The sequence below is a fragment of the Ruditapes philippinarum genome, unplaced genomic scaffold (genome assembly GCF_026571515.1).
Source record: "Ruditapes philippinarum isolate M1 unplaced genomic scaffold, ASM2657151v2 ctg2282_1_1_1_1, whole genome shotgun sequence".
Lineage (NCBI taxonomy): Eukaryota > Metazoa > Mollusca > Bivalvia > Venerida > Veneridae > Ruditapes > Ruditapes philippinarum.
In genome coordinates, this window is record NW_026856055.1 from 37,343 (window position 1) to 99,211 (window position 61,869).

Sequence of the window (61,869 nt, forward strand, 5' to 3'; positions counted from 1 at the left end):
TTGCCATGTGCGTTACTGTATATTAATAAGTCTCACAATCGGAACGACTCATAACCTCGGACATAATATGGATTAAAAGTAGCTCTAACACGTGGTTTTAGATGTAAACAAACACAGAGTGTGATCTTTGATAATGTACATATAAGATAATGTACATATATATATTTGACTTCCATATAAAGATAAAGTCTATTTCTGTAAAATTATGATTAAAAGTATGTCTGACAATTATAATAATATTAAAGAAAGCCTACTGGTTAAAAATTACAAACTTAAACATTTCGTACTTGGTTACTACAACCATAATAATAAGTAAACAGATAATGGTCTGTTTACTTTTATATCTATAAATTTATTATCCCCGCCGATGGAATCTGGAGGGTGATATTGTTTTGGCGTTGTACGTCCGTCCATCCGTCCATTCGAATTTCGTTTCCGCGCTATTTCTTTGCAGCTTCTTGCTTAAATTCAACGAAACTTTATTTGAACCATCAATACCAAGAGGAGATGCGCATATCGTCCCCTTGTTCGGCGATGACACAGAATTATGGCCCTTGATTAGTTATGCAGTATGCATAAAGTCTGAATTTCGTTTCCGTGCTATTTCTCTGCAATAACTGGCTGGAATTCATTGAAACTTCATGGAAACCATCAATACCAAGAGGAGATGTGCATATCGTCACCCTTAATTAGTTATGCAGTATGCATATAGTCCGAAATTCTTTTCTCCGCTATTTCTCATTCAACGAAATTTTATGGGAACCATCAAAACCAAGAGGAAATGGGTATATTCTCGCCTTGATTTTAGTCAGACCCTTCAATATAGAGTTATTGCCCTTGATTAGTTATACAGTATATAGTTAGGGCAAAAATCGTTTCCGCGCTACTTCTCTGCAACTACTGGCTGAATTTCCACGGAACATGGGAGCTATCAATACCAAGAGGCGCCTTGTTTTTGTCAGACCCTTCAACACAGAGTTATGGCCCTTGATTAGTTATGCAGTATGCATATAGTCTGAATTTCGTTTCTGTGCTATTTATCTGCAACTTCGGCTGTAATTCAACAAAACTTTATGAAACCATTTATACCAAGCGGAGATGCTTATTATTATTATTTTACTGGGATAAAACAAATATCGATATCCCAAAAAGTACAATTCTTAATGGACTATCGACACGCAATGAAAAGAAACATATAATCACCTAATTAGTGCAGAAACAGGTTAACTCCTTTTAAAGTTTAATAGAAGTTAGCCCGTTACTGCACTAATTTTGTAATGGACTATTGACACACGGGAAATTAGTATCTATGTCGAATAAAAGACGTACACGTAGCGGCACATTATTTCTGTCAAACTTGTGTGGAATATTTTTGTCATCAATGCAGTGATAAACATTTAAAAGAGCTGATTTCAAAAGAACATTTAGTTAAAGTCTGGAAGAAAGACAAGTTACATTATCTTCCTGTAACGAATTTTGGAAAAGATAATAACTGTCAGCAATATAGTAAACACTTTAAACATTCAACGTCAGGTAAAAAATCTCTGTTTTGTCCATAAATTATTAGTGGTTTCCTCATTATTATATATGTATGTCGTTACCCTTACTTGAACTACTTTACTACTTTAAAGTATAAAACAGGCCACAATTTTATTTTGTAACTTGTCATTAAAGACGTAATAAAAATGATAAATGACTAATCACATGACATGATAATTAAAAGGCGGTATTTATATTAGACATTTAATAATTTCATGGAGGACTACACATATCATCACAGTACACACAAAACTTGTCAAACATTTGAGCATATAGTCGCTGCTTTGTCCGTCCGTCCATCCGTCCGTCCGTTTTTCTTGTCCGGGACATAACGTTGAAACAACAAGAAGGATCAACATGCAATTTTGTAGGTAGATAGATCACATTGAGTAGGTATGCAGTGCACAAGAACCATAAATCTGCCTTGCCAAATTTTTGAACTATTGCCCTTTGTTTATTTTTACACTTTGAACTTTGTCCGGGACATAACTCTAAAAGTATAAGAGGTATCAACGTGAAACTTTGTAGGTAGATAGATGGACATAACTCTAAAATTATAAGAGGTATCAACGTGAAACTTTGTAGGTAGATAGATCTCATTAAGTCGGTGTGCAGTGCACAAGAACCGTAACTCTGTCTTGCCTAATACTTGAATTTTTGTCCTTTTTTTAATTTTACAATTTGAACTCTGGAACTATAAGAGTTATCAACATGAAACTTAAACTTTGCAGATAGATAGATCTCATTGAGTAGGTTTGTAGTGCACAAGAACCGTAACTTTGCCGTGCCTAAGTTTTGAATTATTGCCCTTTGTTTATTTTCACACTTTGAATTTTGTCGGGACATAACTCTAAAAGTATAAGAGATATCATAATGAAACTTTGTAAGTAGATAGGTCTTATTGGGAAGAAGTACAGTGCTAAAGAACCATAACTCTGCCTTGCCTATTTATGAAGTTATTTCCCTTTATTCAATTTAACGTTTTGACTTTTGTCCGAGATATCAACATGAAACTTTGTAGGTAGATAGATCTCATTGGATAGAACTGCAGTGGTAAAGAACCTAAACAAAGCCTTGTCTTATTTTGGAGTTTTCTTTCTTCATTTTTACACTTTGAATTTTACCCGGGACATAACTCTGAAACTATACGAGATATCATCACGAAACTGTATAGATAGAAAGATCTCACTGAAAAAAAGTGCAGAGCAAAAAAAACATAACTCTGCCATGCCTAAATTTGGAGTTTTTGCCCTTTGTTCATTTTTTAATACGTCCAAGCAAGAAATGCAGCAAGTGAAGATGAACTAGTAGACATCTGATGACCAGATATTCTTATAAACTTTTCAATGGTTAATTGTTTTTCACCAAAATTGTATATCATTTGTGAATGGGCAGACATAAGACATTGTTCATCATGAACTTTGGTAGGCATGCTAGAGATTAGAATATTAGTTTTTTCCACAGGAACTTAAAATTCTATCAATATTAACGATAATATCCAAAATATACAGGTCTATAATATCCAAAATATACCCATATACCCCCCCCCCACCAATATATAGTTTCAGTTTATTTATATTATATTGGGGGGATTTTTGGGTATTATCATTAATATTGGTTACTTGATAGAATTTCAAGTTCATGTGGTATTTTCTTTAAAATATACAAAATAGTGGTCAAAATGAATAAAGTCTGCTTAATTGATTTATTGAAAGGTCAATCTACTATTTTAAAGAATTACTTCAAAAACCTCGTCTGACCCACCAGTGTGTTTACATAACAAAGTTTCTGTTGTTAAAATATCACAATATTAGGCAAATGAACATTCCACTCAAATTACCATAAAATAGATTGCCTTCAAACAAAATATAGAACAGTTAGCTAAAGAGACTTGAACTATAGTATACTACTGCTAGACATGTTAACTGTCGCACAACGTCAAAAAGCAAAATTTAAAGTTATGAACTAGGTCTATTTAAATATTCACGGTAAAATGTCATAAGTACAATCAGGCAGTAAAAAAGAAAACCAGAGCTAGAGACCTACGGAAAAGATAATTTCAAAAAGATAATACTATGATATAACAATTCAATAGAATTTTTCTTTTCTATAGATTTATAAAGAGTGCTGCTAATTGTTTGAATATGTTAGCATTTCATTTCCTGCAAAATTCTCCAGGTCGTTATTCATTACCATTGCGCGACACGAATGAAAGTTTCGTTAAACTAAAACTACTTCTATAAATAGATTTTCGGACTTTCACAATGTTAAGGTCATTCAATATATAGGTACAGCAGTAACATACATAATAACCCACATGATAAATAAAAAACCGAAGAGCGCATAAAACAATTTGAATATGTTTGCATTGCGAAATTCTCCAGTTCGCTGTACATATCGCGACATTTCATTTTTGATAATCAAACACCCTCATATCAATTGGAATGATCGGCTATAATGACAGACGAAAAGGCCCGAGAAGTTGCAAATGCTCTTTTCATTCCATAAAGGGTGTCGTGCTTCGACGCGGACGCCAATAAAGTTTACTGGTGTTATAACAAATCGTATTTCAACTTTAATATATTTGAGCAATAAATTAAGGGTGAAAATGTAGTTATTTTGTCATTTTTTATTTCAAAATGTGTTTTGTCATTTTGTTTGATATTATTTCAAACTGATGCATGTAACGTTTGCATAAGTAAATGTCAATAAACTCTAAGATACAGGGCGGAATGTTGCATGAGTGTTTTTTTTTTCTATTTTTTTTTTCTTCTGGGTTTTAACGCACGAGCTGAATTCCTGTGAGCATACATAAAAGAGAGTTAATGAACCTTTTTTGTGCATTAACTTCCGCAGCAGCGGGAGGACGCATTAAATGCTCGACTTTTGGTTGTTTTCTCTTTCTTTGGGTTTCTTTTATAAACATTCTTCATAATTTCCGATCCCCATTTAAAATTTCATTTCATGAATTTCCGTCCAATGTTGGGGGCCGTACGCTACAGATTCTGCAAGTAAAATAAACACTTATTTGATGTTTAATGACGAATTCTGCTTAAACCGGTGCTAAGTGGGTGTGAGCGTATCTCTGCGTAAAAAAACAAGCTTAATCTTATCCTGCATTTTCAATTTTGCAGTGTTGGCCGACCTTTAATTTTAAAATTAACATTTGACATTTGTGTACCGCCAAATGACTTCGAAAGACTTTCTGTGTGTTACTTTTCAGGTGTTTACAATTTTGAGGGAGAAATTTAAGAGACCGACTCTTCGAAACACTCTCACTTAACCGGAAAGTGCACTGTAACACCGCAAAACGTCCGTACCGCAAAACGTACGTATAAAGACGTTTTGCGGCGCATATCGTCCACATTTTTCTGACGTACATTTTGCGGCAAAAAGGCATGGTCCTGCCGCATAACGTCCATATTTTAAAGTTTATATAATTTTCGTTAATTTTGACCAGTTATTATCAGGTGTTATTGTGTGTTAATTTTAGCTCACCCGAGTATGCGCCTGTCTGTCTGGCCGTCTAAATTTAGCTTGTTACCACTCTAGCATCCACATACCCTAAGCAATATGTCCAAAGTTATCTGCCCTTGAATTACAATATCTTATATTCCACATTGTTACCACTCGAACGCTTTCATTTCTTCTTCAATCTTGACAATTTTTAACAGAATATCTATGACCATAAAACCTCAACAAAGTTAGATTAAAGCCTAAATCTAACAAAAGAAATAACAAAAAAACCAAAAACAAACAACAACAGCAACAACAAAAAAAACGCACTATATTTCACCTTGTTAGTGATTTCGTTTCTTCTCCATTATTAAATTTTTTATACAGAATATGTATACAAACGACTGAATGTGTCAAGAGTTATTTGCCTTTGAATAATAAAAATAAAGACATATTTTAAAGTCAAATTATTGAATTGTGATAAAACTGCGATTTCTTTGTTATCAATGATTAGATGTCATTCATACATTTATGACAGGACGGATATCTTGAATAGTTCAACAATAATATTGACCTTGAAATGACCTTGACCTCAAGGTCACTATTGAAATTTGCTTAAATTACCACATCTTTGTCATTTACAGATATTTTGATATTGATGACCATTTCAGACATAGAATTTGAGAACTGATATCAGTTACCCAGATTCCGACCAAGTACATGACATTTACTTGCTTTTTATTTGTAATATTCAATGTTACCTACCCTTGTCATGTGGAGCCTTTATGGGCAGGTGGGCGATATAAGGCCACCATGACCTTTTTGCTTTGTTCAATTATAAAATTACATTATTTAATTATAAAATTACATTATGGCATTCAAACAAAACGATTTGCACTCTTGCTAAAATATGACTAGACGGCAAAAGCCCCTCCCCCATCACAACAATAGCTCTGTCACTCAGGTATGACAAAGCGGCTAAAATCTCCCTCCCTCGACAAAAAGTCTCTCTCAAATATGACTAGGCGGCTAAAAGCAACCCCACCCCCGACCGCCGCGACAAAAGCTCTCTTGCTCAATTATGACTAGGCGACTTAAAGGCCCCATCTATGACAATATAGCTCTCTCGCTCAAATATGACTACTCTGTCAAAGGCCCCTATCCATCCCCCGTAAAAATGAACGGTAGAACCAAACCTTCATAGTCAACAAGAACATAAAAAATCATTCCCACTTCTTGATGCAATTATATGAAAAGTTTTTGTCAAAGCTTAATTTCAATTTTTTTGTCATTCAGTCCAATCCCCGGTTCGTCCGTCCGGATAGCCGTCCTTTTCTGTATGTCTATAAGATAACATTTATTTCAATACCATCGTTTTTATATCTCTGCTGCTGCTACTGCTGCTTGGTTCCATTCCATAAAAAAATCTATTCGAAAATTATCCTCGGCTTCAGCATACTCCTTTTAAAAAAAAAATAGAAAAAATCCAGAATTATATAGGATCACAAAAAAATATTGCTTTTTAATGTTTATTTCGTCATATCTTTACCTGAAACAATATAAAAGTGACAGAACCAATAAAATTAACGTTTATGATGAATATATATTTTAATTCAGAAAATATGGACGATATGCGTCGCAAAGACACACTCTCGCCGCAAAACGTACCAAGTACGATATGTACCGCAAAACGTCCACATGTGCACGATATGCGCCGCAAAACGTCCACACGCGTACGTTTTGCGGTACGGACGTTTTGCGGTGTTACAGTGCACCATACGTTTAGATAGCTGCAGTTTTGCAATAACGGAAATAGCTAATCACCTGACTTATTGTTGGCCGTTTACATGTATCAGGAAATACGGAAGTATGGACGATAAAATATTCTTTTTCGAGAGTGGCAGGAGATGTGAGGCCGGAGAAGGACGATATGTTCTGTAGACTCATGACGCTGTTAGTTTACACAAAAATATGACGAACTTCATCAGACTGATTAAGAAAAAAACACTTTCTTGATGTAAAGTTTTTACAGCCATATTGCATAATTCGTCAGTTGTTCATGGTGAAATTTTAATGGCAATAGTCTTCCGGGGAATTTTAATGTTATTTTATCCATGTAATGTCACTGAAGTTTGTACTGCGCTGGGGCATTTATACGACCGTGCAACATTTAGAAATGTGAGAAAAAGCTTCATGGTTGCCATGTGATCTTCACTGTGTCAGTGTTATTTTGAACCCAAATGATGCCAACAGTTTTGACATGAAATTTTTATTATCTGTAAATATACAAAATAGAAAAAATAAAATGAAAAATAGCAAGCGGCTGGCTGTATTTCAGACTCTATCTCTAATATAATTGTTAAGAATTTTTTGCGAGGAATGTCACAACGCTTTTATTGTTTGCTGTTTCATTCATTTAGAAACTGTGTACCCTTTGAAATCCTGCCTTGTGTTTGTTTGGGGTCCTCCCGGGCTCCTTGCCGCTGGTTCTGGTTGCTGGGTCAAGTGGGGTTGCGTTCTTTCCTTGTTGATCTTGTTTAACATATTTTGTAATCTTAAAACCAAACTGTCCAAAGCTATGAAAAAGACGTAGAAAGGGAACTGAATAATACAGTGTGGAATCGTGACTTCAGTGAAGAACGGAGGAATTACGCAACGTTTTCGTTTATCCCAAGGTCTAATTGTTGACAATGTCATTCATTATATTCACCTCTACTGGTACAATATAAGAAGATCTGTAGAAGGTCATTGCTATAAATAAAAACATCCCTTGATTTATTACTGTCAAAATAAAACAAATTTGATGTTATAGTTACATATTTTGTGAATCAAAACAGGAAGTTCGTTCTTTTTATGTCCGTTTTTAAACTGCATTGTGACCTTTATCTATCCACATAAAATTCTTTATTAAAAATTCGTGCACCTCTTTCTAAATTTGGATACAGATTCTACGAATTTTTAAGTTGACGCATTTAGTTCGGTATATGAATTAATTGTTTTATTAGGCTCGTTAAGTCATTACAATTTCTGTTGTGGTCACGGTCACATTTAAAAGAGGTCGTATCTTAAAGACTATACAGTACATTCACAAAATTAATGCTGAAATAGATCAATTTTATTTTCCAATCAAAATTGTTGCGTGATTATCACTCTGATATCATACCTACGTCACAAATGTACTGACAGATTAAAATTCACACCAGTGTTTATAATATTTTATTCATTTTACGGTAAAATTATTATTGAAAGTATGTCTGACAATAATAATTTATTTACAAATGCCCACTAACATTATCAACAAATTATGTACTTTCGGTTTCTACAACCATAATAATAAGTATATAGATAATGGTCTGTTTACTTTTATATCTATAAAAATATCTAATTAATTAATTAATTTACTCGGTATATATATTGAAGTTAACTTGGTCAGCAACTCCCAGCATTAAATTAACCATTTGTTTCCATGTTAAGTTTCTTAGCACTTAGGTTCGGCCAAAAATATCGTAACCTTTTTTTTACTTCTTTGTACTCCTACTATTGCGTTAGAGGCCCTTATTCGAAGTTAAAGGAAAAGGGCCGGGAAGAAATACACTATATGTTGCAAACATTGGTGGCCTTGTTTTGTGACTTTGTTTACAGATGTTTCATTCCATTGTACATAATTTGTTACAGCTATTTTAGTTTTTGCGTAAATGACAGCCGCCTTTTTTAAATTGCTTTAGTCACATTTTATGACCACAGAGACAATTTCAAAACAACATTTTAACATTGACAAAACTGTGGTAAGTGAAGACAATATAAACCTCATTTATTTTCTGAATAAAAAGGAAATGGGCGTTACAAGCTACAGTTTTGTAAGTTAATTGGTTCAAAATTATTTGTTATAGTAACAGTTAGAGATATCACAAAAGAAAGATAATACGGAGAACATATGAAAAGGGTGATGAGCTGGTACACATACAAACACTGTAAAAATCATGTGGTGGTTTTCCATGTGTTGGTTATTTGGTTGGTTGGTGAAAACATCAGCACCTGAGAAAATCTACCAACAATCAAACTTGCTCGCATGTAGGAATCAAGGATCCCTAGAGCGATCCGAACCCGAAGCGGCCAGGAGCAAGTGATATGAAGTCGGCAACCTTAGTTCCTTGGAAGAGATAAGAAACTTTTGATGTGTCTTCAACTGATGGACTGGCTAGTACCTTTACGATATAAAGGCTAGTTTTAGTACGTGACGGTTTTATTTATTCAAAAAGTATTTGTTTAATTTTGATTGTGAAACATAAATGAGTATACTGACCGACAGTTATCTAAGCTTTATAAGGTCGCCGTGAAAAGGGAATGTCAAAATGGACTCTCCGTGTTCGATCCCTTTTGGTCCAGAGAAATATCGGTACACGAAACTGCAGGCTATGTCTACCAAAATGCATGGAATGATATTAATAACAAAGCGAAGATAAGCATCTTTAGGATAACAATGACCCATCACAATAGTTGTACATATGATACCACTTGGAATTATCTGGGAAGGTGTTTTCCCATGAATTAACTTTAAGTTTCAAATTGCAATTTTGACCTTGTTTTAGGAGCTGTACAATAGAGATGGCCTATGCCTTTAACTATTCTAAATATTTTTTTTTATTTGTAAAATGAAACTTATTTTAATTGAGAATGGCGGAATGGCATGTCGTCGTATTTTGTTGTTGTTGTTGTTGTTGTTGATGATGATGCTGCTGCTGTTTTGGGGCTGATACAACAGCAGTTTTAAATTAATATTAACAAATTTCATTTAGAAAGCATTGACTCCAACTAGTGAAAGAATTTCAGACACTTAATTGGTTAGGTCCATTATAGATTTTTAACCCTTTCATAAACACTATACTAATTTTTTTTACCGAAAAAATATTCTTTAACTCGTAAGGTAAACGTATTCTAGTGTGCCAAGAGCATTTCTCAAATATCTGAATATATCAACACAACATTTAAAGCGCAATGAATTACTTTAATTGAACGAACGTATAAAAGAATCAATTCTCTTAAGTGCCGTAGTGACGGATTGCATTCAAATTCATTTGACTGACTATAAGCTCTTTTATAAAGAATAGCCCACTTAAAGATGCATGCCTTCGGATAAATAGTTCAAGAAATTCACACTTGAAACAAACTGTACTAATATTTAAATAATATTAAAAGATTCAAGTAATTATTTACATGCTATTTGCAATTATTGACTGATTTTGCAGTATTTATCTCCATATTTCTATTGCGTTAGTAACGCAGTAAGGTCTTCTTACCAATTTTTGATAATTATCGTGCAATGTAAGCGCCGTTTGCAATGTGTAAATCAATATCTTTGTTCACTTTACAATATTTTACTTTTAAATACATTTTAAAATTTTCATGAAAATTTGCATGGATTTGGAGGCATGCTGCTTTAAAATTTACTATTAAAATGTTAAGTAAATCACATTTAGTCATGCTAAAAAGTGCTTAATATCTCATTTACTTGAGTATGTACCAGGCCTTTATTTTTTGGTATGTTCTTCGAATTTTAACATAAACTGTTAATCAATTTAACAAGACCAAGAGTAAGAGATTTCAACATATTTTCATAAATTTCATGGAACTATTTAAAGATGAGACAGAAATACATACATTTAAATAACATCACTAAACAAATTTTCTAGGTTAAAAAAAAAGTCATTTACAAATCAAGAGAACGTTGGTCTTTCTCTTAAAATTACAAAAGTCCATCGTACATTCAATATTGATTCATTTCAAATTATGTAAATATTGTAAGCCACCAAGCTTACAAGCTGACTTTTAAGGGTTTTTAGCTAGTGTGAAAACTAATAATAAGAAACACCATTAACGTTTAAATAATCTCTTCTGTATTGATGAAGATAACAAATTCAAGTTTATATCATCAAATATAATAATAAATTATGTAAGAACTTATATTTTATCTACTAAGACGTGCGGTTGTAACAGCAAAGGGGACCACCAGTTGCATAGTGTTGATGTTAAAAAGCTTGACTACGGGGTTGCTATGTAAACAAAACTCGGCATATGTCAACAAACGGAACTAATTCGGTTTATTGTAAATAAACGGGGCTAAAACACTTAAAGGATTGTTGTTTTCTTTAGGGATAACATGTTTTGTTTGTAACTTACTGAATAAAATAGATTAAAAAGATGTTTCTTTGAAAATATTCCCCAGTGCCTTGGTTACTATGGAAGTTTTTGGAAGCTTGCAACTGGTGCCATTTTCGGTTACAGCCGCCCTTATATAGCTGTCGGATGTTGGCAAACATAGCGTCAGCCAATCAGAACTTGCAAACATAAAAATGCGTAAACAGGTTCTACAATGTTTTCAAATAAATAAACATCATTCACTCGACATACATACAATATAATACATGTTAAACATAACAAGAGGTTACTAAATAATGACTGATAATCATTAATTTATCAATATATCAAAAATACTCTTGACATATAGAAATAATAGTTGCCAACATTTGCCAACTTTCTTACGCACAAGTGCCCTAAATAGTTCCTTAGAATCAATCACTCTCAAATACAATATAGCAATCATCCATTGTAGTATTTCATATATAATGCAAAAATATATGTTAACAATCAATTTCTAATTCAACTTGTAACACAAACTTAAGTATTAGCATATATATCAAGATGACAACAATATTCTTGCACCGTAGTAGAACAAGTCAATATGGCGGCCAAATTCGAGTGCAAAATGTTCCGTATGATTGTACACAAAGTAATGGATTTAAACAGATACAAAATAATTAACAATATTCTAAACTGTGTTGTTTAAGTGTACAATGACATAATATAACTAATAATGGAAATAATATGGATTAGAATTCTGCAATAAGGTGAGCATTACTTGTACAATTCATGTTCGGACAAAGCATATGATTCGGATAACACATATTACAATATCATTAATTATGTATAGAGAACATTGATTTTCTTCCTGAATATTTACTCTTTTTTTCTTAATTGATAACAATGCCCATGTAAATTTATTTTTATGAATTAATTCATCTTACCATTAAATTGGTATGAATGTTATTGTTTGGTTCAGTGTACTGCGCTCCGAACTTTTTTATTACCAATTTTACCTATAATAGGATAAGTAGGGTTAAAACAGAACATGGTAAGCTATAATATGGCCCCATACTTCATAACGAGAGCCAATCGTTCTGGTTCCAGGAAGCGGACTCGAAAGTGATTAATAAAGTTTTACGATCTTGTTTCGCAATCAAGCTCAAATAAATATGTTTAAACCAAACCAACCAATTACTTATTTAAAAAAAAACACACACACACACGAGAAAGAGAGAATTGGCAAGGCAAACAAAAACACAGCCTAACACATAATCATATTTTTATATAATCAACATCATGTTATATGAATTTTTATCAACCGGTAACATGCTCATAAGGTATGAAATTACTACATGTATCTTTAAAGTTAACTAATGAATGGTATTAAACGTTCGTTTCATAGAAAATGTTTTCAACGAAATCTGCACCGAAACTGACAACTGACATAGTGACAATTGGTGAAAGAACATGTATGTAAAATATCTCGATTTCATGGGAAAATTATTTCAGCAAAGGTTACCTTGTAGTTTATGAATGAACCTTAAAAAACGTATATCACATAAATGTGATAAATGTGCTCATAATATGATAAAATGTATTCCATTTATGACAGCAATATAAGATCAACATCACTAAAATTAACATTTAAACTATCTTTTTATTTTGTGTGTTTTGTGTATAGGATATGTATGAACTTTTAGCAGTAAGAAATCATCGAAGGGAAGGGCAGTCTCTTTTATTGAAACGTAACTATTTCGCTTGGTATTTAAAGTTTAAAGATGGCAAATAGTTACTTGGTTTTTTAAATGACACTTTTCAATTCCCAGTTATAATAATCGTAGCGTAAGGAAAACTGATGCCACAAGCCCCTGGAGAGATCAAATACTGTTTATTTGTAGCCTTACCGTATAATTTTCTAACAATGCTCAATATACTATACTATGTACGTACGTTAAAATAATGTCCCACTGATAGAATTGAAAGATTATTGGCATTGTCCGTCCGTCTGTCCTTCCCTCAGGATTCATATCTTAGAATAGGTTTGTCCAGTTTTCTTGAAACTGGACAGGAATGTTTATGATGATAGGGGAACGAGTTTTGAGTTGTGACCCTTTGTTACTTCAAGGAAATTTTCATTTTCTTGCCATATTTTACAATTACATGTAGTAAGTTAGGTTACTCTGTAACTCAGAAAAAGTGTTTAGACGGCGGGATAAAACAATTCCACGCAATTTCTTGTTCGATTGTTATGATTTGACTCGACTTTTCAGATAAAATTAAGAACGGGTGTCTAAATATAGTGCGTATTCAAATGTTCGATGAAATCCTAAATAAATTATGTCTTCAATATTAACATGGGCTATAAATGCATCTATCATGAATTAAGAATGGTCCTCACATATAAATGACAGCTATAATGCTTTGCTTTATTTCCATATTTAACGTGTTTATTTCTTTGCTGCTTGCATGCGGCTTGTGGCGCCGTTATATGTCGCAACGCCGCTAAATGTCGCACTTGCCGCTAAATGTCGCACAATTGACGCTAAATGTCGCAACCGCCTTTCCGTTAATGTCGCAACACTACCGTTAAATGTCGCAAGATGTAATTTTATGTTGAACTCAAGTTTTATTGTTGTATCATATTAATTAAATCTGCCTACTCAATTTGAAAGCGAGTGAATTTATTATATATGGAACTGCGCTACAATTTAGGCGGCGATAATACTCATCTTGTAAATAAATGTATATTGTTTTGCGTTTGATTTTTAGCTGATCTTATGCAAGTACATATTGATAATTATACAATTGTCTACTATTTGTATGAAACTGCAAAATTGGCATTGTTCTGTAAATAGTTTAGTACAATTGTGTCTGTAAAATGGCAGAAGAGACAGGCTGCCTGAGGTGGCAGTCTGATGGCCTAGTTGACTGAGGAGGCAAATTGTCTCGCTGTCGGAAGAGGAAGCCTAAATTGCTGACGACCTGGACCTTAAGAGTTTGCCTAACGCCCTGTAAGCCTAACGTTGGTAGCCTAGTATCCTGAGGAGGCCGCCTAACATCCTAACAGCCTATCGATTTCAGCTTTGCAACCTGAAGTTGGCAATCTAACAGCTTAGAGTCGGCAGCCTAGTAGCTTAAAGTTAGTGACTTATATTATAAATATGGAAACAATTTAAAATACAGTAAAATCACTATAAAGGTCATGCAAAAGCACATACACATGCATGATTATGGAAAAAAACGCCTTTACCTTTAGGGCTCTTAACTTTGTAGTCTAATAGCCTAAAGCTGGCAGTCTAGGAGCCTGGCAGCCTAACATTGGTGTCATGTTATAAAAAAAATGGAACGATCAAAATAATAAAACGGCAAGTTGGATTTTTCCTAAAATCTACTAGTACAAAGGGCTTCATAATTTACACATTTATTAATCAATACAATAAACTTGATCATGGCAAGTAACAGAATTATTGCATAAATTTTAATCAAGTTATTGCCTTTTTTTCAGCAGTTTGAGAATGAATATCGTTAACCTAAACCGGCAAGTTGGATTTATTTAAGTACTGTCTATACTTATGGCTTCATAATTTCCACACTTACTTATTTAGAAAAAAGTTCATGATATTGCCATCTATTTTCCCAAGTTATATTCCTTTTTTTCACTTTGAAAATAGGACCTTGTATGGTTAACCTATTCCGGTAAGTTGGATTTATCTTAAAAATTTATTTAATGATATCTTCCATATCTGGTAGGTGGATACCATTAATGGCCGTGTATTTTTTATGGAGTAAGGGGTCTCTAGTGTCAAGGTCACTGGTGTGAATTTTTTATAACATTTTTGCTCATTAAGCCTTTATTGTTAAGATTATGTATTTCATGTTTAATACAAACATGCCAAGGGAGGTCCTCTTCCTTTGGGTTTAGTTGGGGGTCCTGTGGGTAAAGGCCAAAGTCACCAATGCCAAAAATAGATTTTAACATTTTTACAGGTGTTTTAACATTATTCTTTTGAAAGATGTCTTTTATATTTGGTAGGAACATGGAATTGAGGTCTTCTCCTTTGGATGGAGTTATGGTTCAGTTGGGTCAAGGTCACCAGTTCTAAAATAGATTTCTACACTTTTACAGCCTTTATTTATTGACAAATGTATTTCATATTTGGAAGGTAGATAACTTGCATGGTATTCTTCCTTTATATTGAGGAAGGGATCAATGGGTCATGGTCACAAATGCTAAAATAGATTTTAATTTGCAGGATGAAGTTCACACAAACAGTTTATGCTTTTATCAAATTTGCTAGTCGTATGCGTGTTTTTATTTCCATTTTAACGCCAGAAAGGCAGTGGTCATTCATATTATTGTTGCAATAAATTAAAAAGATGTTTTCTTTACACATCTGTTCCATTTTTTTGTTTTGAAAAATAAAGCTCTTAAAATTATCTTAAAATAGATACACTATTGTGCGTATGTTTGTATTTATGGTCATTTGAACTTCACTATGACGTACTCGACATGCGCATTTTAGGACGAACATAAAAGTGGTTACAGATATCTAACCAATATCGTCGTTACATATGTACGAGTATAATTCATGTCTTGTGTTTTTCGAAAAATGTCAGATTTAATTTCATTGAAATATTTATAATGAAGCGTTACAGATTAAGATTTTCATTACAGCAAAGCAATGATATAAAAAGCCTAAATTCTCTGGCCAAAACGGCTAGCTGTCTTCAGCCAAACAGCAAGGCCAATATGAGCTTAATCAATTATTTGTATTCTTATTATATGATAGTTACTGAGAATCTTTCATAGTATAAAGCGACTTGGCGAGTAAAATATCACTTGCCACAATGTCAAAGCGTAAATAGTGTTTGACAAATCGTAAAATGTACTAAATCTTGTGTACTTATTTTAACTTTGACATCTGCTTACTGTGTGTGAATTTGCGTTTATTTATACTCGCCACCGGTTGCCCATATGGGCGAGTCCTCCAGAAGAGTACAAGTCATTTTAGATTTTGGAGGATAGTGCAATTACAGATATAGAAAGATGCCCCGATTCCAGAAGCTTCCCCTTCTTTAACGTGCCAAGTTGTTTTAGCACCCATACACGGGACCTCGATTTAAAGTATCATCCGAAAGACTGATCAGTAATTTTAGTTGGCCAGCCCGGGAATAGAACCAACAAGGTCGAGGTTACAAGCCTCGCGCTCTATGCGGGCTGGCTGCTTACAAAAATTCCGGTGCATATAATCGTAAAATTCGCTCATATCTACACTGTAAATATACAGAACGCCGGTCGCGTTCAAAGTGTATAATATTGAACACTTAAGTGTTATATTTCAAATATTTATGTCGAAACATGAACGTTTAAATATGCTTTGAACGTGTGTATCTTGAACACCGGCGTTCAACTCAAGTTTTACATAGATTCCGTTTAGGAAAATATTTCCTAAAAAGTGTGTTTAAACGTTCAAATATATAAAGGGAACCTTTATTTGACTTATTGCAATTTCGTTTTTTTTATAATTATTATATATGACTTTCTTTTGTCAAAAGGACACTTACTTTGAACAGTAGCGTTCACGAAGCGTTCTAATAATGAACGCCGGGCGTCTTGTCTAAAAATAGATTTTTTCCTGAAAGCGTCCAGAAGATTCGGCGTCTACAGTACCGTTTGTTTTTGGCGGACACTGGAGAGCGCTAGTCCCATAAATATGACGTCGCTTTGAGATATTTTTGCTTCTGGGCAAAGCAACGTCATATCGAAATTGCTCAAAAACCCATAGCATGTTCCGCCAGAAAATCGGGCGGAACGAAAAACAACGAAGACAGCGTGTATTTACATATTTTTTGACCTATTTATGACCAAAATTAAAAAATAATTACCTTTTGTCAAAATAATTAAACTGTCACATCCGAAAAATCATGATTAAATCCTCTCATGTATTTCAATTCATTTTACAGCCGATAAACAAATGGCGACCGTAAAGTGCACAAAATCTGATTGGCTAATTCAAATGCAAGCGTTTAACTGAGTCAGAACAATCTAACGGAATATTTTTTTAACGAAATAATTGCCCATGCACCGTCAGTGTGTTTGAATATATTTTTCCGTTCAAAAATTTGGAATCAATCTGTAAAGCACCTTGCTTAACCAGTATGGCTGATAGACAAAAATAGATTGATGTTTATATTTTATTTTAAATTGATAAGTACATCGTTTGACAGTTTTTGTGTATGATTGAGCATGAAATTGAAAGAAAATATGATAAGCGTTTGAATAAAGCTTGAAAGGCAGGACAATAGACATTTTTGGAATTTTTTATGATGCTATGCGTTTTTGAGCAATAACTATTAGACGTCAGGCTTGACCGACAAAAACTATAACAAGCCTGTAACGTCTAATATATTGGACTATGGAGAGCGCGAGCGGAAAAGAATTCATCCAAACCTGTTTATAATTGCTGAATCCTTCTAAGCATAGATCTACATACATTTATTTATCATCTGAGAGACGAATTTTTTTGATTTTATGTGAAAGTTTGTCATTTTTTCTTGTCGTCTGCAAAATAGCTAGAAGGACATAATACATGAATTTCATTTCAAACATGTTCTCATATTATAAATAAAAATTGAATTTGACCGATTTTGAATTTTTAGTTTCTGAAATTAGATTTATTTCAAAGCATTGAATTTGCTGAACTTTACATCTATTTCCTCACCCACTGCCAGTCCCTTCCTAACGTCAAGTGTGCGACAACATTAGAATGTAACAAGATTTGGGATAAAACTCTTATTATATTTAACGGTAACCTTTTTTGCTTACTGCTCACATAAATATAGAAATAAATAAAATCTAAATAGATATCATATAAAAAAAAGAAACATTAGACATATGATGATTTGGAAAATTGGAAGTGATGTTTAAACTTCAATTTTTTTTACATAGCAGTTGTGCTGCTGCAATTGATTGACAAATATCTTTAAAATTCCCATTTCATAATATTTCTAAATTACATATTTTTGCCAGAAATCCTTGATTCAAAATAGGCATGCTTCTGTTTATAAATTTAAACATACTGTATGTTGCAAAATGGCATCCAGGCATTTTAATCAAAATATTTCACAAATATGCATTTTTGTTAAGCCATAATGAATGAAAAAAATAAAGATCATGGAAGTAGAGTCAGAATTTCCCTGCAACATGTGTTGTTTTATTGGTCATTCTTTCAACACTTTTCGCAATCATACTGTACGGAACCATAAAAATGATCCAAATTTTTTTTTAGTAACATGCTGCATAGGTGCCTGCTCATTTACAACTGGCAAATGGAATACATTTCGTTCCCATTTATCTAGAAAGCACCCAAGCATTGAATTATCTCCATCAACTGATATTGGCAGTAGCCTTTCACAAAACAATGACTTTCCTGATACAAATATTCAGAGTTCATTTAGCAGTTCAGAAGAACTGAAATATCAAAATGCTTTATATACTCTTTCAATGCAAGTTAGCCATAATATGGCAGATTCTGCAATTGACAATGTAATTTCCTCAACCAAATTGTTACTTGAAAATAATACAAAGTATGTAAAGCAAAAAATTGCACAAAAACTGGCAAGCCAGAATATTTCTTCAGATTTTCTTGAAGACATTGTCATTGATGACATGTGACATGACCTGGATACAGCTGCAAAGCGGCATAAATTCTATTCATCACATGATCGCCTGGGTTATGTTAAACCTGAACAAATTATTCTAGGAACTTATTTCACCAAAAGAGCTGGTGTAATAACTGAGAAAGAAAAATGTGGGTATTATGTGCCCCTTCAGAAGTCTGTTTGTAACATGCTTAATCTATCTGAAGTGTGGCATTTTATTCAAAATCCACACTTTTCTGATGATGAATTCATGAAAGACATCAGTGATGGTGAATATGTACGCAGTAATCCACTTTTTCAACAAAATCCAACAGCGTTACAGATAGTTCTGAATACTGATGACCTTGAAATTGTTAATCCACTGGGTACCCACACCAAGAAACATAAATTAACACTCTTTTATTACCATCTAGCAAACATACCACCTCAATACAGGTCAAAACTTTCATCAATACAGTTGTTAGCCATTGCAAAGACGTCTGATGTCAGGGAAAAAATGGATTAAATCTTCTCCTCAAAGATTTCATTCCTGTAGTAAATAGGATGTCTGCTGAGGGCATATACATGAAAGTTGTAGGTGTTTTTCAAAAGGTTTGTGGCGCATTAGTGCTTGTTCCAGCAGACACACTAGCTTCTAACTGGCTAGGTCAGTTTAAAGAAGGTGTTGGCTTTGACTTTAAAAATTGCCGAATGTGTGAAATAGCTGCAGTAGATGTTAAAAACAAGCTTGTAGACCATAATTTACAATTACGAACAGATGAAAGTCATAAAGCTAGATGCACAGCACTCTTATCATTGTCCGCAGGTGCCCGAAAGTATTGGAGTAAAATGTGGGGGATAAATGGAAGAAGTTGTCTATTAGATTTGTCCAACTTTTCCATTACTACTTGCCTTGTTCAAGATCCCATGCACATTTTACTTGAGGGTATAATTCCGGGTGACCTATCTTGTCTTCTTTACTACCTTGTCCACACAAAAAAGTTGATAACACTACAGTGGCTCAACAGCAAGCTTAAAGCATTTCCTTATTCTTACTTACATGCAAGTTGTAAGCCTGAGACTACATTTTCTAAATCAAGTTTAGATGAGAGAACCACTGTAAAACAGTCTTCTTCATCAATGCTTACTCTGTGTCAGATATTGCCCCTTATTCTTGGACCTAAAGTTCCAGAAAATGACCAACACTGGATGAACTTTCTTAGGCTTACTCAAGTCCTTCTATTGTGTACTAGTTCATATTGCCATAGAGAAACTCCAACAATTTTACGGGTTATTCTTGGCATTTACCTATCAACAAGCAAAGAATTGTATCCAAAATCTTCATTCATTCCCAAAAAACATTTTGCAACTCATTTCCCTAGGCAAATGTTGGTTTAAACATATTTTATTTAGAATATTTGTACATGTGTAAATAACAACATAACAATAATTATAGATTTTTGCCGAAAGCAGAAGCTTATAGAAGCCATTATCTAACAATAACAATCTTCAATGTCTGTGGTGGTTGTAATTAACAAGTTACCAAAAAAAAAAAAAACACATTTGATAATGCAAGATTGAAAAAGAAAAATGAAATGTTAATGGTAAGAACAAGATTTTAGTAAGTTTTGACAAAAATTAAGTAAAAAACTACAGAAAACAACTTAAGAAAAAAAACACAAAAAGGACAATAAACAAATAAAGATAAGGACAAGAAAAGAATATAAGCAGCATAGTAGTAGCAGTCAGACATTATATAAATCGTTTCGTAGAATCAATATAAAGTTATACAGACTTGAAAAGCTCTACAGTTTGGTTGTTTGAAAGGGAATTTGAACCCTGCAATAGCAGAGTGTGAGTTATGATCAGGGATCTATCCAGTTGTATGATGTTCCTATAGAGAATATCTCGCATATGTTGATACAAAGGACAGTTTAGAAGAAAATGACACACTGATTCTGTTTGACCACAGGCGCATGTGTTTGATTCGGAAATATTTTTTCGGAAAAGATCATCATTTAAGGAACTACAGCCAAGTCTTAAGCGAGTATGCAGGATTTGAAGTTTGCGAGGCCCTGTGTTAAAATAATTGGGAGGTTTGTGTGGGTTTGAAAGAAGTCGCTTGAATTGTTGTAAAGATTCTGATGATTTTGTATTCTGAGGGAGCGTGTTCCAGGAACGTATGCTAGACGGGATGAGAGAGTTTTGATAAAAGGATGTTCGACAATAGATAGGAGGAATATCAGAGGAGTTTCTGAAGGTGTATCTTTCGTTTTGACGTGTTGGGATTAGAGTGTTTAAGTAAGTGGGACATAAACTATTTCGAATTTTGTAAATAAAGACCAGTTTGTGATTACTACGTCGAGTTGATAATGATTCCCATCCTAGGTCGTCATAAAGTTTTTCAAGAGAACAAAGTTTAGTAGCACCTGTGACTATTATGGCAGCCTCGTTTTGAATCATATCTAATTCATGCTTTTCGCTAGCTGAACAATTATCAAAAAGTATATCTCCATACTCTAATAATGGACGGATAAATGTCAAATATAATGTTTCTAATGTATTTCTGTCGAGTGTAAATTTTAGACTACGGAGAATATTAATCCTTGTCCAAGCTTTGTTTTTAATATATTCTAGATGATTTGACCATGAACAATCGTTTGATAGAACAACTCCTAAATGTTTGTGAGAAGAAGCTTCAGAAATGACTTGGTTTTGCAGAAGTAGGGGAGGATGTTGTGTTTTGATAGCTTTCCGAGATATAGTCATACATATGGTCTTTGCTGGATTAAACGAAACCAGCCATTCTTTAGACCATTGGTTAATCTTTTGTAAATCAGAGTTTAGTACATTTGCTGTTATTTCGGGTGTATTAACGATAAGGAATAAACTTGTGTCATCTGCAAAAAGTCTGATGTTGGCGTCGATATCTATTACAATGTCGTTTATAAATATAAGGAAAAGCAGTGGACCGAGAATGGATCCTTGAGGAACACCAGCCTTGACGTAAAGAAGAGAAGATGATGATCCTTGGACAGTGACTCTTTGCTGCCTATTGAATAAGTAGCTTTGAAACCAAAGAAGTAAATCTCCACGAATTCCAGCAGATGACAATTTAGTTATGAGTCCTTTGTGCCATACCCGATCAAAAGCTTTGCTTATATCACAAAATACAATTCTAATTTCCTTTCCATTGTCTATTGCTTCACGGAAAGAATTATAAATTACTGATAGTTGGTTTATTGTTGAGTCGCCTTGGCGGAAACCAGACTGATATTCTGTTAAAATGTTGTTGCTAATTAGATGATTATATACGTGTTTGTAAACAGCTTTTTCTAAAACTTTGCTTAGGGAACAGAGAAGTGAAATTGGTCTATAATTACTAATTACTTTGGTCTCATTCTTTTTATGAACTGGACATACGTTTGCAACCTTTCATTGAGTAGGAAAAGTACCGATAGACAGAGAATAATTGAAAATATCTGATAAAGGAACAGCTAATTGAGACGATATTTCTTTTAAAACGCGATTGTTTATTAAATCAGGACCAACTGCTTTCCCAAGTGGTAGTGTTCGTAATAATGGTTCGATATCAGATGGTTCAAAGTGAAGTGATGATAGAGTTGAGGAGAAAGAATAAATTGGTGGAATGGGTTGCCAATCAGGTTCGTCAAGAAATGTTTGTTGAGCGAAGAAACGATTGAAGGCGTCCGCCTTTTCCTCGTTGTCATATAGAATATTTGAGTCATTGAGCAGTGGAGGAATAGATCTTATTTGACTATTAGGGGAGATAAACATTTTAACTGTGGCCCACCATGATTTATTAGATGTTTTATTAGTGAGAGTCTGGGTTAATTTGGCTGTATATTCTGATTTAGCATCTCTAATAAGGGAAACTATTTTATTTCTAAGTTGGCGGAATTTCGACCAGTCCGAAGTTCGATTATGGAGCTTAGCTTGTTTGAAAAGACGCTTGCGTTTGCGTATAAGTCGTTTAATTTCACCTGATATCCACTGTGGTTCTGTGGGTCTGATGGTGATTAACCTATTAGGAATATATTGGTTACAAAATTTAAATATGGTAGATGTAAATGCAGAGACCCATTGGTCAATATCAGTGTTACGAATGGTCTGCCAATCAAATTGTTCTACAGAGTATCTCAATGCATTATAATCTCCTCGGTCGTACAGCCATATTTGACGGGAGTGAGTCTGACATTTTGGTTTAGTAAATTTAAAAAGTGCAAAAGTGGGACAATGATAACGAATTTGCTGATCGAAAACTGGTTCACCAACGCCACTAAGTACCAAACTACGTATGTTTTTTAAAAAAATAAGATCTATGACGGATGAAGACGTTTCAGTGAAGTGAGTTGGATCATTGATACATTGAGTAAGCCCACATTGGTTACAAAGGTGTAAAAGTTTTCGCTTGGATGCGGGAATGGCAGGATTGAGGTTAAAGTCGCCAACAATTGTAATGTTTTGAATACCAGAATTAAGTGCAAGGTCAAAAGATTGTTCAATTTTAAGGTCATATTGGGCATCAGAGTTTGGTGGGCGGTAGAAAAGTCCAATAAGCATTTTAAGGTTCCGCTTTAGAATAAGTTCAATCCAAATACATTCAATATCTAAGAATTCTAAGTCATGCCTTCGTACATAAGCTAAATTTTCGTTGACGTATAATATAACACCGCCATATTTGTCATGTCCCATGTCTCTGCGCTCGGGAATATGAAAATTATTTAATAGTAGTGCACTTGTGCTAACTGATGAATGTAACCATGTTTCGCTAAATGCTAATATGTCAAAAGAATCGAACTCTGTCTTGATAATGTCAAGTTTGGGTATTAAGAAGCAACCAAATTGTTAGGAGTAAAAAGTGAAAACGTTGCAAATGTTGTTGTTTGGACCATTGCGACATCACTGGTGTATGCGTTTTGTGGGAAAGCATGGCTTCTTCAAAAACAAAAAACTTAAAAATTTCAAGAATATTCCCTTGCATCCAAGTATCCTGAAATGAGAGAAGAATTGAATTATCAATTATAGCACCCGACTGCGTATCGAATACTACATGATCAAGGAGTACTACATGATATTTTTTTTCGATTTACGTATTGACCGTGCATTTTAAACTATGTTTTTCACGTATTTGCCGTTTCTGTTAAAATAAAAAAAAATGCCTTGATATTCAATCAATATTTCACGTTTGAAGTGAATATTTGTGATGTTGTTTTTTTTTTAAATATAAAAAGGGAGATATTTTAGAAAAAATACCTTTCAGGGTCATCTGTCCTTTAGAAATGCATTAGAACTTTCATGAATATGAAATAAGTATTTTAAGTTTAAAGTGAATATGTTTGAAATTAGCCGTAACCAAAAGGTCAATCAGAGCGAAAACATCTTAGAGAAATAAGGGGAATAACTTTGCAAACTATATCTAGGATTATCTGCCTTTTGATATTGCATCATATGATCATAGTGAACAACTAAACCACGTTTAAAGTAAATTCGGTAGTTTCTGAGAAAATAAATGAAATTACTTAAACCAAATTCTGAGAGTAACAATACCATAATACCTTAAATCTGTTGTCAATCAGGGTAACAAATGAAAATGTTAAACAAAAGAAAAATACTTATCTATTGAGAATTTAGTATCAATTATCCTTTCTAGCCTAAAGATTACATTATATAGTAGCTCAAAACCTCGATTTTTATGTTCGTGAAAGAAACCAAGTTAGAAAAAGATAATTTTTGTGTAATGGCAATTACAATTAAAATAACTATGAGAATGTTAAAAAGTAATAATATTCTACTTTAAACATGATTTTAACATGAATTTACATATTGCGACATTTAACGGTAGTGTTGCGACATTTAACGGTAAGGGAAATTCGTGCGACATTTAACGTTAACATTGCTACATTTAACGGCAAATGATTTAGCGTCAATGGTGCGACATTTAGCGGCAAGTGCGACATTTAGCGGCTTTGCGACATATAACGGCACCACAATGGATCCAGACCAGCCTGCGCATCCGAGCAGTGTGATCAGGATCCATGCTGTTCGCTTACAAACCCTATAACAATTAGAGAAACTGATAGCGAACAGCATGGATCCTGATCACACTGCGCAGACTGGTCTTGATCCATGCTGGTCGCAAACGCATTATGTTGGTTTCGTCATGGCGTTGCTCAATTATGTCAAAGTATTTAATGTGATATTCTAGTAAAGTAGCACTTCACTGCACAAAGTCACTATCACCTGCATAAATCAGTTTCTCTACTTGTTATAGGGTTTGTAAGCGAACAGCGTGGATCCTGATCAGGATGCGCAGGCTGGTCTGGATCCATGCTGGTCGCAAACCCATTATGTTGGTTTTGTCGTGACACGGCTCATTTATGTTTTCTTCTAAGGTTTTGAAAATATTTCAAGTGTGCATATATATGAAACCATTCATGTAAATAACTGTGAATAAATGATATTAAAACAAGGAATAAATTAATCTGGACACGACCGTTTTTTCCCAAAATATTCCCAAAATATATCATTTTTGTAGAATGTGTACATGTATGTTGTCAATGTATATAACTTGATCTGCTCTGCTCAATATAGAGATTCTTTGTAAACAGCAAAAGTACAAGACGTAAATAAAAGGCTTCTTCTTGTTTAATGTCTGTGGGAGTGACCATCGGTGTGGGAGTGGTCTTGAGCCTAGTGATCGTGGGTTGAGTGATCGTGGTCGTGGGCGTGACTGTGATCCTCATGATGGTCATGTGTCTCTGGACTCCAGCCAAACGTACAACACGACTCGTGTTTATATTCGTCATGTACCTGGAAAAATAAGTATTGTTCGTTAATGGTTATATCTATAAAGACTAAAAATTGAATTCTTCATTTTGAGATGAATTTTAAACTAGGGCAAACAAAAGTAAAAAAATAATGAACTCGGTGAGGGTTAATGCATCTCGTTTCTGCTAATGACAAAAATGGGAATGGGAAAAAAAGCAGAGCATCTGTAAATTTGGGATAATTTTAAAAAAAAAAAAAGAAAGCTCAAATTGGTCTGAAATTGTGTACAAATAAATTGATATTACATAGCCAAGATACATATACTTAAAATACATTCTTTAATATTATCTATATGCAAACTATAACATTATATAATCAAAACATTACACCAAATACGAAGCCATTTTATATGCATAATATAACCTTTATGGAGCCATGACCTTAATAAATGTATGCTAATGATCTGAAATTATAAGGTACTATTAATAAATATGATAATATATACCATTATACTTCTACCAAGAATAGAATACTCTCCGAACAGTGTCAGGTGAGTTTCATTCTTCCATGCATCCATAGCACCATTTTTACCAGACTGTAGTGTCCCCAAGTCACCTTCATCACTGAAAAACAACAATAACATAATAAACCTTACTGAGCTAGCGTAAATTAATTTAAATCATACCAAGTTACATGCCCTTGAATTTAAAAAATAGTGCTGATTTCGAGGGCAAATAATTCACAATTAAGGAAGCAATGCCTTATTATTTTCTGCGTTTCATTATGTTGACTTCCTTCCAAGTAATTTCAGGAATTGGTAATTAGTACGTTTTTTTTAATATATTTTTCGTCTGGCCAATTTTCTTTTAAAAATGGCTTATTTTAAAGAATTTACAGTATCGGAACTGAATGAAGGCGGAACAAATGACATTTTTTTTTTAATTTTCCACGTTTATCAATAGTTAACATAAGGTTGGTAAAACTTACGTGTAAGTTATCTGCCCTTAAACCGACCTGAAATAAATAAATAAATACTCAAAACAAAATTTCAAAAAAAAAAAAAAAAAAAAAAAAAAAAAAAATCAGATAAATCTGTGGACCCCAATTATTTTTTCGCTTAAATTGTTTCTGTCATTTTGTTTTAAGGTCATGCAAAATTTTAATGAATGTTACGCAGTTTCCACTATAAGCAGTCCTAGCTTTTAGCAAATAATTTACAACATCTATAAACAGTGGAACCTTTTCTTGTTCCGGTGTTGCCAGATTTCAGTATCTTCTTGCAAAATTTGAGATGATTGCGCTCTTGTTCATACTTCGATCACAAGAGTTATTATAACTGAAAATACATGTACTTGCTTTATCAAATATTATTTCATAAAGAATTCAAAGATTTAAGTCCTTTACACGCCAGTTTACATTGATTTATTTTGAAAACTCCTGATAAGCTAAACACGGAGGTTCACCCTGTTCCAAGCCTATGACTGTTGATAGAATCTGAATTTTTTTCACAATGCTTTTGATTTTGCCCCTCACTTCATCAAACATATCTCTCCATATATTGATATGCTGATCTGCTCAGATAGACATACATTGTCTTCTGATATACCAAACGCTAGACCGATTTTTTTAAAGGCCCATTGATCCTGACCACTAACAACAACAAACAAAAAAAAAACCAAACATTTCTTTTTTCATCTTATAGGGCTATCACTTGTTTAATTCCATTATCTTATTGGTGTATTTTGATTGTATTATGTTCGAGGTAAGTAACACTAGATGTGATATAACGTCATGAAAAGAAGCAAAGCGTAAACAAAAGTGGTATTTTCACTTTCATACAAGATAATTCTTCTAAATACCAAAATGCAAACGTAGCCGAAGATGTGTCAATTTATATGGCCGGGAAATTGCAACAGAACACCAAATATCAAAAGATTTAAAAAATAAAAACAATATTTTTTTTTTAGGGGGAGGGGTGCAGGTGGGGGTGTATGGGGGGCTTAATGTACAAAAACAAAAACATGTTTAGTTTACTCAACAATGACTCACTTATCGTGATAAGGATCGAAATGTCCACCGACATTTGCACAATCGCCATATTGGTGCACGTGGAACTCGAATTCGCTGTTTTCATGTGCCAGTTTATTGTAAAGAAAATGGAAACTACCTGACCGGTCGTGGTCCTAAACAGAATAACAACAATTTATTAAGAAAAAGTGTCCGATATCCCTACTTGTATTAAATGTTAACTCCTAATAGTATACTGATAGTATAAATATGAACACTATAATATTAATGTATATATATAAAAGTATTATTTAAACGTCAAATAGTATGAATGTGAACGTCTGATAGTATAAATGTAAACATCTAATAGTATATATATATATATGTGAACGCCTTAAAAATAAATGTAAACTTATTGTATAAACATTATTTCAGCCGCGTCACGACAAAACCAACATCATTGGTTTGCGACCAGCATGGATCCAGACCAGTCTGCGCATCCGCGCAGTCTGATCAGGATCCATGCTGTTCGCTTACAGACTCTATAGCTAGTAGAGAAACTGATAGCGAACAGCATGGATCATGATCAGACTGCGCGGATGCGCAGGCTGGTCTGGATCCATGCTGGTCGCAAACCCATTATGTTGGTTTGTCGTGACACGGCTCACTTATGATTTTAGGTTATGTTTCACGCCGCACCAACACAATAGAGGTGATATTGCGAATTTTCAGTTTTACTGATGCAGGAAGACGTCAGGCTTTTCTTCGTGCATTAATACAGGTTCGAGCAAGCACCAGAGTAGAGCCACCGATGTTACGTAAGCTAGCTAGAGAGCCTCCACACATTGAAATAATCCAAAGTCTCTGGCGAGATTCGAACCTGCAGTGGTAAGGGACATTTGGTTTAAAATCAACAACCTTAACCTAAAACAAGTATACGCCTACTACTATGTAATGGTGAACCGCGTAGTGAGATGGTTATTGTCAGGTCCTAAATAACATAAATGTAAACGCACGAAAATAATAATAATAATAATAATAATAATAATAATAATTATAATAATAATAATAATCATGATGATGATGATGATGATGATGATGATAATAATAAAGACAATAGATATATGTGTATATACCCCTTGATAGATAGTAACTGTACCGTCCGCAATTTTATCATCCATTCTGCAAAAAGCAACATGGTCGTCTGAAAAGAAGAACAAATCATCCTACCCTATCATTGTTATATATTTCTGTTTCTAATTAGCAAATGAGGGATATTGAACATGTGTGACGGTGATAAGTAAATACGAAGGACGCCTTTTTTAGCTTTTGATTTCAATCACAGAGTTTACGATTTTTATCCTTATAATAATCATTTTTACAATCGACAAAAGTTGACACACAAGCAGACATACAACCCTATTTTAAAAAGCACCCTTCGCCTAAATGAAACTCGAATCTTTCTTGGTAGTGTTTATAGAGAGCCAATGTATCAAAAGTAAACATAAAACATTTTCTAAAAACATCTCTTAAACACGTTTATTTCAATCACTTACGGTGCACGTGGCCCTCTTCGCCATGACTACCATGACCATGGTCATTGTCTGACACGTGTACGTCAACATTCACGTGCGCGTCACCATCGTCATGATGACTATGATCGCCATCAACATGGAAATAGAAATGCACGTTGTTTCCAGGACACGAAGCCGTCCTCGTGAGAAGAACTACCAAAAAATTCTTCTCCAAAGCCTCAACTCTTGACTGTAATGCATCAATGTCAGCGCCTGAAAAAAAAACAAAACAACAACGTGACAATGCCCGCAAAACAAGATTTTCAACAAGAGACACCACAAAAGGACCGCCGCGATATCCACTTTTAAATCGTGTGAATGTAATTATAAAATTTACTTATTGAATATGTCTGTTTCTGTCGTATGTGATGTTTTGTACAAATATAAATATAAATCACATTCCTTAAACTAGTTATACACCATAAAGCCTATTGTTCTATTTTAATAACACTGGGCGTGCCCTAGAGTGCCTAAAAGCAATCTCAGGCACAAGGTCCCCTCTTCAGCTTGTTATAGTCTCAGTTTTCATTACAATATATTTCAGTTTGTTTGTTTAAAATCATTCTTTACTCTAGTTATCTACCAGTAACTATTTAAACTATGTTTTATACTTGATCCTTGGTGGACGAAAACCCATTCTATGTGAGGTCTTTATATAAAATCTACAGATTTTCAAATGTCGCATTAATATTTTGCATAAATTTTTTCTTTGTACTCCGCGACACCTAACATTTCGAAGCGTGGCTCGACAGACATTTTGATAAAATTGCTGTGTACTGTCATGTGTCTAGAAACGACTATTTTGCACTTCGATTTTGTTACCTCACATTGTATTGCGTTTTGTAACGCACAAAAACTGAAGTGAACGGTAATCCAACCTGATATGGATCACCAAAGTGTGTTTTCAATACATACGTTGGTTTCTGGTAATACATTAAGCTAACCATACCAGGTTCGCATCGCATATAAAAAGAATACAATATAAAATTTATTAAATTGATCATAAAAAAATATTACAAGTGTTAATTTATCTACAAACCATCTTTGTTCTTCCCTTTCCTTTTTTTATCCTTTCCAGCCAACACATCTGTCATCAGCATGACAACAAATAGTAAAAGATCTACCAGTCGAGTGAACGCCATCATTAACAATGTTTCACAGAACCTAGCGAGAGAACAATTGAGCCGCGTCATGACAAAACCAACATAGTGGGTTTGCGACAAGCATGGATCCATGCTGTTCGCTATCAGTTTCTCTAATTGTAATAGGGTTTGTAAGCGAACAGCATGGATACTGATCAGACTGCGTGGATGCGCAGGCTGGTCTGGATCCATGCTGGTCGCAAACCCATTATGTTGGTTTTGTCGTGACGCGGCTCAATTATACATGTCAATTATACATAATTCATATTTGAACAGCTGAAGTCAAGTTGATTAGTCTGTACCATCATTAGCCTGCACATCGCTGTAGTCTGATCCGGCAATATACTCAATATACTGTTAATAGTTCAATTATTATATTTTTTGATATTGAAATCCATTGAAAAGTAAATGGGCTGTTCCAATTTCAAAGGTGTAAGCGCCCCATTAAAGCAAAAAGGTACCAAGCGACATTTTGGCCAAAAAAGACTTTTTAACATTGTTCATTATGTTTTAATGTTACCTTTAATCTGTAGAAATAACTCTATAGTATCACGTTTATTTATAGACATATAAGGTTATGTAAAAAGGTACTATGTCAATATTTCCCATTTAGTAATGCAAAAAGGTACCATATGCATATCAGTTTGAGCAAAAAGGTACCAAGTGTCAACATAGTACCTTTTTACATTGTATGACTATATATGTTTTGAGCATTTATTTTAATGCAAAAAGGAACCATGTGTCACATGGTCCCTTTCTGCACACAAAGAATTTACGACCCTTAAGATTATTTTATATATAACATTGTTTGCTTGGTACCTTTTAGCTTTTTAATGAAAATACAATCTAGATGTTGCTAAGGACATCAAATATAAACAATAAATCCCAGAGTATTGTTTCTGTTTTAAATTGAGGAATGATAACAGTGCGAAGATTATGATAGTGTATAAATGACTTCTTCACAAAAATGTGGACGTAAAAAAGAAAAGTAATTGACTGTACTCTTGCCAACAAGATACATGGGTTGTATGGAAGGAGAAGCATGACAGGGAAGCGTACATCTGGCAAATAAACTAGATTATTGATATAGTTAAATTGGTGAAACAGCATAAAGAGCAATTTTTCCTAAATTGAAATCTCATTATACAAGAAAAAATACTGAAAGAAACAATACCTATCTCATGACTATGACTTAAACATTAAAAAGATGTGGAAACTGTAAACTATTGAAAGTGAATAGAAGGAAATAAAACCTGTTAAGCAACATACATATAGGAAGGCAGTAGACACACTAGATGGCACGATCAAGGAACAATACATGGAACATCAAAAAACAGAAAGAAAATTCTCAAGAAGAAAAGATTTAAAATAAAGTTTGAGCAAAAGGTGACACATGCGTTTATGTTGCATGTTGTAACAACCCCTTGCTCATTAGTGAGTGAGCTTTACTATTTAAGAAAACTCCTTATGAGACAAAAATGTTGCAGTCATGTATGGGATAAAACCAACTGCCAAGAGAGGCATGTGAAATAGCTTCCTGCTTAATAAAATACCCTTTTCTACTTGCCAAACTGGTTATGTCAAATAAGTAATATATTTTTCAGATTCATACGGGGGACAAAACAGAAATTATTCATAGCTGCGTCTCTTCTTTTATATTATCACAAGTTCCAGGTTTAAGATTGATCACAAAATTTCTTGTATAGGCTCACTCGCAGATAGAGTGACAACTTGACTCTTGAAGGGGCAAAGAAAATAATTCCTGTATAATTATGTATCATTCAGTCGTGTTCTCTTATATCACTGGCCGGAAAATTACAGCCATACATTGCTGTGCCAATGAAATATAACCATGTTTTTGATTTCAAATACTTTATTAAAAACAGTGTCCAAGACTCAAAACATCCATTGACGGACAAAGAGTAAACTAGCTACAAGTGGAATGGATACAGGTACCAAAGGAAAGCCCAAAGTCAGTATTTGTACATCAGAGCTTTAATGCTGAAGATTTTATGGAAATAGAAGTTCAGAATACAGAATCTAAAGTATTAGTGGACAAATGGTGAACAATATATGAAGTTATGATACCAAACCTCCAGTTTCTATTCAAAAGAAAAATAATTTGGTTACTAGTGTGCAAAGAAAATTATTCAAAAAGAGTTCCATAATTATAATGCCACTTAACCAACATAAAGGAAAGAAAAGGATTATGTCACAATGGAATCAGATGAGAATGATTCTGATTTTTACTAACAATGTAAGAGATTTTGACATAGGCATTGAGATTGGTCACAGAGGAAGACTTTCAAAACATGTAGTGTGATAGTTGTATCAGACATTAACTGAAAAACACAAGAATTTCATATTATTATTTTGTATCCATTGTAGAATAAAATTGTAACCAAATAAATGGTTTTGTTAATATTGTTGGGACAAAAAGGTGCCAACTGCATATGGTAACCTTTTTTGATATATTCGACAACAAATGTTAAAAATCATACAATGCAAAAAGAGGCCAAGCGTTCATATGGTACCTTCTTGCATTTGTCAGTCAAAATATTTATTAGTGCAAAAAGGAACCATTTCCTTTAATTGATTAATTATCACTAATTAGTAATATACAAGCTTTCCAACTATTTGAGCATGTACATTCAAATATTATTTAAATATATGTGAAAATTCTTTGCCATGTTGAAAAAAACCTGATTTGATATGGAACTTCAAATCTTTAAACGCGATTTTCTCGAAAACATGAAAATGTCACTTGGTACCTTTTTGCTTTAATGGGGCGTAAGCATTGCTTACTGAACATATTTATGGTGTGCTGCAAATTCGAACCTATAGCCCTCAGTGTCGAATTCTAAAACATTTTTATCTAGGCTACTGAAAATGCAAGCATGTCTCGGTAATTTTTTTTATCATGCACGTTTCTGTAAAAACCCGTGCATCTTTACAATGGAGTAAACGTATATCAGTTCCTACCTTAGAAACAAAAATAAACCTCAGAGATAAACGAAGAAAGGTCTGTGTCACATTGTATATTATCTATCAATTAATATTTATAAAAAAAATTGGATTTAGAACATGTAAGATGCTTAAAAAAGGCACCGTTAAATTTGATATTATTTGTAATTATAGTAGCAATTTGCTAACAACATGGAATTTTGTCTGTATTTTACTTAATTTTAAGGTAATAGCTGTTATAACTTAACTATTGACCAAAACACCAAAACAAAAGCCGGTTCAGCTACCAGGATAACCAAGAATAAATACAATGTATATCAAAACATGATTGGTGCTAAAAGCGCCTTTAAAATACTTGTAACAATCGGCTGTCAAATAAAAACTACAAACTGTCAAATCCAAACTACATTTGAGCCGCGTCACGACAAAACAAACATAGTGCGTTTGCGACCAGCATGGATCCAGACCAGTCTGCGCATCCGCGCAGTCTGATCAGGATCCATGCTGTTCGCTTACCAACCCTATTACAAGTAGAGAAATTGATAGCGAACAGCAAGGATCCTGATCGGCTGGTCTGGATACATGCTGGTCGCAAACCCACTATGTTGGTTTTGTCGTGACGCGGCTCATTTCATTTCAATTGTCATGTAATACCGGTCGATCTTTTACCTCGAAATATCTGACTTCTGTTGTCTTTTCCGTAAAATTCCAAAGATGTAAAATTAATGTAAATTTATACTTATGAAATAATTTAGGATGGTTTATAAGTCATCCAAGACTTCCGACTATCTTTCATGAAATGAGCCGTGTCACGACAAAACCAACATAGTGCGTTTGCGACCAGCATGGATCCAGACCAGCCTGCGCATCCGCGCAGTCTGATCAGGATACATGCTGTTCGCTTACCAACCCTTTTACAAGTAGAGAAAATGATAGCGAACAGTATGAATCCTGATCAGACTGCGCGGAATTGAAACGTTTGAATTGAATTGAAATAACAATCAGTAAATGTATGTCATGTCATAAACAATTACATGAGTAGTTTTACTTAATGTCTCATGCAACAACAAACAATCTTTAAAGTAGTCATGTACAACCGTTGAAACAAGTTATGCCTATTACACTATAATTACAGCACAAAAAGTCACTTAAGGCCCGTTATGCTCCCAGAAATGCTTTTGTTTTTTACTTCTCAAAAGATTATTTTTAAATTCGCAAATACATAGTAATTCAATATTTTATATGGAATTCAAAATACTACCTTGTCTTTTATTTGGCATTTTTTTTAAACAAATTATTTCGCATTACGTGCTACATTCGTGACGGATAAGAATCTAGTGTTTTCTAAAACCATTATTTAATCTCTAAAGAAGGAAAAATGTATTCTTTTCTGAAAAATAATGTGCATAAAACGATCGTTCAAGAATTTGTAGATAAAAACTTACCTTTAGTTTTGTTATGTAAAACGTTGCCTGGCGACCACTGTCCACAATAAACAGAATATGTCTGGTTATTTTATATGTAAAACGCACACGGATTAATTAGTGATAATTGGAACCACCACTCAGACACGGTTTCAAGTGTTTTACCGTTTCCAACTCCAAAATTTGTCGCTAATGTTTAATTAAGAATGAATGCCTTTTAATGAAACTTATGAATTTTGCGAGCATTGCCCTCTAATGAGGAGGGAAACTTAAAAACTTTAAGACATTATATTATTTGTTTCCAATTAAGAAAGTCAAAGTTCTAAAAAAACTAGGACAAAATGGTTGTAAGGTCAATTTCTACATTAGTGCACATGAAGCAAAACAATTGTAAAATGTTAACAAGGTCATTTATTGTTCGTGAATAGAATTGGACCTATATTATCCATATATCCTTACGATATATATATCCTTATCCATATTCATATTTTCAAAGAAAATTTAATATTATTAGGCAATTTCTCCCTGAATGAATTTATTGTTTTTTTATTTACAAATGTATACGCACCGGAAACGGTAAGTCTGTAGACCTTATTGCTGGACATTGTCTTCTTTTTGCGAAAGCGGACATCATCACTACGGAAATTAGTCATTGCGTCTGCGCTGACAAGGGACAAAGGTCAAAGAACAAATACGTAAGATTAATGCTAGAGATTTTTACATTTTATATTCATTAACTTGAAAACAAAACTGTGAAACTTAAAGCAAGTGTTTGAAATATTTATTAATGAATTCTCTCAGACAGTCTATGTTTGTTTTCAGAATTTTCATCTGCTTTTTTTTCAGAAAGTTTAATTTTGTTGTGACAAAGAATATATTGCTTCCTTTGAAAATTCCCGTCTGTTGACCAGTACATAGTAAAGAAGTCCTGTAGAATACAAACAAAATATCTTTAGAAGTCCTTATATAACAAGCAAAAACTACACATACATGTATGTTATAGATAAACTTTAAATATGAACACAATTTTGGGGTGACTTAAATTGGAGCACTTCACATTGTTAAAGAATTCTTTTCTTGGAAACATCTCAGTTTGAGACTTGTCTGTCTTGTTCCGCCACATAATAAAACTGCTACTACTCTATGTTTACATTGGTTGAATGTTGTAACATACTAGTTTATAGACGGCATGTTTGCCTCTAAGATCCATATTAGTGCTAAGTTTCTGCTACACGCTGAAAAATATTACAATTGCTTTCCTTCAGTTTAATGCACTATGGACAGAAAATAGATGTGGCATAAATGTTGTTGTTCAAATAAGTACCATCATATTAGATTGAGTTTTAAGTCGAACTGACACTGTAGGGGTCATAATTATAGCGATTTTCCAGCGTTACTGGTTGAGGGATACCTAAGGTTCCCCTATGTGCATTATTTCAGCTATGAGTGGCAACTGACGTTCCATAAGCTAGCTTTGCATACTTTGGCATCACGTGTGAAAGTTCACCATACTTATATTCTTAACAATTAGCTGTCTAATGGGTGATCGAGCACCCTTATTCCATTGCCTAAGCTCTTCCACAACTTTGTGACATTTCTCACTCATATTTTTTATAAAACCTTCGAGAGTACACTACGGTTTTAAATTCCTAACATACATGTTTGTTAATAACCTTTCAAACAAAATTAGTGACAAATTTATAACAGAGGTATATAACTATTCCTAAACTTTTAAATCGAATAAGTCACAAAGAATTAATTTACCAGTAGCCTGGTTTAAGACATATCGTACAACGGGAAAACACTTGATCAGTTTCTAATAAATCAAACCTCACCCACTACATACTGATGCCACTTTAAAAACCCTTATTAAATATTTTCAACCACAGTTATGTTTTACAATGTTTTACTTGTTAGTTGTTACAAATGCCTCCGTGGTCGAGGGGTTAGAGTCGATGACTTCTGATTTTATTACCTCTCTGGCGTGGGTTCGATCCCCGGGAGATGCTTTGGTAGTTTAGCGCGGAGGAAGGTCGTCTAGTACTGGTGTAACTCTCCAGGAACGATGGTTAGGAAACTACCCGCCTATATGACTGACATTGGGAAAAGGCGTAAAATGAAACAAACAAACAAACAAAACTTGTTACAAAAGTTATATATACAACATATACAGGTACATTACATCCAAGGAACTTTTAAAGGCATGTGTAAATTAGTATTGCTGTCAAACATCAATATATACATGTATATTTGGTTATTTTATTGCCAAAACTGAAATCTCCTGGGCGGACGGGTGTACCGTGTATCAGTGTCAAAAATAGCATGACCCGAAGTGCTAATTGAGACCTTGACCTCTGACCCAGTGAATGAAAGTTTAATACAGGTAGTCTCAATATGCCCTGCCAGTCTCTGAAATATTGAACCTTTATCAAGCAAAGCCCAGTACTACCTTTCATTGTCTGACTGCATAAGTCATGAAATGTACAACACTTTTTAAAACTCGATATAATATCGTACTTTCGACCTTCCTCCAGCGTGATTTGTTGTTTCGTTATTTCGATTTTTCATTATCGTGGTTTCGACTTTTCATCGTTGTGGGTGTATCGCGATGGTCCTAATGGGACATCGTATATTCACACTTTTCCCAACCGCTGGACAACATTGCACGACACTCCTGTATTATGTATCCATGGTATCTCCTAGGAACCTGATAACATTCAATTATCATCTTGGTCACATTTACAGACATTCCAGTTGATAAAATGTTGAAACAACTTTGTTAAAGCTTAAAATAAGAGATTTACAGAGAGAAATATAGGTGATTTTGTGTGTGTTGTATTGGGCGAAATTTGGCTGTGTAAGTAACTTATATATATTTATCATATATCATAGATATACTATATACGTATCTGATCATGATTTGAATGTAGTAGAAAGTAAACTTCATCAAAATTTGGATGCCTTGTATCGATGGTGAAATTTAAACAAGATGTTAATCCATCCAAATAAAACAAAATGCATGATAGTATGTACGAAACAAAAAAGTAATTATTGTAATGAACTGTCTGTAAGCATTGCCAAGGAAAAATAGAAAAATGTAATAAAAAAAAAATGAAATTATTAGGTGTTTATATATACTTTGTCCTGGAATTACCGAAATGAAGCACTTTTTTCAAAACTAAATTAAAAAATAGCGTTATTGAGGCGTATACAGATGAGTTTAAACAGTTATTTTATAATGCCTATATAATGTCGAATTTTGATTATTGCTGTACTATTTGGAGCAAGGAAATTTAAGGTTTTTAGATAAAGTTGTTATAATTAATAACAAAACAGAGCTGCAAGGATTATTTTAAACCAAGGTGTACTGAAAGAACTTGGTTGGATGTCGTTCAATGAACTGGAATTCTTATCTATAAAGCTTGTAATTACCTAGCCATTTCTTATATATCTGAAATTTTGACTTTTTCCGCCAATAAAATTCACATTTTTTATCTTCATCACATAATGACATAGTTATGCCTAGACACCACACAAACTATGGTATTTTAAAAAGACTTTTTGTTACAATGGCGAATCGGTTAGGAACAGAATACCATTTAATATCCGTTCTCTCTGATAGATATAAAAATCATATCTTACAGATCAAATAAATATCTTCCTAACTCTGTCATTATGTCATTATGTTTAAGAAATAACATCGGCCTGAGAGGGGTATATCGGCTATTAAACACCGGTTTGGAGTTTTGATGCGTATGAATTGACCACGAAGGCCGTAGGCCTGAGTGTTTAATTTTCTCGCATCAATACGACAAAACCGGTGTTAAATAGCCGATATACACCTCTCAGGCCGATGTTATTTCGATTCAATCACGATAAAGTAAGGAAAATCACTAATGTTATTTTTTCAAGCGGAAATAACTTCCGGTGCCGATTTTCGTATAACGCTGTTCGATTTTCGCACCCTACTGTTGCAAAGATATAGAAATTATTAAACAAAATAAATAATAAGAAAAAACGTTATTTTATCAAGTTTTCAACAATAAAATCTTACGTCGTATTGTGTTTACATCAGTGCCCCATTTATCATTCTTGTATAATTAAGAAATAATATATCCCAAACTGTGATTTTATCGCTCAATAACATCACTGTTTGGAGTTCGGATGCGAGGAATTATATCACGAGGGCGTAGCCCGAGTGATATAATGATGCGCATCTGAACGACAAACAGTGATGTTATCCAGCGATAAAATCACCGATTTGGATATATTATTTCGATTCTAACACGACATAAACAAAAAAATGCTGCCATACCTGCTATTAAGCAAAATTGCGCCTTATTTGTTTCCGTACTTATTGTCAGCGCGTCGGATTTTATAGTGGTTACGTCACATGTATAATGATTACGTCACATGTCTAAATATAGAGCGTCAAACAGTGACTCTATTGCATAATAACACACACTTTCGGTTCTTCTATGTTCAATAGGGAAAAATGCGGGTCGTGTTAGAATATGAAATAACGTCAGCTTGTTTATGAATGAGTTGTTTACTAACGATGACGTCATTACGCTTCTTACGGATTGGCGCCGTTTTGTCAAAATATTTATTAACTGATATGGATCAAATATATGGCGTTAGTGTATTTGAGATATTATTTCGGTATTGTATGAAAAGAAAACATTATAAGAACTGAAAATATAAATAAAAATGCTTTTTATTGTTGCTTTAAAAGGCTTTGTAAACTATATAATCGAGGTTGAAAACATAAAAGCCGCATATACAAGTAGTCCCTAACCAATGTTTATTGGCAGTTTAACAGCAGTTTTTTCCCTTCTTTGTCTATAGTGACAAAATCACGTGGATGGATAGAATATATGATATATATATTATTATTATTATTATTATTATTATTATTATTATTATTATTATTAATATTATAATTATTATTATTATCATTATTATAATTATTATTATTGTTATTATTATTATTATTATTATTACAAAAAAGTGTCGCTATCTCTTAGGCGATTAATTCAGTAAACTATATATAGTTTGATGCTGTCAAAATTTGCAGTTAATTATTTTTCTTTAATGTACAAATATATATAATATAAAATGCATGATTTGAGTCTCATCATGCGCGCGCAACTTTCGCAAAAGCAATTGTAATAACGCTAAATTGTAAAATTTGACCCAAAGTAAGTTGTTACAAGCAATGTCAATATATGCATGTTTGTCTGTATTTTCGGGGTATGTGATAAATAGTTAATAAACTTCAAGTAAATTCCGTATTAAATTTATCGATCCGTATAACTTCCATAATTATTACGGATAGTATACTCATTAAGTAGCTCTATTCTCTGTCTGCATATACACTTTTGTATATATTTTCATACAACACGTATACTCAGTTATCATCTCTCTGCATATACACTTTTGTATATATTGTCATACAACACGTATACTCGGTTATCATCTCTCTGCATACACACTTTTGTATATATTGTCATTCAACACGTATACTCGGTTATCATCTCTCTGCATATACACTTTTGTATATATTGTCATACAACACGTATACTCGGTTATCATCTCTCTGCATACACACTTTTGTATATATTGTCATACAACACGTATACTCGGTTATCATCTCTCTGCATATACACTTTTGTATATATTGTCATACAACACGTATACTCGGTTATCATCTCTCTGCATATACACTTTTGTATATATTTTCATACAACACGTATACTCGGTTATCATCTCTCTGCATATACACTTTTGTATATATTTTCATACAACACGTATACTCGGTTATCATCTCTCTGCATATACACTTTTGTATATATTGTCATACAACACGTATACTCGGTTATCATCTCTCTGCATATACACTTTTGTATATATTGTCATACGGGACAAGTGACTGTGATTTGAGCATGTTCATGTTCGCGGGTAACGACTTTAATTTCCTTATGGGTTAATTGCATCTTCTCTAAATAGATACTAGTTGATTTCTTGAAAATCTACTATATGAAAATACATGTTAATCCTTTCTATTTAAGATTTTACCTACATATTACCTCATGTAAAGTTACCGATGGATAAACTGGTGACTGATTTAGTAGTGGACAGTTTTATATCAAAAATTGTTAACATTCCTTCGTTTGATCAGAGAATTAGGGATCTACTTGATTTAGAAGACGTTCCATGCAATGAGAAGCTAACTGGAACAAGTGATGTAACAGAAGATTGTTCGCCGGGTATCGCTGAATCTCAGATTTTACCATCTCTGTCTTCATTGAAATTTGACCAGAAGGAAGAGGAAAAAGATCAAAGCTTTAACAGGGGAGCTGCCAAAAGGAAAAACAGAGATAGATGTGATACCAATTCTATAGATACTGTATCACATTCTGGGGAAAGCTGTAGCGTCCAGCGTGGGAACATGCCACCACCTTCAAAACAATACCGACAAGGTCCTGATGATCAACAACAATCTTTCGATGCCGACATATCGAGTATAAGCGATAAACTTCTATGTGAAACCAAGGTGAACACAGCAATGCCTGCATTAGAAAGTGTCTTCTGCTCTACCCCAGCGTTTGAAAGCAGTCTGAAGAATGTCATGCGTGAATTTGCGTCTGGGCAGCATCTGCAAACGGCAGCGAGTGGTTCTGTGCTTTCTGGAAGTTCTCAGTCCTGCAAAGATGAGATATGTTCTCCAATCTCAATATTTTCTAAATTTGATCATTGCAAGAGCCTAGATGCCGCTTATAGTGATCATGGTACTTATGTTTTTTTATTATTATTATTTATATTTTATGTCAAATCAACGCGAAAATTACATGTTCACAGCTGTTTTGTTAATAGCTTTGAAGTATGAATTCTTAACAATTTATTTAGCCTCCAAAATTGCCATCATTAATTTCTCAAAAACTATTCATTGTTTGATGTATAAGCTACAGCTTGATACGGTAGTAACGGCACCTATTGGCGAAATAGCCAAAGGCTCGCATAGTATAATATTCAACACGTTCAGTAAATTCAGTATTGAACTCACACTCATTCAATATCTTCTATTTATATTTTAGACCGTCGATCTAGTTACTAAAATGTTTGCTTGTATATTTATGAAAATCATATATTTTGATTGAAAAATGTACAGAAGCTGAACATTTGGCTAGAAACATTATGTTTTCATTATACATCTATTATGAATAGTATGAGTTTATTATACAAAGGATATATTACGATGTTGAGTACAATTTTATTGGACAAGTTGCTAGTCGAGTCTGATATATGTGTTGCAACTGTGTACGAGTCCAAAATAATTCAGTATTGTACTCAACAATGAATAATGAGCTCTTAATTTCACACCAACAGTTCTTGACATTTTGACAGGTCCTTGTTACTTCAAAAACAAAAGATAATTTTGGTTCTGAAAATGAATACGAGGCTTTATTGGGTACGTTGATGCACTTGTTGAACTCTGAAATGGAAACGAGGCTAAATTGATAAGATTGGATTGAATTACGATTTCTATTGGAAACTCACGTTGTTCAATTGGTTATACATGTATTTTTAAGGTGTGAAATATTGTAAATCTAGTAAATAATAGATCAGGTGATAAGATTAATATGAAAGACTTGTGGTTATACATATTTAACATTTTAAATGTATATCGCAAGTTAAAGCTTGAGACAATGAAATGTGCCTGCCTGTCACCCCACGGATCGTGGGTTCGAGCCCTACTTGGGTCATGACTATGTTTCCTCATATGACAACAATACTGGAACTGACTTGACAATTTTTCAAATAAGCGTAGGGCAATTTTTCAGGATCAAGCTGAATTAATAGTTAAATAATGTTTAAAATGACAATATACCAATATGTTCTGTCAAATTGGGTTGAATTAGTAATATAATTCAAAAGATTGGTAATTATTATGCTGACAGACCAATAATTGATAATAAAAATTGTTTATGACACAATAAATATAAACTACATAAATTATAAAAAGACTGCCCGTCATTTTTTAAAGACTACCGATACATTCTGAACGATGTGGACATTTCCTTTGGTCTCGTGAATAACATTTGAGCCGCGCCATGACAAAACCAACATAATGCGTTTGCGACCAGCATGGATCCAGACCAGGCTGAGAACCCGCGCTGTCTGATCAGGATCCATGCTGTTCGCTTACAAACCCTATAACAAATAGAGAAACTGATAGCGAACAGCATGGATCCTGATCAGACTGCGCGGAAGCGCCGGCTGGTCTGGATCCATGCTGGTCGCAAACGCATTGTTTTAGTTTTGCCATGGCACGGCTCGTTTATATTAGTTTATTATTATCATATAGATACAGATGACACAGTTGATGTTATAAAAAAACTGGTAAGAGCTCAAGCAATGTATTGTACAGAAACGCCAAAACCTGGCTGTGAAGAATGGGTGGCTTTTCGCAAAAAGCAAGAGGTGAAGAATAAATTTATTTGGTCAACACACTTAGCATTGAGTTCTATATATGAGCTGCGTCATGACAAAACCAATATAGTGGGTTTGAGACCAGCATGGATCCAGACCAACCTGCGCATACGCGCAGTCTGATCAGGATCCATGCTGTTCGCTTACAACTCTGTAACAAGTAGAGAAACTGATAGCGAACAGCATGGATCCTGATCAGACTGCGCGGATGCGCAGGCTGGTCTGGATCCATGCTGGTCGCAAACCCATTATGTTGGTTTTGTCATGACGCGGCTCAATTATAATATTATACTTGTTTATATACCACATCACCGTGATAATATTGCTTTTAGAATACGATTTCTTTTTCTTATAAACCCAAATCATTCTGTATTTTTCCAGAGCTTTTCTTTGTTTACCCTTGTCATATACATGTAGACGCTTCTATTACACAAAGTGGCGTAACACGTCGAATTTTTTCGTACTTATGTGAAATGAATAATCAACTTTAAAACAAATATTAATCTTTGGCGGAAATTAACGAAATATTCGACGGTGTTCAACGAAGATTATGTTATCTGTACAATGTCACAAGTAATCTACGAGTTAACAATTCGAACACTTCGGCAATTCTTCTATGAAGATTGTCGGAATTGCCAAAAAGTTAGAATATATATTTTTTTCTGTAGTCTTAAATGTCCGGCGGCCTTTGACGGAGAGAACGAAAAGTTAATAAAATTATTATTACTATGATTATACAGGACGAGTTCAGACGTAAACAGAGCATTATACCGAAGCCAAATCTTCAAGAAACCGTGAAACTTATGGCGAATAACATCGTTATATGCTGTGAGAAAGTTGTCAGAGAATCTAAGATGTTTTGCAAAAAAATTCCAGGCTTTAAAAATCTAGATATGGAGGACAAAATAGCTTTAATTAAAGGTAAAGTATTATGACAAGTTGTATATTGCTGCTTATTTTTGGAACTTTACATACTTATGACTCTAACCCTGCCAAAACCTGAAAGTGGTTATCCGTTTTCCACACACTATTTCAGTACTAGGTAAGTCTGTGCGTCCGTACACTGATAAATAATTTACTTCAAATTTCATCTTGAAGTCCACGTAATTTTTAATAGTCATACAAAACATAAAACCTGGGCAAGTCCATTTAAGGCATTCATCAAGTTGAGGGATAAATTTATTGGTATAATGTAAAATGTCACTGTTTGTTATGTGTGCATTGTTTCACATAGATCATCATTTGTTACGTGTGCATCGTTTCCATACATCATCATTTGTTATGTGTGCATCGTTTCATATAGATTTTCATTTGTTATGTGTGCATTGTTTAACATATATCACCATTTGTTATGTGTGCATCGTTTCATATAGATATTCATTTGTTATGTTTGAATCGTTTCACATAGATCATCATTAGTTATGTGTGCATCGTTTTACATACATCATCATTTGTTATGTGTGCATTGTTTCACATAGATCATCATTTGTTATGTGTGCATTGTTCACATAGATCATCATTTGTTATGTGTGAATTGTTTCACATAGATCATCATTAGTTATGTGTGCATCGTTTTACATACATCATCATTTGTTATGTGTGCATTGTTCACATAGATCATCATTTGTTATGTGTGCATTGTTCACATAGATCATCATTTGTTATGTGTGCATTGTTCACATAGATCATCATTTGTTATGTGTGCATTGTTTCTCATAGATCATCATTTTTTATGTGTGTATCGTTTCACATAGATCATCATTTTTTATGTGTTCATTGTTTCACATATATCATCATTTGTTATGTGTGTATCGTTTCACATACATCATCATTTGTTATGTGTGCATCGTTTCACATATATCATCATTTGTTATGTGTGTATCGTTTCACATAGATCATCATTTGTTATGTGTGCATCGTTTCACATAGATCATCATTTGTTATGTGTTCATTGTTTCTCATAGATCATCATTTGTTATGTGTGTATCGTTTCACATAGATCATCATTTGTTATGTGTGCATCGTTTCACATATATCATCATTTGTTATGTGTGTATCGTTTCACATAGATCATCATTTGTTATGTGTGCATCGTTTCAAATACATCATCATTTGTTATGTGTTCATTGTTTCTCATAGATCATCATTTGTTATGTGTGTATCGTTTCACATAGATCATCATTTGTTATGTGTTCATTGTTTCTCATAGATCATCATTTGTTATGTGTGTATCGTTTCACATACATCATCATTTGTTATGTGTTCATTGTTTCTCATAGATCATCATTTGTTATGTGTGTATCGTTTCACATACATCATCATTTGTTATGTGTTCATTGTTTCTCATAGATCATCATTTGTTATGTGTGTATCGTTTCTCATAGATCATCATTTGTTATGTGTTCATTGTTTCACATTTATCATCATTTGTTATGTGTTCATTGTTTCTCATAGATCATCATTTTTTATGTGTGTATCGTTTCACATAGATCATCATTTGTTATGTGTTCATTGTTTCACATATATCATCATTTGTTATGTGTGTATCGTTTCACATACATCATCATTTGTTATGTGTGCATCGTTTCACATATATCATCATTTGTTAAATCGTTTCACATATATCATCATTTGTTATGTGTGCATCGTTTCACATACATCATCATTTGTTATGTGTGAATCGTTTCACATAGATCATCATTTGTTATGTGTGCATCGTTTCACATATATCATCATTTGTTATGTGTGAATTGTTTCACATATATTATCATTAGTTATGTGTGTATCGTTTCACATAGATCATCATTTGTTATGTGTGCATCGTTTCACATATATCATCATTTGTTATGTGTGTATCGTTTCGCATACATCATCATTTGTTATGTGTGCATCGTTTTACATATATCATCATTAGTTATGTGTGCATTGTTTCACATATATCATCATTTGTTATGTGTGAATTGTTTCACATATATCATCATTAGTTATGTGTGTATCGTTTCACATACATCATCATTTGTTATGTGTTCATTGTTTCACATAGATCATCATTTGTTATGTGTGCATCGTTTTACATATATCATCATTAGTTATGTGTGCATTGTTTCACATATATCATCATTTGTTATGTGTGCATCGTGTTACATATATCATCATTTGTTAATTTTGCATCGTTTCACATATATCTTCATTTGTTATGTGTGCATCGGTTTACATATATCATCATTAGTTATGTGTGCATTGTTTCACATATATCATCATTTGTTATGTGTGCATCGTGTTACATATATCATCATTTGTTAATTTTGCATCGTTTCACATATATCATCATTAGTTATGTGTGCATCGTTTCACATAGATCATCATTTGTTATGTGTGCATCGTTTTACATATATCATCATTTTTTAATTTTGCATCGTTTCACATATATCATCGTTTGTTATGTGTGCATCGTTTCACATATATCATCATTAGTTATGTGTGCATTGTTTCACATATATCATCATTAGTTATGTGTGCATCGTTTCACATAGATCATCATTTGTTATATGTGCATCAAAAATATCTAGAACCTAGATATTAAGAGTGCAGAAATGTGTAAGAGACCTCTACCAATAGTATTTAATAAAGTCCTAAGGTGGAATTGGACCCGCCCTGAGGTCATTGGTTTTTCTTATACATGAGTACAAATAGAGGGAAAAATTCCTAGAAAAAACTACTATCGCAATACAATGTAGCTATAACTTAAATGTTTGACATGGACTATTGTCAATTAGATATTTGGCAATGGGACAATTAAACTGTACATATACAAGTATACAAAAAGGCAATATTTCAAATATTTCAGAATCTCGACAAGAAACGCAGATACCTAGTTTGATGCGAAGCTACCATACAGAGATGAAAATCGCCTCTCCTGTGCCAGGCTATAATTTTATTGTCGAGGATGTGATGCTTTTGATGCCGGAAAAAGCAGAAGATATGTTTGAATGTGTAAGGGAGCACGCGCAACGAGACATATGGCGAACTATCACTGACGAAGAAGAGGCACTATTAAAAGCCATTGTTTTTACTGATGCCGGTAATGTATTTACATGTATACCACAGTTATAATCCTATTATACATGAGCATACACAACTACTTTCGATTGATAAACACTTTCGAACTGCGCATGCGCAGCTAAAGAGCAACGCGAGAACTATTCTTCAAGATACTTTTTGTAAAAGAATGCATCCATTACGATCGAGCCCATGGCATACCCATTCCAATGCTTTATTTGAATTTATGAAGAATTTAGGCAGGAGAAAATGGAAAGACATTTAAAAATGTAGCAATGTGAAGCACCACAATTAATCAATTGACTTTCTGCTTCAATTGCCCCTAATGGTGTACTGGTATGTCTTGTTTCAACCGTTGATTTTGCTTTTTGCATTTATCTACTTACAGATCGCTGTCCGACTTTAAAGAACAGGGATAAAGTCATCAGGTTACATCGTCATATGATTGCCTGTCTTGAACACTTTCTTAAAACGACGTTCAAGGATGATGCCCCAGCAAGAAAAAGAGAAATAGACTATATGCTTCAGAGTTGCAGATATTTTAGTGTAAGCTTCCATAATTATATGAAGGAAAAACTTCTGCAAATTGCTGGGCATGCGCAGAATCAGACTCTTAATGAAGTGATGTTGTAGGTAGAAGACACGAATTCTCATCAGCAACTACTTGTTCGCAACTTTCACTTTCAGAAAACACTTTATGTCACGCAAATCTTGTTAAACTTGTTAAAACTGGTAAAGTTGCACTGTAAATCATCGCGACACTGACTGAACATTAGCTAACGTTTGATTTTCCAATCACGCATAGTTTATCAAATATTATTATATTGATTATATTAATCAATGAGAGTGTAGCGTATATATGTATGTCCAAGGTTTATTTATTTTTGTGATAGTTTATTACATAGAGTCAATACATTTTATTTAATGTGATTATTCTCTCAAACTTGGTGTTTGAAATTATTTCTTGTCCAATAGGATTGCAGTATTTCAAATGAATCGTGGTTAATCTGCAAACTATGGAAGCCTTGGAGGGTCACTTTTGAGTTTCGACTTATAGATTTATTTTACTATTTTCTTATGACTTTTGATTTATGACTTTTGATTTATGACTTTTGATTTTTGACTTATGGATTTTGTTATTTCCCACGTGCTTGCCATTATAATTATAATTTCCAAGGAAAATATGGTAGAATATGACAACGATTCAGACGAGGTAAGTTCATTTACCTAAGTTTCATGGAGACTTATTAAAAAAAAACAAATGTGGGCTCATATGCAAGAACAGAATGTTATTCTTATATAAGCCTTTTAAATTGATTAAGAAAAGAAAATACTTTGCTTGCATTGCATTGCATTGGGTATCCATTTTTTTATTTTGATGTCCGGAAAAGGGATATATAATCTCAAATTGACATACAGCGTATGAATCAAACGCTTTATTTTTTTATATGGGTTCCAGTTTTAAATCCAAACCAGTCTCGCATTGTTGTTTGCTGCAGTTACAATCGGTTTTCACCCGTAGTTCATTCTTCGTCCATCTAATATTGAATATAGACCAAATTATAGGCCTTATTTTGACAAAGAAATTTATGGTTAAGAAGTTTCATGAAACATGGTATTTCAAAAACAATAAATCATACAGCTTTGAAACCTCACACACTTGTTTAGAACACGCTCTAAGTTAGAAATCTCTGAATTGCATTGTCATAAAATTATGCCTTTTTATCGATTTTTAATTCATGGTTTAGAATTTTCATTAAAAATGGTTTCTAAAACACTATTTTAGCGATTCCTTTGAAACTTAGAACACATATTAAGTGTTGACATCTAAGATCAATGACCAAGTTTCGTATGAGTGGCGCACAATTTGACATACTTATGCCCATTTTTTAAAGCTAAAATGTTTGTCAGATGGTTTATGAAATATGGTCCCATAAACCAGTTATGATATAATATTGAAACTTTATTCACTTGTTCAGTATCAATAACTTAGGTCACATACCAAGTACAAAGTACATGTTATTTGTATATAAACTTTTGTATACAGTTATGTATTTAGATTTTTTGTATTTCATTTTGTATATACATGTATTTCATTTCAATTGAGATAACACATACTTTTAATGTTTTTAGTTTAAATTCTAGTAAAGCTACCTGTAGAAATTAAGGACGTGCTGTCGAATGGTTTCAACTACAAAGCAGTTGCAAGAGCATCAACAATACATATTTGTCAAGTTTTCGGAGCCAGTTTAGAAGACTAAGAGGTTTCATGGCAAAACAGCGTTCGTTCCGAGTGGAAAGTAGTACAGTTTAGCAAATGCAAAATGTCCAAACACTAGTGATTTGGTTTTCTTCGTTATTGTCTATGGAAATATTCAGACATTTTTGGAATACGAGCGTTACCTTTTCACACTTGTTTCGGACGCTCGATAATTTTCAAGTTTTAACCCCACCACTTATTGTGGACGCTTTATTGGAAACACGCAATGTCACGTCCCGCCACGTTTATTTCATACTGTCCATACCTCCAATATGGTACAAAACTTGTATCGATAAACAGGTCATGGTGAGACAGAGAAAAGTGTGCAAAAATCATGAATTCATAATTCTGGCTTTCATAATTTTCAGTATTTGCCCATTGTAAATTTTAAAAGGTATCGAAATCAAACGTTGCATGTTCACATAGCTTGGCGAGGCAGAAAGAAACATACTTCTTGCTATCATAGCTACATTTTAGAAAGTCCCCTTTGTTGTTGATTTTTTTCTTCTTTTTTTTTCATACTTAGATTTTGTTAAACTCATAATTATCTCAAAAACTGTTGGAGGCATCAACTTGAATTTGCTGACAGATATATCTCGCCGAGACAGAGTGCATTGTGTTGTTAACAAAACTTTTGATTATAACATTTAATCGTTCTTCCAAGTTAAACATTCCCTTTTTCGACATGCTGTGGGTTGGGGTATGCTCATAACGAAAGACTATGATATTTCCATTACATATAAAGTCGGTTATTCTTCGAAAAAAAAACGAACTTGTGGACGTTATTTAATATATACAATATACAATGTATACAGTTTCTTAAAGTTAACTAGGAATTTTTTAGCTATAGACTGTGTTTGGTTTTTTTCTCTCTCTCTTTTAAACATTTAGAAATGAAGAAATAACGCTTTGACAATGATTTTAAAAATTTTGAACTCAATAATAATACAGTCACTCTAGCGTTGCTAGTTTACCTAATTTATCTTATGTTTTCAAAAGCTTCGTTAGATTACTCATGATTTTCTTAGTTTTTCATCAGTAACGTATCAACGATGTGTTGTTTTGTAGAAATATTGCATGTATATATGTCTTCTGTGACGTAAATACTTGATGTTTTTGTTGATGGCAGTGTTTATTTTTAGCTGTTCCTTAGTGTTAGCTTTTAAGTAAGGCATGTGTGCTATTTTAGAAAAAAATGCTTACCTCTGTATTTCTTATCTCTGTTTTTCAATTAAATATAATGAAGCTCAAATTCAGTTTGTTATAATTTTGTCTAATACATTTGTTTTCTTATAAGACAACAATTTTGTTAAACAAAATAAAGCACGGTTGTAGAATAAAAAATGTTTGTTGTTATCTGTTTAAACGCATTTATTGCAAACAAGACCGTGAGGTAAAAACCTTTGGTAGTGTGGTCTCTCGGTAGAGGTATATTTATGTAGTCTGTTGAGGGAGTTGGCTGGTTCCACACAGTTTACTTCTATAGTGATCTACTTTGCTCATTTCAACCTCTTACTTATAATTTAATGGAACACTATCTCCACATAGATAAATGAATTCTCTGTAACATTTAAATACTGTTTATTCCGGTGGGAAAATGCAAGTTTATTTTGATTATAACAAAGTTACAATAACACAATAATAATTTGTCAAATGAGAAAAATGTCTTTTTATCATTCAGGACCAGATTAAATATGATAATGTAAATAAGTACAAGTTTGAAATAGAAATCACAAGAGTTTTCAAGTCATATTTGTGTCAAAACCGTTTTCTAAATTTTATTTTATATCTATAAATTTTCTTCCAACGGATAGAAAATTCCGTATTATGTTAGTGACAAATACGGAACCATATATGGAAATGCCGGATTATTTTTGACATTGGTTCCGATCTTAGCTGTGTCTTACGTAGCATTAGGAAACGGGAACCAAAATTATAAGAGGCGTCGCCGGTTTTGCATAAAGTACATATTTCCGTCAGTCATAAATTTATTTTTTATTTTCTGAAATTTCTTATAGAAGTGTAGTTTAATGAAAATCTTTTTTACTAAAAACGAAAAGGTATATAATAAAAATAAAATTATGTTGTAGTAGCTTTCTGAGGCTATGCATTTTTCTACTTGCAACATTGGAAAATTGATATCTCACTCGACCTTCGGTCTCGCAAGATATCAATTTTCCACCGCTGCTTGTAGCAAAATACAAAGCCATAAAAAGCTACTACTACATAATATTCCGTACATACGTATATCTCCTTTATTTTAATGTATAATAATGCCTAACGCTTGTACCCTCTTTAATAGTCAACACGGAAAAATAGCGTACCAGTCAACCGTGACTAACTTCAACAAGGAATTAAATAATCTATTTCAAGATGTAAAATGTTAATAAAAAATTGTAATAAAGCTACACATCTAGAAAATAGCTAAGAACTGTTTAATCTGAATAGAAAATTCTTTATTTATCAAGAATAGTTTATTTAATTTAATACTTAATGCTGCAGACGGCACTTATAAATGAATGTCCCGAATTAAAACTTCAATACATATGATTTCACATTAACAATTGATGTTGATTCTTCACGTAAAAACGATCAACTATGATAAAAACATATGAATGCACTAATTCTAATGCAAAAATGAGGCTGGTGGCTAAATGTACTTGTAAACATCATATGACTTCAACACCACTATCGGCTGATGTGCTCCCTTGCGTTTGGTGATTATATCACAAATTTGCTTATTTTGCATTAATCTTAAATCAAGTAAAACTAATGTTTATACCAAGGCAAAGAGTAACAGCAAATGGCAAAAGTTACAAGTCAAAAGATAAAAGTCATAAGTAAAAAGTGATAAATTATAAGTGAAAAGTCATAAGGCAAAACCTAAAAAAAACACGAGAAAATAAGTCAGCATTTATTACAGAGATCAATTACTATTTTGAAACAACAATCATACATATTCCTTTTAAATACCATAATACATCCTATGAAGTATGGTTGCTATTTGTTGCGAATGAATAAGACGTTTGAATCTAATTACACATACTTGAAATTACACGTATAACTTATATGTCACGGTACGAAACTATTCAGTAGATGATGTGCAATCTCGGTCGGGACAGAGCTAGCCCTGTAAAGGGTTCCGGGTTCGAATCCCGGTATGGCTGCATATCTTTCTCCCTCTGACATTTGGCATAGTGGAAAGTGTCCCTGCCAGTCACGCGGGAGACCGAGGTTCTATTCCTAGTAGTGCAGTTAATCTCGTTATACGTATGCCAAAAACAAAAAAGAAAGACTGCAAGTATTTTACGTAAAAAGTTACAAAATTGCACATACATATATTGTGATGTAAAAACTTTACAAATTAATATTAACAGGCTGCTGAGTTGGAAATCTTTAAAAGGACCATTAACTTGTAAATTAAATGTTTAGATTTGATTTTTTAAATAACTTAAGGAAGATTACCACTACACGTACGCTTTTCGTAAATAATTACATGCAAAGACTGTTTAAGGTATTACCATCCTAATGCATTACCTCCGCTTTGAAGAGTATTTAAATAGGCTAGAACTACTGTTAACTTCATTGAAAATGAGGGCCGTCGGTTCAATCCCCAGAAGGGTCAACTTTTTTTTTTTCTTTCTTTTTTTCTTTTAACATTATTTATGTATCTCTCATGTCCCATTTGGAAAGAAAAAATTGTTTAATTTTGATTTTTTAATTTATATTGGTATTTATTGGCTAAATTATGCTAAATCTAGTAATAAATATAGTTCCTGATATTTTCAAAGTGTAATAAAATCAAAACTAGACGGTAAAAGTATTTCATATTTTACAAGATAAACCAATATACTCTTTGAAAAATTAGGGAAACTTTGAAAACAGGCACTCATTTGGGTAAATTTTAAGGATTTTTTAAATTAGGCTCCCTAAGTTGGAAAATGGTCAGACACGTGGTAAAAATGGGTGGGGTAGGGTAACATTTTTATACAGATTTCATAAATTTTAAGTGGAAACTATAATTTTTGCTTATGTGGATTGTTAGCTGAATTGTACTGTTTGTTTCTTACCAGAAATTAATTTAAAAACATTTTTCATTAGAATGTTATTGCAGATTATTTAAAGGTTCCTCATTTCTCAAAAAAAGGGCCCTCATAACATCCTAGCTGGAGTTCAGAAAAGTGGCCATAACTTGATTTCCGTACGGTAAACTTTGTTTAAATTGTGCATACAGGTGTACTTTAAGGTATATATCTGCCTATGATGTCAATTTTTTAGTTCCTTATAGTGCCCACTAGGGTCGTAATACCTTAAGAAATGATCATCCTAATGCATTACCTCCATTTCAAGAGTATTTACATTAGTTGCATGAAATCAGAGGGTTGTGGGTTCGAATCCCATCGAAGCCAACTTTTTTTCTTCATTTTTTCTTTTGACAGTATTTTTCTAGCTATATTAAGATGGAAAAATATGCTCGTTTTCTATTATTATAATTTTTTTACAAATTACAACATTTTCAATGCTTTATATATTACAAACTAGCCGTTAAAAGCCGCCCATATCTCACAGAATGAATCAATATACTTCTAGAAAGATTTTAGCAAACTTTGAAAAAAGCCCCTTTTACTAATAAAAATTTGAAATGATTTTTTAAAATTTGGTGTAGGTTAAAAAATTCAAAAGGGGGGTAAACATGTTCCTCATATTTCTTCTTTGGGGGGAAAACATTCTTTAAATATAAGTTTAAGTTACTAGGGAATTTTTATTTTTGCCTCTAAAAAAAACATTGCATTTTAAAAATTACAAAGAATTTTTTTCATTTCAAACCGTAACTGGGTTTTTTTTAAAAAAGCCCTTTAATGGATAGTCTAATCCAATATGCTTAAAATAAATCCACCGGTTAAATTTTTTTGCTTTAAATTTCAAAACAGTTCTTTTTCCACTACAATGGTTGGGCAATTTTCGGCCCTTTGGAAATTGGTGGTTATTAATTGCTCAAATTTAAAACCAAAAATCCTAAAAACAACCAATAATTTGGGGGAAATAATGTAACTTTAAATTCGTCTTTTATTGGGTTATTTTAAAACCTCAATTTTTTTTCTTAACTATAGTACAGAATATATAAAATCAGGTTAATTTTTTAACCTCATATTATGCCCTTTAAGCTGATAAATTTTATTATAATCCTAATTCTCAAAATTAATTTTCCCAACGTCGGTCTCCCTTGAGTGCTTGGAATCAGCGTTTCCAAAGGGCCTTTGTAGGTTTTTAGGGTTTCAAAGGGGGGTAATTCTAATAATTCCTCAAGGGGTTTTCCTTGGGGGTTTTTAAAATTTTTGAAATATAAAAACGCTTCCTCTTCAAAAAAATTAACGCAATTTTTTTTCGAGTTGTAGTTTTACGAGCCTTTTGGGAATATAACAGTTTGTGGACCACAATAACAAAGTTTTTTGTTGCCTTTTTCCCTAGTTGTGTCTAATGTTTAATCTTTTACAAAATTTTTAAAATCTTTAATTTATTGGGATCCAGTCCTTTTTAAAAATTAACAAAAAAATTTTAAAAAAATTTTTCCAAACCAATTGGATTCCAATTTTTTTCTCGTTAAAAAATTTCAAAAAATTACTTTCTAAATGCGTTGGTTAATTTTGTTTTTGTACGGGAGAACAATAATTCCGTTTTTTAGGATTGTGTTCTAATGTTAATTGCGTACAAAAGTTTTAAAAAGGGAATGGCAAAGGTTTTTTTCCCTCTACTTTAAAAAATAAACCATAAATTGGGGGAGGGGGGCCTTGATAATTTCAAATTTAAAAAAGGTTTTCAAAAAAAGTAACTTGAATTTTCGTGTTCTTTTTATTTGACAAAAACGTTCTGTACAAGCGAGCACATGTCCGTATATGTAAAATATACAGGACCGTATATAAAAAATATACGGGATCGATTCACTTCAATTGTTCAATAGTTTCAACCAATTTATTTCTGGTTTATTATGATAATGTAGATTATAACATTGCTTATCAAAAGTATGAAAATGCACTTGTAACATCAATCAGAGTTAATGTTACATTCTAACATATCATTTTTTTATTTGTCTATCTATTGTTTCAATTGTTATTGTATCGTTTGTTGTTAGCTGAAATTAAATGTTGTATTATTCAGAGTTATATTTGATTATAGTTAACAACGCTGCGCCTGACCATTCAGAATTTCCTTATTTCGCAAAACGCGTACTTAAAATACAAATGCTTTAGTTCAGGTTAGTGTACATAGGTCCAAAACCGTACTTTTTTTAAAAAAAAATTTTGCACCAACTCAACTATGTTGTCAACTTTTTCAGTGACTCATTGTGTCCATAGTATTGTACTATCTAAATGCAATACTTTATTTTGATATGGTATATAACATATTTACAGCTGTAACGTAATTTTAGAGATTATCGAAATTAAAATTTTTCTAAGATCCCCTTAATCTTGGGTATTAGCTCCAAATAAAATGCATGTTACTCTAGCTCCATTAAAAGATTCTGTGTTAGATATTGTACATGTGTATTTAAAATATTGTTATAAAAGTTATAAAAAGTAAAAGTACGCCGCAATATTATTGAGAGCAAAACGTGATAATTAACAAGTATGTTAAAAACAGCATTTATGTGAAATAAATATAATTATCAAACTTAGCAAAACAGTCAAACTGATGGTAAAATCAATAACATGGCTTCCTATACCATCTTGCTTGTGTGGTAGCGAATGTTATATTATGATGGTAAATAACTGGTGGTGTATTTAACTGACATTCCATAACGTTCAATTAATAAAAATTGTGGGACAGTTTTCTTATATTTTAGGCAGATTTATATTTCATTCTTAACAGTTTCCGAGATCAACTGTTGGCCAATTACATATGTACCATTTAAACAGTCTATTTTTATTACCCCCCCCCCCCTCCCCCCAAGAAAATGGGCATAATGTCACTACAAGATACAATCAGTTATTTACCCTCATAACATTCGCTCATTCCAATGGACGTTTACATATGAGCCGTGTCACGACAAAACCAACATAATGGCTTTGCGACCAGCACGGATCCAGACCAGCCTGCGCATCCGCGCAGTCTGATCAGGATCCATGCTGTTCGCTTACAAACTCTATAACAAGTAGAGAAACTGATAGCGAACAGCATGGATCCTGATCAGACTGCGCGTATGCGCAGGCTGGTCTGGATCCATGCTGGTCGCAAAGCCATTATGTTGGTTTCGTCGTGACATGGCTCATATATTTTCTTTGTGCCACGAAAGTATATACCTTTGGATGGGCATGATGTTACTTTAATTTAAATTCTAGGTTTACAAGTATACACCAGTAATTTACTACAGCATGAACACAACATTTTAATTTATGTGAATATGAGACAGTATCCTTCTTGCTATACTTTATAACATTTTGATTTGATTAGACACACAATGATACAAGTTTAAAATTACATAAACATGAATAAAAAATGGTATTTCAAAATAACTGTTGTTTTACGTGCCCAAAAACTGCCATAAAATGATATAAAACTATACGATATCGTATGACAAGGGGTAGATGCAAGCATGAATAGTAACAATTTAGAAAATCTTAGGAGTAAAATAAATTAGTAAATTACACTCTCAAATCAGATGAGAAGAATGTAAATTGGCAGTACATACCAGATTTCGAGACATAAGATGTTTCCTTTCAAATTGTGTATTTCAAATACTTTATATGCAAGAAGCAAAAATTTAATAATAAAAAAAAAGGTACTCCACTTTGACATGGTGGGACTGGAAATATTTTTGTGTACCATTTGATGAAGGTCGGAACCAGTAACTAGTGTGCAAAATTTTAGATCAATCACTCACTACAATGTACGTTTTTTTCTAGAATAATCATTTTAAATGGCCTAAAAGAGAAATGTGTTTAATAAAACGCTTTCAACACAACCTCGGACTAATAATCACACAACAATTTCAATTAATCTAGGGTAGATTTCTATATTACTTTTTAATCTTTTGCACATTTTTTTTTCGTTTTAAGCACTCTTGTTGATCTATGTAGGAAATTTTATTTTATGTTTGTTCGACCTTTGTTCCTCCTCAGTTAAGTTCCTTAAGCGTGCAAGTTTTATTAATTTATGACTTGTATTTATTTGAAGTTTAATAGATAGAGAGATTTATTTTAGTATTATGTAGTAACATGGTTAAGATATCCAATACATGATAAAACAATAAAAACAATATAACATATATACGAAATGAAACCACATCAAAGATATCATACATAGGATAACACATTGTGGTCCTTAGATACTGATGGTTTTAACAAAGAGAAGCATAAAATGAATATCATGGTGTAGATTGAAGAAAGTAGTATACATAAAACATTCAAATTAAAAATAATTATATCAAAATAATAAATATTAAACACATCATTAAAAGATAATTACCCAAGTGTTTTTGACAGATAATTTAAAATTGTACAATTTTGATACCACCCTTATAGAAGAGTGTAGTTTATTCCACAATACATATCCGTTGTAAGCAAAATACTTTGCACCGAAACCTTTGACTTTTAGTAGCATAAAACACCCATTTTCACTTGACCTGGTCCTGTAATTATGAACAGAATCTAAGGGAATAAAGTTTTCTCCCGTATACTCAGGGACAAGACCAAGTTTTATTTTAAAAACATTACAGAGGGTAGTTTGATCAACACTTTTTTGTACAGGCAGCCAATTTAAAGTTTTGAAATAGGATATATAACCAAGATTCAAAACGAATCTAAGTGATTTATTTTGTGTGACTTCCAGTATTTATTGACACCAGGAAACCTAAAACAGCATGTCTAATCAAAATAACATTGGATGAGGGCCATAACCAGAAGTTTTTTTTAACGGGAAATGTGAGATAAATACGTTTTCTATACAGGAACTTTAATCTTGCATTGGCCTTTTTAATAACAAAACTTGCCACTAATTCACCAGAGAGAGACTGAACAAGTGTTGGTCTAGATATTTGACATTTAAAGTTGACTGTATATGAGTTCCTTTACAACTTAACAGAGGCACATGTCTTTAACCTATGTTTAGAACCAAATAACATTGTCTCTCTTTTGCCTAAATGAAGATCAATTAACCATTGACTGAAAGAATGAAGTTCATCTGTCAGTTCTTTTTCAATAAATGACATATTTGTACCTATCAAGAATAGCAGAATCATCTGCATAAAAAGTTAGTTTATTTTTAACTACAGCCTGCATATCATTTACATAACTTAAAAATAATTAAGGTCCCAAAATAGACAGACCCTTGGGGAACACCACAGGTAACCACTTCACGCGAAGAAATTAAAGTACCAGATACATCAACAAGTTGTTGCCTATCAGACAGATATGACCTTAACCATTGTAAAACATCAGTGGTAAGACCAATGGCTTCTAGTTTCATTTAAAGGATTGAGTGTCCCACTGTATCTAATGCTTTTGAAGATCCATCAAATGCATGCCTACAAGATTACCTTTATACATATGAAACCTAATGAAATGAGATAGGTGTGTAAGGCAAGTATCTGTGAAAAAAAAAACACCTCTTAATCCAGATTGAAATTTATATAATATTTCTTCTGTCTTCAAGATCACAAGATCAAGAACAAATCTGCTCAAAAACAACCCTTTCAAAATTTTTTGAAACAATGTTTGATATGAATACAGGCCTGTAGTTGCCAATTCTTTTTGAAAAGAGGAATAACTTTTGCTGCCTTCAAATTAATTTGTAGTGTGCCTTGTATCAGAAATTAAAAAAAAGAAATGTGTGTTAAAGGAAAGGCAATAATAGATGCACCATCTCTAACAAAACGAGAAGGATTACCATCCAGACCAGTAGACTTGTTTGATCCTAGTTTATTCAGATACCTTATTACACTTTTTCAGACATCAATGAATAAGAAATAAATATTGTGTAAAAATCTTTTTAATAAATAACAAGAATGTGTAACAGAAAAACCAGCGTCCCCCGCTTAAGGGAAGTTTTACATGAATCACAAAATTGTGCTATTTAAAAAATTGAGGCATGGATCTGGACTTTCAGTGCAAAATTTTGATCAATGCTAGAGTTGGACATGTCTGTAACAAAAAAATCATTTAAGAAATATAATGAAATAACTCCTGTGTATGTGTCAACAGAAATACATGTGTATACTTGTTATCACTATCTAAAAGCAACAAAATGTGACAAATACAAAATCAATACAGGATATGGTATGTTACATACTGCAGTAGTATATTTCGTGATTATGTGGGCAATTCACCAATGACATTTTATTTGCATAGGCCTGACTTAGCAAGTTTGACCTTGACCTTTGAGGTAGGGGTCTAGGTGTGCGCATGACATGTTGTCTTGTTATTGTTAACATTCGTGTCAAGTTATTTTAAAATCCCTTGATTGATGCAAAAGTTATATTCCGCACACAAAACATATCCTAGAACAGAAATGTTAAGCTATAGGCATCTAGGAATCTAATTGTTCCATATGACACATGGTCCGATAATTGAGAACATTTTGTGCCAAGTAATTGAACAATAAAATCATTATGGACTGCATACAAAATGTACCCTATAAAAGACAATGTTAACCTTTGACCTCTAAGTGTGGCCCATACATTTGAGATAAGGGTCCAGGTGTTGTGAATGACACATCGTCTTATTATCGTCTACATTTATGCCAAGAATTTTTAAAATCCCTTGATGGATGAGGAAGTTATGCACTGGAAACAAAATATAACCTATAAAAGACTATGTTAATCTTTGACCTCCAACTGTGACCTTGACCTTAAAGGTAGACAACTGGTTTAAGGCATGACACATTGTCTTATTATTGTAAACGTTTGTACAAAATAATTTCAAAATTCTTTGATGTATGAAAAAGTTATGGACCGGACACAAAATATACCCTGTAACATGTTAATCTTTAATCTTAAACTTGACCTTGAAGGCAGGGGTCCGGTTTTTGTGCGCATGACACGTCGTCTTATTATTATGAACATTTGTGCCAAATATTTTCAAAATCCCTTCATATATAAGAAAGTTATGGACCGGACACGACTAGACAATGTTGACCTTAAATCACTAAGTGTGACCTTGACCTTGGAGGTAGGGGTCCAGATGTTGCGCATGACACATCGTCTTATTATAAAAAAAACATTTGTGGCAAGTTATTTTAAATTCCTTTATGACAAATGACATAGTAATGGACCGGACACGAACATTTGACGGACGACGGACAGACGGACGGAGCCTATTTCTATATCCCCTTTTATTTTTGAAAAGACGGGGGACAAAAAGAAGATACAAGCTATTTGCCAAAAATGTAGACAAAGAATACAAAAAATATACGCGTAAGACGCTTAAAAATTTTGTGCATATAAGTTTATGTTTAAAACTTTAAATGAATGATATTTTCCAATACTATCACGACATTCTGTATAGTAACATCACGCCACCAAAATGTCAATTTAACACATCAATTTCCTACAGGCATATAACCATTCAATTTAAAAGTGTTTTTAGAAACACAAAAATAATTTGAAGGAAAATTTCATAATTAAACATGTGCAATTAAATGTATATGAATTAAGCCTACAATAAAAGGTTCAAATGTAAGGCTTTATCATAATCTATTTAAAGTCCCATTTATTCCTAAAACATAATATTTTGACCGGAAAGATAATATCGAAACTTATGCATCTACGGATTTGTTTCAGACCTAAAATCATACAGAATGGACAAGTCATTTTTCTTATTTCGCAAAACGCATATAAGTATTTCGGAGTGATGTCAAATTTCATACTCAACCAGTGAATAGTTCGTAATATATTGAAAGGGAACGCTTTGTATAATTATATTCAGAGTAAGTTTTTTATTCGGCGTTTTGGTATGAAATATTACATAATCAATAATGAGTACATTTCAAAATGATATACAAGTATATTTATGTTAGCTCTGTTCATTTTATGGATACAACTTTAATTTGCTTATTTGTTATTCAATTAATTTAAAATTAAACATAGCAATTTAAATGACACCAAAATGACTGCTTCTTAAGCAAATATTTGAGCCGCGTCATGACAAAACCAACATAGTGGGTTTGCGTCCAGCATGGATCCAGACCAGTCTGCGCATCCGCGCAGTCTGATCAGGATCCATGATGTTCGCTTACAAACCCTATTACAAGTAGAGAAACTGATAGCGAACAGCATGGATCCTGATCAGACTGCGCGGATGCGCAGGCTGGTATGGATCCATGCTGGTCGCAAACCCATTATGTTGGTTTTGTCGTGACACGGCTCATATACAGCCAGTACTCGC

The 61,869-nt window shown here is 33.2% G+C and overlaps 2 protein-coding genes across 2 annotated transcripts; one reads left to right on the top strand and one right to left on the bottom strand.

The window, feature by feature from the left end:
- Positions 1–25,174: 25,174 nt before the first annotated feature.
- On the bottom strand, positions 25,175–34,848 carry LOC132745263 (uncharacterized). The gene is made up of 7 exons (XM_060734130.1): positions 34,702–34,848; positions 30,190–30,314; positions 29,133–29,363; positions 28,713–28,780; positions 27,619–27,752; positions 26,075–26,192; positions 25,175–25,611 (listed from the first exon to the last, which is right to left on the bottom strand). The coding sequence occupies exons 2-7, from the start codon at positions 30,293–30,295 to the stop codon at positions 25,492–25,494; spliced, it is 777 nt and encodes a 258-aa protein (XP_060590113.1). The 5' UTR covers positions 30,296–30,314; positions 34,702–34,848; the 3' UTR covers positions 25,175–25,491.
- A 5,906-nt stretch (positions 34,849–40,754) lies between these two features.
- On the top strand, positions 40,755–48,789 carry LOC132745261 (uncharacterized). Its single transcript, XM_060734126.1, has 5 exons — positions 40,755–41,471; positions 43,049–43,164; positions 43,914–44,094; positions 47,021–47,254; positions 47,621–48,789. Exons 1-5 carry the CDS (start codon positions 40,787–40,789, stop codon positions 47,863–47,865), a joined length of 1,461 nt encoding a protein of 486 aa, XP_060590109.1. The 5' UTR covers positions 40,755–40,786; the 3' UTR covers positions 47,866–48,789.
- The last annotated feature ends 13,080 nt before the right edge of the window (positions 48,790–61,869 follow it).

Bases quoted from the DNA above. Each gene is read 5' to 3' on its own strand.
- LOC132745263 (XM_060734130.1), bottom strand. From the start codon at position 30,295: ATGATGGCGTTCACTCGACTGGTAGATCTTTTACTATTTGTTGTCATG. The intron at 28,781-29,132 runs GTAAGTGATTGA...TCTTCTTTTCAG, and splicing joins CGAAGAGGGCCACGTGCACC to ACGACCATGTTGCTTTTTGC. The intron at 26,193-27,618 runs GTGAGTCATTGT...GTTGTTTTTCAG, and splicing joins TTCGATCCTTATCACGATAA to TGATGAAGGTGACTTGGGGA.
- LOC132745261 (XM_060734126.1), top strand. From the start codon at position 40,787: ATGGATAAACTGGTGACTGATTTAGTAGTGGACAGTTTTATATCAAAA. The intron at 44,095-47,020 runs GTAAAGTATTAT...CAAATATTTCAG, and splicing joins CAAAATAGCTTTAATTAAAG to AATCTCGACAAGAAACGCAG. The intron at 47,255-47,620 runs GTAATGTATTTA...ATCTACTTACAG, and splicing joins CATTGTTTTTACTGATGCCG to ATCGCTGTCCGACTTTAAAG.